General features: G+C 34.4%; 1 long non-coding RNA gene across 2 annotated transcripts; it reads left to right on the top strand.

Moving 5' to 3' along the window:
- The first annotated feature begins 20,671 nt into the window (after positions 1-20,671).
- Positions 20,672-54,596, top strand: LOC140615598 (uncharacterized). 2 transcript variants are annotated; one of them, XR_012016094.1, is made up of 3 exons: positions 20,672-20,847; positions 21,087-21,236; positions 54,501-54,596. It is a non-coding gene; the product is annotated as an uncharacterized lncRNA (long non-coding RNA). The 2 variants fall into 2 exon arrangements; XR_012016095.1 differs by lacking the exon at positions 54,501-54,596 and adding an exon at positions 26,843-27,650.
- The last annotated feature ends 17,493 nt before the right edge of the window (positions 54,597-72,089 follow it).

The following is a 72,089-nucleotide window of genomic DNA, read 5'->3' as shown; positions in this document are numbered from 1 at the left end:
TTAATATTATATTCCATAGACCTAACCTCCATTATATGATAGGAAATCTTCTTAAGAAAAATACTTCTATTTTATTCTGCTTCCCCCATATCTAGTACGCAGTTAATCTGAGAATTGTGACAAGAAAGGATACTATGAGGGCACCTGAGTGGTTCAGTTGGTTGAGTGGTTAGCTTTTGACTTCAGCTCAGGTCATGATCTCAGGCTTCTGGGATTGACCCCCATGTGGGGCTCTGCACTCAGCAGAGAGTCTGGTTGAGCATCCTGTCTCTCCCTCTGCCCATCCTCCCACTCTCTCTCTCTAAAACAAATAAATCTTTTAAAAAATAAGAAGGGATACTATAAAGTATATGTCAATAAGTCTCAATTTGTGTCACAAGATTGCACTGCCTATACAATGCTTCATTGCCTTCCTGGAAGATGTTCCTGGCATTGAGCCTAAGCAGACTTGAGCGGGGCTTAACCTGTTGAACTTCTCATTCTATAAGTCTGAAAATCTCATGATCATGCCAATGTTCTAGGTATATAAAATATTAGCTATGTTATGTGACACAAATCAAATGAACTTCAAAAGTTGTAAAATACTAACAAAGCTTGGTAAGCATTCAATGCTTATCATAGCTCTGAGAAGCTTAGGAAAGTAAAAAGTATTGGATTAGAGGTACAGTGAAATCCAGTCATCCCAAATATGATATTGTAAAAATAATATACATAGCTGTCTTCATAAATCTCTCCTGTTTTCAGACTCATGAAACTAGATCCTGTACTTCTTTTCTTTTCTTTTTTTTTTTTTAACTGAGATCTCACAACTAGGTGTGATCTCAGCAGTGTCATAGACAAACTTAGACACAGTGGGTTAAAGTGATAGTGTTTCAGCCTTTTTTTTTCAATTTCCAAACCATTCTGCTTTTTATTTAGAGCACTTTGGTTAGTTTTATAAAAGCAACTCTCTCTTCTCTGTCCCTAAAAAGGGTCCAACTTTAAGAATCAATTGGCTGTCTCGTCAAAGTCCCTTGAAATGGTAGGTGGACATAGAGATGCATCATTCACTCCTGCATTTATTAACTGCTTATAGTTTTTGCAAGCATGAACTTGATTATGAGATTCCTACTGTGTGCCAGAAAGGTATGTCATCTGCCCTCAGAAAGCAGTGGTCAATGAAGATGATAATCACTTACCCTGATGCAAGTTATGAAAGATGAAGGATAGTAATGTAAGGGTTCTTGTCCATTTGCTGTGGCCTTGTAATAATCTCACTGCTAGCTGGATAATTTTAGGGTCATGGAATTCTGGTGGCAATCTAATTATGTGATGGGGGTAAAAGGACCAAAAATAACTATTGCAGTTCATAGTTTAAACACTTATCTTACATATTTAATCTTTATAAAAGCATGAGGTGGATATAATTATTATCTCCAAAATTAGCCAACAGATGCTAAGAGACTTACCATCACTCAGTTTATAAAACAGAGCTAAGAAGTCAAATCCTAATTTTAGAGTCTTAGATATACAGCTACAGTATATCTTTAGTATATAAAGCACACTGAGTGCATTTTTTTGTCCATTAGCATTTTACCTTTCTTTCCATTTCTGTGTTCAAATTTTCATGTAATTTTCCATTGACTTTCCCCAAAGATTACACACATTTTCTCTATGTATCAGTTGTTTGGAATAGTGTGCATTTTTTTTTGTATTTTTTTAAAAGATTTTATTTATTTATTCATGAGAGAAACAGAGAGACAGAAACACAGGAAGAGGGAGGAGAAACAGGCTGCATTCAGAGACCCCGATGTGGGACTTGATCCTGGGACTCTGGGATCATGCCCTGAGCCAAAGACAGACACTCAACCACTGAGCATCCAGGTGTCCTGAACAGTGAGCAATTTTTGACTGATGTTTTGTTTTAGAGAAGACTTGTCTCATCCTAAAGGTAGGGTTATATCCAGGTAAAAGCAAAAATATTATATGAGAAAGTGTTTAACTGTTCATACTTTATATATAACTTTTAGAATTTGAAGACCTATATATGTCTCCACTTTTAGATTTGGTGTAGATGATCATTCAAAATATAGAAGTCATTTCCTTTCCATACTTATGGATAAAAGCTAATAAACACATCTTCATTTTATTTTTTTCTTTCTTAAAAATTCACGAGTGTATGATGATATCAATAATGCTCTCTACTGCATGCTCAAGTACCTAGTACATTTCTTAGTGCTTATCAATAGATATTTTTAAACTTTCAGTATTTCTATGAAATAAGAATACATAAAAGTCTCTTTGTAAAAACTTATGACAAACTTATTTTAAGAATGACTAATATAGGGTACCTGGGTGTCTCAGTGGTTGAGTGTCTGCCTTTGACTCAGGTTGTGATCCCAGGGTTCTGGGATCGAGTACCACATCAGGCTTCCCATAGGGAGCCTGCTTCTCCCTCTGCCTATGTCTCTGCCACTCTCTATGTGTCTCTCATGAATAAATAAATAAAATCTTAAAAAAAAAAAAGAATGATTATGGGGGCACCTACGTAGCTCAGTCAGTTAAGCATCTGCCCTCAGCTCGGATCATGATCTCAGGATCCTGGGATCAAGCCCCATGTCTGGCTCCCTGCTGAGCAGGGAATCTACTTCTCCCTCTCCCTCTGACCCTCCCTCCTGCGAGTGTTCTCACTGACTCTCTCTCTCTCAAATTAACTTTTAAAAAATATTAGAAAAAGAATGATTATGGCAAAAGTTGTAGAAAAACAGGGACGTCTGGGAAGCTCAGCGGTTGAGCATCTGCCTTTGGCTCAAGGCATGATCCCAGAGTTCCATGATCAAGTCCCACATCAGCTCCCCTCGAGGAGCCTGCTTTTCCCTCTGCCTATGTCTCTGCCTCTCTGTGTGTTTCTCATGGATAAATAAATAAAATATATATTTTTTTTAATTGTAGAAAAACAGAACACTTAGAATAACCACTTAGGATTGGCTGCTACATACTTTGAACTAAACATTTCTGATTTTACCCAAAAATGAAACGGAATGCTGACCATATTTGAATTTCAGTAATTTCTAAAGTTTATTCCAGGTGAGTTTGTACAACAAAGTGTAATCCCTAAATATCAATGGTATTAGCATTGGTTTTAAATTGGATGTTAATAGAACATAATGTCTAGAATATAGAAAATAGTGTATTTAATTTTTTTTTGCCTTCATAATTTGGTAGAAAAAATTTAGGTTGCTTTTCTTCTATGTAAAGAGAGCCCACACTTCTCTCTCTGCCCCAGAGTCATCACACTACAATCACCCAAAGGAAAATTTATATACTAACAATATTGGTGAAGCAGATATGTTTTCTGTTAAAGGATAATATAAATTCTTATAGTCAAAAGGTTATTTGTAAATAGTTTCGCCCCAAGAAATAGACTTCTCAGCAACTCAATTGTGATTTCTGATTCTACAAATCAAAATCTCATCAAAAGAAAACAATAATGAATATAGATTTATGGGCTAATTATTATCCTAGCAATGGGGGGAGGGGAGAAGCTACTACCTTCTTCTTCTTTGTTTAATGACTAGGAACTACAAAATCCCAGGATCCCCTGCTGAGGCTGGCTAATTTGCAGTTTGGAGCCTCGAGAGAAGATGACAGCTGCAGAGTGTGGAGGGAAAACCACCTTGCAACACAGTTTGTCAAGTTGCAGCCTCTGGCTCTGACCTAGGGCCAGTTTTCCTGGAGACATGATGAAGTGTGAAAAGTACTGGCAGGCATTTTAGACTAAAAAAAAAAAAAAAAAAAAAAAGTTAGGCAGTAAGGGAAAATGGGGACCAGGAGAGATTAATATTTGTGAGGTTTATAGCAGAAAAGGCAAAGCAATAGGAAGTAAGGAAATCCCTGAAGGGAATTTCTTACAAGGCAGCAGATTAGAAACAGGATGGGCCTGAACAGGAAGCTTATTTTTCCAGCTGGAGCCTTCCCTGTAAACCTGAGGTAGATTTGGCAGTGGCAGACAAATGCCAAGCAAATTCAAAATCAAGAAATAATGGTAGAATTTACAGTCCCGGAAAATCTGGGGGTAAGAGTGGGAGGAAAGAAAAAGAGAGAGTGGGAGTGTCGGCAAAGCAGTGAGAGGGGGAAAAGATGAAACACGGTAGATTGTGCTGGCATTCTGAACCTGGAGAATTTTGGAAACAGACCAGAAGAACTTATCTGCTGGTGAATGCCGATTCTCAAGTTAGGAGAAAAGTTTGAGAAGACATAGTCTAGATATTTTCAAATTTTATAGCCACAGGAAATAAACTTCAAACAAATTCATATGCCAAATCCCTATGTGGATATAGAAGAGCTGATCTAATTTAAGAAGGGGCAGGCTTGGACCTGTATGCACTTGCCTCAACTCTTGCCTGGAAATGGACTGTTGGGGCACTTACAGAATCTTTAAGCCTTTTCAAAATATTTTAAAACAACCCTGTCCAACCTATCTCTCCATTTATTTCTGGAGGAAACAGAGTACAGGTCTAAGGTCTCAGAGCCTGCAGGAGTGTATTTGCACACTGTCAGGCTCTGTCCCTGTTTCCTGTAGACCTGGGTTGTGAACTTTCATGATCTCTCTGCTGGAAATCCAAGTCCCCAAAACGACCTCACCCGAGAGTGGGTAATATTTACTCTCACTTCTTAATGAGGGACATGGCAGTGGATTGATGATGTCCATTTTCACTCTGATAAACAGAGGATGATTTTTTCCTCCTTAAAATTGACACTCACTGCAATGGTCAATAAGGCAGTGGTTGTCGACAATTAGGCTTCCTTTGCCCGCAGCTCCATCTCTCTTGTCGGTACCTTTTGCCCACAAGGGATTTCCCAACAGTTTTCCTCAGCTTCTCCAGCTTGTGCAAACTCCTTAAACGATCATTTCCGGGCACTGTCTTGTCCTCCTCAGCTTTTAGCAATGGCAGTTTCTACTGACATTACTCTTTGCTTCAGATGTTCAGATTTGCAGCTACTACTGGCTAGTCTAGTAGGTTAATGGTATCCCACCATCACTCAGTAACTGGTAAAGAAAAAAATTCTTGTACCCTGAGTATCACCTCTACAGTGTCTGAGCAATTCTGTGAAAGCTTTTAACCATAACCACCTTTGCTCCCAAGTCTTTGGATGCATGTATCAGAGAGCTATCTGATTGCACTAGAAAAACACATCTCTGTGGGTACACATATTGTCACATTTACGTTACTTCCCCTCCTTTGACCTTGCCTTGAAATTGAATTCAGAACTTATTGTTTTAAATTTGTTTTTAGAGAGGGATGATAAGGGGCAGAGGGAGAGGCAGACAAAAAGAATCTTAGGCAGGCTCTACCCCGGCACAGAGCCTGACTCGGGGCTCAATCCCACCACCTTGAGATCATGACCTGTCCTGAAATCAAGAATCTGATGCTTAACAGACTGAGCCACCCAGGTGCTCTGAATTCAGAGCTTATTGTCAGAAGTGCTGGGTGGGTGTTATCTCTTATACTTTCTAGAGATATGATCTCAAAAAAACCCATCAAATTTTAAAGAATCTCATGCTCCTCATCTGTTCAGATGGAAATAAATCCCAATGACCCCCTGAGTTACTGGAAGTCTTAAATAAGGTCAAATGAATGGGAAAATATTTTCAAAATTGTAAACTATTAAATGAATATAAAGGTTTGTATAACCATAGTCACAACAGCATCAATCCGTTTCCTCTGCCTAGGCATTCTTCCTCCTAAGGACCTCACTGTAACAAAAACCCATTTCTTGAGAGAAGATGTTTAAGCAGTGGAAATTAGTTTAGCAGTATCTAAACTTTAAACCTTTTTTTAAAAAATATTTTATTTATTTATTCATGAGAGACACAGAGAGAGAGAGAGAGAGAGAGGCAGAGACACAGGCAGAGGGAGAAGCAGGCTCCATGCAGGGAGCCCGACATGGGACTCAATCCCGGGTCTCCAGGATCATGCCCCGGGGCTGAAGTGGTGCCAAACCACTGAGCCACCCAGGCTGCCCAATATATACTATATTTTTATATTAAAGTAAGTAGACAAAAGAAAATGCTATTAAGAAAATCAAAAGAGGGGCATCTAGGTGGCTCAGTCTGTTAAGTATCTGTCTGCCTTTGGCTCAGGTCATGATCTGAGGGTCCTGGGATTGAGTTCCCAGTCGAGTTGGGTTCCCTGCTCAGCAGGAAGCCTGTTTTTCTCTCTCCCTCTGCCCTTCTCCCCTGCTTATGCTATCTCTCAAATAAATAAAATCTTTTTTAAAAAAAGAAAATCAGAAGAAAGATTAAAGGGTGTTATGCTAAGTGAAATAAATCAGGCAAAGACAGACAAATACCATATGATTTCACCCATATAAGGAATCTAAAGAATGAAACAAACAAGCAAAAAGAAGAAACAGACCCATTAATACAGAAAACAATCTGATGGTTATCAGAAAGAAGGATTGTAGGGAAGTAGGCAAAATCGATGAAGGGGAGTGGGTGATACAGACTTCCAGTTATGGAGTGAATAAGTCATGGGTCTGAAAGGTACAGTATAGGGAATATAGTCAGTGATATTATAATAGTGTTAAATGGGTACAGGTGATAACTACACTTGTGAGCACAGCATAATGTAGCTATAGTTTTTTTGAATCACTATATTGTACAGCTGAAACTAATGTAACATTGTATGTCAACTATATGTCTCTTTAAAAAAAAAGAAAAATCTTAAAGAAGGGAAAATACAGTACTATTAAAAAATCCTTATGTAAGTGGACCCTTACAGTTCAAACCTATGTTGTTTAAGGGTCAACTGTGGTTTATTTCCTTGTCTATATATCCTTTTGTACCTCCTTGACTCTTTTCAGTGGTGTATCCTCACTTCTTTTTTTTTTTTAAGATTTTATTTATTTATTCATGAGAGACACAAAAAGAGAGAGAGGCAGAGACACAGGCAGAGGGAGAAGCAGGCTCCATGCAGAGATCCCAATGCGGGTCTTGATCCCAGGACTCGATCCCGGGACTCCTGGATCACGCCCTGAGCCAAAGGCAGGTGCTAAACTGCTGAGCCACCCAGGGATCCCCTGTATCCTCACTTCTTAGCATAGTACTTAATCATTTGAATTCAAGAAAGAATCAGGATTCTAACAATTGTTAGTCTGGTCAAATAATTTCCTGCAAAGGATTTGTAAATTTGGAAAATAATAGATATGATGAAGATAAAATGGCATATCTAATACCTGCCATAATATTTCTTTAAAAAATAAAGATTATGGGGACTCTTGGGTGGCTCAGTGGTTGAGCATCTGCCTTTGGCTTAGGTCGTGATCCCAGGCCCTGGGATCAAGACCCAATTTGGGGTCCCTGCAGGGATCCTGCTTCTCTCTGCTTATGTCTTCTGCCTCTCTCTCTCTGTGTCTCTCATGAATAAATAACATCTTTAAAAAAAAGGATAAAGATCATAAATTAATGAATGGTTTTTATTAAAGTCATGATTTTGGAATTACCTTTTAGAAAAATAGCCCTCTGTTTCTATTCCTATTTCACCTTGAAAAAAACGGTGTAAAGCACTTTTTCCTTCTTAAAAATGTAAGCTACCAAGGGAATAAAGATAGTACTGTGTCTATTCTAAATTTGGGTAGACTGAGATAAGAGATTTAAAATATTAAAAAAAGCTATAGTGTTTATCCATTTTTAAAGTTGTTTTTTCCTATGTATTTTACAATCCAGGGTTCCTAAAACAAGAAAGGCAGTTAACAAAAGGATATTATTATTGAGCAATGGCAGAATAAGGGTTCTTAAGCCATTGAGACATATTTTCCTAGAGAGGAAATCATATTATGAGAAAAAATGAAATTGTGCATTAGTCAAGGCAATGTTAATTAAAATTGGGGAAATAGTATCAACAATTCAGTCTTGGATATTACTTAATCATAAGGAAGAAAAACAATATGGATAGTGTGAAGTAAATATGAGATCTTCTTGACATCTAATTACTCACCTTCTCAGTTTCCTTTTCCACAAATGACAGTACATTTTCTGTCATAGTCTAATTTAACAAGAAACCAGGTCTAAAATACATCTTGGACTAAAACCGATCTATGGGAGTCAAAGTGGAAGACAGGAAGAGGAAGGGTTAGATTATAAAGACTAAAAATTGCTTTTCAGAGATGATATGCATTTAGTAGAGCATAAAATGAATTTGATCTGAGTTGAGAATTCAAAACGTAAGAGCTTTAAGAGATTGTTAAAAATCCCAGTGCCTACGTTTAAGAAATCTATTTTCCACCTTAGAGATTTAGAAAATAAAAACTACATGTCAGTAGAGGACTGAGGATAGGGCTTTTTGGCTTCTGGAAAGTCTTGAATGAATCACTTAGTGTCATATGAGAAATAGGTGTTATTCCTATAAAATCCATCATACTATAAAAGCAAAGCACTGCAAAGGACCTTTAAAAGTCAACTTAAGCATCCCCCTGTCTGCACACATGCCAATTTGAAAATTATTCCAGACTGGTTTTATAAGACCTTAATAAATATTTCCTTATTCCATTAGTAATCTGGTATAGTACTTAACAGTTTCACTGTCAGAAAAGTCTTCCTAATATATCGTTTAAATCCCTTTTGCTTGAGTTTTAGTCTTATCTCTTTTCCTTTTCTTTTCTTTCTTTTTCCTTCCTTCCTTCCTTCCTTCCTTCCTTCCTTCCTTCCTTCCTTCCTTCCTTCCTTCCTTCCTCCTTCCTCTTCCTTTTCCTTTCCTTCCTACCTTCAATTTTTTAATTTAGTTCTCTATAGAGATAGACAACAGTTAGTCATCGTACACTGTCTTTATCTTATATATACTTAGTCACTAGTTATTTCTCTTTGGTTGAATAATCTCAATTATTCAAAACTTCAGTTATTCTTTTAGACCTTTTTGAAAGGTCTATTTTTTTCTTACCTAGATATTAGTTTCTGTTCTTCACTCCCCTTACACTGTGTCAAAGATTCCCTTTTTACTTTATTATTTGAGTTAATGAGTTAAAGCAGACTGTAGTTTTTCATACAGAATTTGATCAGTGACTAAATGTAAGCATCTCAACTGTCTCTCAGTTTTAGTACGCAAATAATGTAGTGTTGAAAAATTGGAAAACAAGCAAAAGAAAAATTCACTCAAATTCCACTATTCAGTGGTTATAATTGTAAATATTTTGCTGTATTTTCTCTGGAGTGCTTCTAATTTGAATTACTTATGCTTTATATATTATGATTGTTTTCCCATATCAATGAAATTACATCTTAGAAGTAGTATTATGTGTTGCAGAATTATTTCCCACATCAATTTGAATAGAGTAGGAAAGCAGATGTAGAAACACACAAGCAACCGGATTACAGTGTACAAAGTTCTATAGTAAAGATGTGATAAAATTCTAGTGAAAGGAAGCAGGACTTTTATTCTTAATAACAGTGTAGAAAGAACAGGGAAGATTCCACATGATGTTTTAGTGACTATTGGAGGGTGAGTAGAATTCCTTTCACAAAAAATGTGAGACACTAAATAGAGGCAAAAAAAGAATCATGTGTAGGCATTAAAGTATGAGAGAATCCTATGTTCGGATATAGCAGCGGATATCCCACTAGAAATGCAAAGACTTGAGAGAAGCTTTGAACAGGGGGAGCTATTTATCTTTTCTCACCTTTTCACTTCTACATTGAATAAAAATCCAGACCACATTGGCGTTGATTAAACTAGGATTAGACCCCAGGTCATGGCTTTTGTCTCCTCCTTTAGTGCATGAGGGATTGTACGATTCTTTGTGAGCATGAAGTTGATACTGAGGCTATCACAGAGGACACTGAGTGATAAAATTAAATTAAAAAAAAAAAAAACTTTTGTTTTATATAGCCCGAGTTCAAAGAACAGTAAATTATAGAGAGATTATTTCAATCTCAGTCTTCTCTACTTATGTGGTCTGCCAAAAATACTAAAATTTGAAGGAAGGTGGTCAAAAGGTACAAACTTCCAGTTACAGGGTAACTAAGTAGTAGAAATGTAACAAACAACACAATGATTATAGTTAATACCGCTATATGAAATATAGGGACATTCTTAGGAGAGTTGGTTCTAGGAGTTCTTTCCCATAGCAAAGAATTTTTTTTTCTTTTGATTGTATCTCTAGGGGATGATGGATGTTAACTACTGTGGTAATCATTTCACAATATATTTAATCATGTACTACCATGCTATACACCTAAAACATACACATTGATGTATATCAATTATTTCTCAATGAAACTAGAAAAAATACTGAAATTCCCTGAATCTTAGGGGCCTTATCCAGTAAATGGGGGTAAAATAAGACTTCCTTATAGTGGGGCTATGAAAATTGAGATGTACACGATGATCTTATGAGAAAGTCCAATTGGTTCTCTTCAACTCTAACAATATAAAGAATTGTTGATTCTTTATCCTATCTTTCTACATTATGTCCAAGTTCTTTGCCCAACTAACTAGGAATTTATACGTGTCCCTGGTATTTCATAAAGCAATATTGCAGGGAGGTAGTTAAAAGAGTTTTAGTAGGTTTTGCTTCTCACAAAATACCTGTACATCTTATTGATAAATTATCTAAGTATTTTTAACTTGGATAATCTTATAAGGACTAGTCTAGCTATAAGTTCTTTTTCTTAATGGCTTTATTGAGACATAATTCATATGGAACATTGTGTAAGCTTAAAGTGTGGAACGTGATGATTTGATATTTTGATACACATACATCAGAGAATGATCACCAAATAAATTTAGCTAACACCCGCATCCCATCACATATTTACCACTTTTTTTATATATGTTGAGAATATTCAAGATGTACTCTTTTAGTAACTTCCAGGTATGTGATAATAGTGTTATCAACTATAGTCACCATGCTATATATGTAGATCTTATGAACTTATCGTGTAACTGGAAGTTTGTACCCTTCCACCAACATCTCCCCATTTTCTATTACCCCTAGTCTCTGACAGCCACCATTCTACTGTTTCTGTGAATATTTAAGACATGAGGACTAGATGTCAAACACATTTAAGTAGGATAGTTTTATCCATCACTACCTCAATTTTTTTTTTTTTCTGTTTGGTGTCAGGTGCTATATCTCAAGTTTTCTCTTCTAACATTCTTACAGTTTATCTTCCTCTCAAAGCCTCTTTTTGATTAAATACTTTCTGAAAACCTGCTGAAGCCTCTTTTTGATTAAATACTTTCTGAAAACCTGCTGGAATAACACTTCTATTTATATGTATTCAATATGCTTTCACAAAGGATGCTTTATTGCTACTCACTTGCATGTTGTCATATGGATCTAACACAAAAGAATAGATCTACTAATGGAGCTGAATATGTAAGAATATGTTTATTCTGAGTGCATTACCATGCTTCCCTATAGAAAGACCACAGTAGAAAAACTGTGCTACCTGCTGGAAATTAGAAAGCTGAGAGATGCAAGTGGATGGTAGAGGCCACTATTTAATGACTACCTACTCAATACCACATTGTTCTGGATTATTTATATGCATCTGATTATCTAATTCTCCCAACTGACTTGAGGCAGAGTTCTTAATATGAAAATTCAGAGATGTGAAACATTGAAAAATAGGCCTAGAGTCAGACAGCAAAATAAAACAGGACCAAATATGGCAAGATTTACTTTTGTGGGTCCTTTCTAGAAGAAGTTGAGTCCATAATAAAAGGAGAGTATATAATGTAAATATAGAAGTTAAAGTGGAGAGGCAGGACACTTCTCCAAGTAACTCTCAGTAGCATTATAAATTTCTCTGCTAGTCTCACTGAGAAAGACCTACTCACCCAGGTTGGGAGCTTCCATATACCTGGTCTGTTGCTCTGGAGCTTTAACACTCTTAGAAGACATGGTAATTGTTTAAAAGACTGTTTTCCACATGTATTTTCAGAAACTCTGTGCTCCTGGTCATTAGACTCAGTCTGGCAGAAAGCATATACCAGGATAAATGTAAAATGTGTCTAAAGATAAACTACTGTTTGGGTTACAGGGCTCTTTGCTGCCTAGCTCAGTACTAAATTTGAAAAGTCACTTTCTAGTTTCCTATCTAAGCTGCTACTTGCAGATTTTAGCTGTAAAAATTGACATCAACTTTCCATTATCACGCTCAGAACAAAGAAAAGTAGTGTATTTTTTTTTTTTTATGATTGGAATGTCTGGGAAATAGCCATCTCATTGATACTGTAGCAGAGCTGATCCGTATCTCCTCTGTGTTGCAAATGCATTTGTTCTAGCAAGTGAATAATGAAAAATAAATTACTCTTTCAATGCAAAACTGCCTGAGACTTGAACTCATGTGTTAAGAGCCTTTCATCATGTTTAAAGATATCTATCTAGTGGAAGTTAATATAACATTGAGCTCTATTCATTTTTTCAACTCATGTGAATTACATCTTAAGACAACAAGGTTGTTCCTGCCTTACTTACTTTCCAAAAGAACCAATTTGAAAGTGAAAACTATATCACACTGCCTATTATGTTTTGAAATTTTATGATATATACTTTGCAATTTGGTATTGGTATTACAATAGGGCCTAACCTATGCATATGGAAAAGATAAGTATGAACACACCATTAAAAATGAGTCTTTAGGTCATCTGTATAAAAGCTAGAAGTACTCTGCCTTTTGAAAATGAATACAGTTACATTCTAAACTATGTACTCCCTCTACTTCCTTAAAAATACTAACGCTACTGCTATATAATCATAACACTAAAATGGAAAATTTAAAAAAAAAACACTATTGAACTGTTCTAAAATAATACAATCAGGAGTGCCTGGGTAGCTCAGTTGGTTAAGCGTCTGACCCTTGATTCTGGCTCAGGTCATGAGATTGAGCCCCATGTTGGGTTCTGTTTGCTGAGTGTGGAGCCTAGGTAAGATTCTCTCTCCCCCTCTCCCTCTGCCCTCCACTCATGCATGCTCTTTCTTTTTCTGTCTCTAAAAATAAAATAAAACAAAATCATATAGAGAACTTTCTCATGTGATAACTAATTTTTTGTCCTTCATCTTTCCTGTCATCCATTCCAAATGCTCTGCTTTAGAGCTCCATGCATGTATATAAACATACACATACACATATATATCTTTCCTCCTAAAATCTTCTACTAACTGAGTTTTCATAATTGCAGAATTCTAGAATTAAGACCATTTTTGTTTACTTGTTTGTCGGTCTTTCTTTGTGGAGTGTTTCTGAAAGCACTGAACGTTTCTTGTGTTCTCTCTATTGTTCTTGTGTTCTCTATTGTTATGATGTGTAACATTCCTACATGGAAGAACCATGATGAGGTTACTTATATAAAGTCATATGTCCCCGGTGGCGCAGCGGTTTAGCGCCGCCTGCAGCCCGGGGTGTGATCCTGGAGACCCGGAATCGAGTCCCACGTCGGGCTTCCTGCATGGAGCCTGCTTCTCTGCCTCTCTCTTCCCTCTCTCTGAATAAATAAATAAATAAATCTTAAAAAAAAAATAAAGTCATATGTCATGTTAGTAGCAGATTTGGAACTCAAAATATCTTTTGACCCCCTACTTACATATTGTTTCATTTTGTGATACCTCCTTTACGGTGTATCATTTGTGTAGCTGATGTGATATTCAAGCAATTCACACAAGGCAGCTCTTATACCATATACGGATGCCCTCACCAACAAAACCATACCTCACACAGTAGTATAAAGGTTTTCCCTCTGAGTCCATAGTCCCCCAACCCATCATAATAACTATGATCCTCAAAATAAGTTATAGAGATTATCACAATAATATGTAAAAAGAGCACATTTTGTTTTTATTCTGAGTGCATTACAGAGTGATCTTATTTCTATCCAGTGGAGAATGGATGTTCCCTTTCTCTTTTTTTTTCCTGGTATACAACTAAATCTAGCCATCTCTAGAAGCTCATGGCCTCCCGGCAACTGTCCAAAGTTCAATCCTAAAAGTGACTCTATCTTTCAAGTGTACATTATTTATAGTTTATTTTTTTTAAGAATCATTGTTTTTTATTTTTGAGAGTATGAGCATGGGGGAGGGAGAGAAGCAGACTCCCTGCTGAGCAAAGAGCCCTATGAGAGCTCCATATCACCACCTGAGATCATTACCTGAGCTGAAATTAAGAGTCAGAGCTTAACTGATTGAGTCACCCAGGCACCCCAAATTTATTTTTATTGTTTGCACTACTCTTCCTTCTGTTTCTTTTTTTTTTTTCTTTTTAAAAGATTTTTATTTATTTATTCATGAGAGACAGAGAAAGGCAGACATAGGCAGAGGGAGAAATAGGCTTCCTGTGGGGAGCCTGATGCAGCACTTGATTCTAGGACCGCAAGATCATGATCTGAGCCAAAGGCAGATGCTCAACCACTGAGCCACCCAGGTGCCCCCCACTAAGCCACCCAGATGCCCCTCTTTTGTTTCTAATTGTGAATCTACCAACTTATAAAATGCAAAACTGAAAAATAAATGCTTAAGAAGTACTGTAAATACACTGTGTAGAGCCTACAATGGCTTACTGTTCTATGTAGACATTCATGGCTTAAGTCAGAAAAACTGAGTTTCTTTTTTAGCTGAAGACTCGTATCTCTTTCCTCAGTCTTTTTTTTTTTTTTCTTTGTCTCTTCCATCAAACATTTCAGGAATAAAAGTGGTGCTTCACAATTAGTTTTGTTCTACTGCGAGTCTGCAGGGTTACCTTTAAGGCTTTACTTCTACAAATCTCACGTTGTATACTAATATGATTATATTTTAGGTACAAAGCCAATTTTTTAGGATTTCTATAAGAACCAACCAAAATATTCTCCTTTATGTTACTCCTTTATTTTTTTTTTCTTTCCCACATAGATTAATTCTTATGTTTATTTTTGTAGTAGGATCTTTCCTGTCAGGGCAAATCAAAGGTTTACCTTACTTGTGCAGATGATGAGGGTATGTGGGCTCCTGGGAGATAGGGCAGACAGAGGCTAAGGGGAGACCACAAGATGAAGGGCATCTTGTCTGATTTCCTGCTGTAAGATACAGGTGAATATAAATGCCAATGACTCTGAGGGAGTGTGGTTCCCAGACATGGGTGGAATGAAGTTCAGGGTAGTGCAGGGGGCTGTGGGGAGTACAGACTTCAGAGCCAGCTCACTACTGTGCCCCTCTACCCCCAAACAGTGCTGGGTCCCTCTTCTCAGCTACTGAATGCTGCGTCCCAAGGGAAGAGGAACTTAAATAAGCCTTGAGTAGGAGCCAAGTTGTCTAAACTTACCCTCTGTGCCCAGTGGAAGTGATGACACAGTTTGGCTTTCCGTGAAGAGTATACCCATTGGGAACCTAGCTCCTAAATAGGGGAAACCTAGGAGCAAGGAGAAAGAAACATGGAGTTTGGGGACTTGGTCCATTCCTACTACAGGGGAGAACACCCAAACACCCGGGCCTTCCAATAGTAGCCTGCGCCCTGTGTGGCCCAACTTCCTCCCCGCCACCACAACTGGGGGCCTCTGCTAAGGCCTGGGGGCCAGAGGCTGTGAACAAGGCCCAGTTGAGGCTGCTCGACCCCTGTGGCAGCACCAGATCCAGGCAGAGGTCACCCTGCTTCCCTTCAGAGAACACAGGCTGTAGCCCAGAAGGTGCAGTGCTCCAGGACACAGCTCTGCCCACGGTGGATGGAGGCAAAGGGCCAGGCCTGTGCCAGACCTGCTGGGTGGTACTGATTGAATCTCTCAGGCCTCCTGGTGCATGCCTCACCCATGTCAGTAGGTGATGTTGTAGATGCAGGCCTTCAGCTGTGGCGTGAAGCTCAGGAAGGGCAGCGGCTTGTGCTTGGCAACTTTGGCAATACACACTTGGCTACAGTGCACCATGGCAGGTAGGCATTGAACGGGTCCATGTTGCACAGGAAGATGGAGTGCATAGGTTGCTCACGGCCATGTTACAGCTTGAACATAACAAAAATTCAAAGTCTATATGTTACACAGAAAACCTGTCTTGGGTAGCCGTAAGCCTCTAGATCAGTTTTTCTTCCTTTTCCTTCTAGTTAGACCTCTATATTCCCCTTTATCCTTCCTTTACAACTCAAATCTGAACAGTCAACTCATTCCTTGGTTTCTTTCTTATCCCTGGTTTTCCTCTTGGAAAATCGCTTGACTCAATTCAATTATTCAATCACCATTTGGTAAACATGCAGCCCTAGTTTTATCATATACTGAGAGTGAACCCATCTATTCCCAGAGCCTCTCAGTAACCAAGCTCATGTGATTGCTATATGAAACCAGATTGTCAGTTCCATTAATTTACCCTCATACATAACCATAACAAAATCTGGGATATTCCTGTCTGAAATAAAGATATCCTAAGCCAAAAATTAACTACAAAATCATTTGATGAACTAGAATGAGAACAAGAAAACTGGGTCAAAGTTAAGTGGCATCTGGCAAAATTTAAATAGTATAGTATAGTGCAGAGGCTCTCAGATTCTGCTGTCAAATCCCAGCCTGAACAATTACTAGCTGGGAAGCCTTAGACAAATTTTTTAACTTCTCTAAACCTTAATGTGCTTATTAGCAAAATGGGGATGGTGATAGTAGCTTGCTTCATATTAAATAATGCAGCATATGAAATATTTAGGATAATATCTAACCTATAGCAAGTATGATCCTGTTTGTCCAGCCTCACAGTGAGCATGGTGGGCTCATCATAGTTAAAAACTTAACTAAGGTGACTTCTTTCCTAGACACTGTGTATAGGCATTGGCCATGCCATTATTTGTCACCATGCCTCCCCTTTTATCTTGTCCAGAGCTGACCAATAATCTTTGTAAGTTAGGCATTGTTTTCTTTAAATCTGTGTTGGATATGTTAGTCAGTTTTTGCATGCCCATGAAACATTCTGCCTCCTGAAGGTTATCTTGCACATCTGCTGTGAGCTACACAGCACTAGGTTTTACAGTTTAACTTTTAAGGCATGGCTATATTCCCCAACTTCATCCTCATTTGGAAGGCTTGTTATACCTCTGTGTATAAAACCCAGTGCTCTCATGGTGACAACATTTGGATAAAGTCATGCAGTGTCAGTACAGGCTTTAAAAAAAAGACAAAAAGCTGCAGGAAAAAACACTGCCACAGAGGCTAGAGAAAATGCGTTTCAGATCAGCAAACCAACCAGACAGAGTTGGCATCTCCGTGGTCTGCAGGGACAAAACACAAAACCATTAAAACAAATAAGGACACTACTCTTCTCAATCTCTTTAGTTTTTTTCTGGCCAAATTATTAAGAATAAATATTTTTCCTATAAGGCTGTCCTATTTGTTTTTAAGTATTGTATATTGTCCTACTTGCCATTTCAGTTATAGTAGTAAATGAGTTACTTGTCACAACCAGTAAAAGCACTATGTCATAGATTTCTTTTGAAAAGTTTTTTTGAAGGTTGGAAATACAGCTGACAGATTTCCTATTAGATTTAATTTACACAGAGAAATTGGACATGCATGGCTTGAGAGAATTTTATGTCATATCCCAGGTGCCCTGCAGACCTAGGATTTTGGGGTCACAACTCTTCTTACTTAGAGGCACAGCAGACTTCTAAAACATCCACATGAGTGACGGCTTTGGCTTTCATGCCATCAAGTCCTGACTAATCAGTCCTGAAATTGTGGGAATAAGACAAATGTTAGACACATTGATTAATTGTGCCACCTGGAAAAATACTTGATAATTATTCCCTCTTAAAAAATCCAGAGAGATGACAGATAGATGGATGTGTGTATGTATATAATTTTGATTTTGATATTTACAAATGTACATGCAAAATAATTCATCATTTCAATATTTTCATTTCATAAAATGATATAAGAAGAGAGATTCTCCTCCACTACGCTTATCCATATCCACTAGTACTACCACATACTTCTCATTTGGTACTGATTGAATCCTTGTCACAGGGTTGGGACAGTTCTCATTCCCAGGTAGGATGGATAGAGTGAAATTCAGTGATTTTAGATAATTAGGTCCAATCTCTCAGTGAATGGCAAACAGACTTAAAAGCCCAGAGTTTTTAGCTTTGTGTTCATTGTCCTTCTGTTTCATTCATTTCTGTAATAAATGTACTTGCATAAAAACATGCATTTTCATTTTAGACAGCATTCATAAAGTTATAGTTGTGGAAGAGAGGTGAAGGCATATATTGTGATAGGGAGAGGATTAGTCCGCAAAAATATTTCACAGTTTTGAAAATTGGAAATGAAGATGAATGAGAATATAAAGCTCCTCTAGATACAGTACTCATGGACATTAGTGAGAGTGCTGGAGGAGGAAATTCGGGAATAGAATTCTAAAGACTTTGACCAGAACTTCAGAGAAATCAGACTTCACAAGTATGATGCCTAAAGGAGTAAGATGTCAACAATGTGGTAGACGCACTAAATGAGACAATCTAAGGTTGTGAGTGGTTGAGCCATTATACAATACTGCATGCATGAGCAGACCCTTTAATTTACCAGGAAATTAAAATCAGGGTATGAATATCCCTTACTTGTTTTAATTGCTACTTTGGGCTCTATATAGCCTTTGCTTGGGATTATTTCTGAATATATATAGTGAAAAATCCAAGTTGGCTGTCTGTCATTTTCAGGTACAGAAATTTGTCTGAACTTATTTTAGGAAGAGTAAAAATATATTTTAAGTCATTTTATTTCTTTCAAACAGCATTTAAATTTAAAAAAATGTTTAAATCCACTGCTTAGGGAAAATCAAATCACTTTGAAACACAGAGGCTAATATGAGATAGAAATTACTGGGTATCTCCTGATAATGTCATTTCTATCAAAAGAAGTGCTGTGACAGAAATTTCAAAGGGTTTCAAATGCAAAATTACAGTTGGTAGAAATTGGCTTTCACAAAAATAAAGGCAAAAAAAAGTAAAAATAGCATGATGTTTCCATTTGCTATGTAGTCCTGTTGAGTCCCTCAGGTGTTCAGACATCTATCCTCAGTCTTCCTCTAATGGTTTGGAAATGAAGCTGCTGATAGCTACCATCAACAAGCCCCTGTTTCTCTACTCCTCTGTTTTCTTTTTCTCTCCGCAGACATGCTCAGTTGCATCCTTCAAGCCTCCATCCCCCAATGTGGCCTGCATGGCTTAGTGGTTGAGCATCTGCCATTGGCCCAGGGTGTGATCCCAGGGTCCTGGGAGCAATTGCCACATAGGGCTCCCTGCAGGGAGCCTGCTTCTCCCTGTGCCTATGTCTCTGCCTCTCTTTGTGTGTCTCTCATGAATGAATAAATAAAATCTCTAAAAATAAACAAAATGGCTTGACAATAAGGTAGAAAGGCAACACTATAATGATTTTGCTCAATTTTCTCTCATTGATGCAAAACCAGTTGCCACCACATTTTCATTCTATTGTCTGTGCTTTTGTGAGTATTCATGATATTTTGATTTAGATCTAATTTCTGTTGTAAGAGAGACCATGCAGTAGTATGGGAAAAGCGTACATGATCTCTGTCACAGAACTTGATGCATGGAAATCAACAAGTTAAAGTCTTGAGTCTCAGTTTCCTCTTGAAACCACTTTTTAATATTGAAGTATGATATATATATACATATATATTTATGAGGTATAACATATACAAATCATTGTCAATGCATTTAAATCCATATATTCCTCTCAGTTTACCTCATCTTCTCAGATCTAGACTTTCCTAAATAACAGAACTATGCCTATAATTAAGTGAAAAATTGGTAAGGATGATGATGAAGAGATGGGAACAAATCTTTCTATCCATAGATCCTCCAATTAAATACCAGTTTGTTTGTTTTTTCTGAGCCGATCATATATTATCAGAGGCCCAACAGACTAGTGGGAGCAAAGAGTGGAAAAGTTAATGAAAGTGGCAGGTCAGAGACTTGTATTAAAGATGGCTAAATTAAAGACCACTCAGAAGCCAGAAAGAGAGCAAAGCATCAGTCCTCAAGAAAATGAATTAAGTTCAGCCGCTGAAAGATAAGCACTCTTGTAGTCATTAATGTGCTCAGCAGATGCTTATTGAGGATCTACCATATGCCAGGCACATTTCCAGGGGATTCAAGGGGAAATGGACCAAGCAAAAATCCCTACTTTTGTAGGGCTTTCTAGATAGTTGGGAAGAAGGGAATGAAATGATACAGATGATTAGGGTTAAAGAGTTAAAAAGAGGAAAGGAAAAGGGCATGAAAGTACAAGTAGTATAAGAAAGTGAAGTGACATTTAAATAAATCTCTGAAGGAAATGGGTTAGTGATATGGGAAGAGCACTGCAGGTAAGAAGCTGAAAATGCAAAGGACCCTGAAGCAAAAATGCCTTGGATGCTGGAGAATGGTGAACAGACCAGCGTGGCTACTGCAGTGAAATGATGCAGCAGAAGTAGAAGGAGCTGACATCTGTTCGGAATACCAGGTAGGGCCCTATGGGTTAATTCCAGGGTTTTGTCTTTTACTTTGAGTGAGGTGAAATTCTTTGGAGGATTTTGAGCAGAGGAATAACATAAAGTCAAGAAGCTATAGTAAGACTGGTGGAATCCACACACACAGCCAAAATCAAGAAAAAAGGAGTGCACCATATGGCAGGGCAAAAGAAATGTGGAAAACGTAAATACCAAGAAGAGGGTTGGGATAACACAGAGTTCCAGCTCTCCCAACAGGACTTCCACTACTTTTTCTTGATTCCTGATTCCTTTGAATTTGATGAAAAATGGTTCTGAATGCATAGTCTGCAACAGAGTTGTGTAGTCAGGAAAAAGATGAAAGCAGAGTAATTAGCAATAAATAAATATTTTCATAGTTCTCAGTTGTCTTCAAATCTTCGAAAGGTACTATTTTCTTTCTTTCTTTCTTTCTTTCTTTCTTTCTTTCTTTCTTTCTTTCTTTCTTTCTTTCTTTTTTCTTTCTTCTTTCTGTTTCTTTCTCTTTCTTTCTTTCTTCTTCCTTCCTTCCTTCCTTCCTTTCTTCCTTCCTTCCTTCCTTCCTTCCTCCCTTCCTTCCTCCCTTCCTTTCAGATTTTATTTATTTATTATTTATTTATTTATTTGTTTATTTATTTATTTGACAGAGAGAGAGAGAGCACAAGCAGGGGGAGCAGCAGAAGGAGAGGGAAAAGCAGGCTTCTTGTGGAGCAGAGAGCCCGATGCAGGGTTTGATCCCAGGACCCTGGGATCATGACCTGTGCTGAAGACAGATACTTAACCAACTGCCCCAACAGGTACCATTGTCTAATATCTAGTTTTTTCATCTCTCTTTACATGGGCTAGAGAAAACTGTATGTGAGTCAGGAGGAGAAGATAGAGAGTATTTTCTGAGAACATTTGGTCCAGGCTGCATTCAGCTTGAAGATCTAGTTGATTCTACTTAAATTTTACAAAAAAGAAAAAAAAAAAAAAAGGTGCTATGAGATGTTGGTTTCTTTTTGCTAATTTTTAAAAAACAAAAAATGGAACCATGACATGTTTGGAATTCCAGGCAATAATATCTGATGATTAGTAGGCACAGAGGGCCAAACACTTTTTTAAAAAGTTTATTTTATTATAGTAATAATACTTAATATGAGAGACACTCTTTTAATGAATTTTTAAGTGTATGGTGTGACTGATGATAGGTCAATATTATCTAGCAATGTAGCTCTCACTCGTCTATTTTTGCTTTTGTCGTCTGTGCTCTTGGTATCATATCCAAAATATCATTGTCAAGATCAGTGTCAAAGAAATTTTTGCCTGTGCTTTCTTATGGTTTCAGGTCTTACATTTAAATCTTTACTCCATTTCAAGTTAATTTTTATGACTGGTGTAAGGTAGGGGTTCAAGTTTATTCTTTTGCGTGGGGATATCCAGTCTTCTCTGATTATTGAAGAGACTATCCTTTCCTCCATTGTCTTCTTGATATCCTTGACAAACCATATATGTATGGTTTTATTTCTGGTCTATCTATTCTGTTGGTCTGTAAGTCTATCTTTATGCAATATGACACTATTTTGATTATTGTAATTTTGTGATACATTTTGAAACAGGAAGTGTGATGCCTCTCACTTTGTTCTTTTTTCTCAGGACTGATTTGGCTGTTTGTGGTCTTTTGTGGTTCCATGTGAATTATAGAATTTTTTTTTATATTTCTGTAAAAAAAAATACGAGTGGAATTTGGTAGGGATTGCATTGAATCTGTAGATTACTTTGGGGAATATGGATATTTTCACAATATCAAATCTATCCATGAACACATGGTTGCCTTTCCAGTGTACTTTAATTATTAATTAATTTAATTATTATTTAATTTCATCAGTGTTTTGTAGTTCTTAGTATACAAGTCTTTCACTTCCTTAGTTAAATTGATTCTTTTTATTCTTTTTGATACTGTTGTAAATAGTTTTCCTAATTCCTTTTCAGATACTGTGCTGTTAGTGTATAGGAATGAAACTGATTTTTGCTTTTGATTTTGTAGCCTGCAATTTTACTGGATTTATGTATTAGTTCTGAGAGGGTTGTTTTTTGTTTTTCTTTTCTTTCCTTTTCTTTTTTCTTTTCTCTTTCTTTCTTTCTTTCTTTCTTTCTTTTTTCTTTCTTTCTTCTTTCTTTCTTCCTTCTCTTCTTCTTCTTCTTCTTCTTCTTCTTCTTCTTCTTCTTCTTCTTCTTCTTTCTTTTTAATGGAATCTTTGGGGTTTTCTATGTATAAGATCCTGTTGTCTGCAAACAGGAACAATTTTATTTTTCTTTCTTTCTGATTTTGATGCCTTTAAAAATTTTTCTCACCTAATATATCTAGGTGACAAATATGGCTAGGAATGCCAAAAAACTGTTGAATAGAAAGTGCTAGAGTGGGTATTCTTTTTTTCTGATCTTAGAGGGACATATTTTAATTTTTTTCACCATGGAGTATAATGTTTGCTATATAGGCTTTTAGTGTATGAACTTTATTGTGTTGAGGTAGATTCTTCCAATTCTTAGTTTGTTGAGAATTTTATCCAGAAAAGATATTGAATTATGTCAGATGCTTTTCTTCTTTATGTATTGGGATGATTATGTATTTTTTATCTTTTGTTCTTTTATTGTGTTGTATCACATTACTTGATTTTCATATGGTAAAAGAGTCTTGCATTTTCAGAATAAATCCCACTTAGATGTGGTATGTGATCCTTTTAATGAGCTCTTGGATTCAGTTTGGTAATTTGTAGAGGATTTTTGCATATATAAATCAGGTTATTGGTTTGTCAGTTTCTCTTCTTGTGTTGTCCTTGTTCTTGTGTCAGGATAATGGTAATCTCATGAGTTTGGAAGTGTTTCCTCTTATTTGATTTGAGCACTTGAGAATATCTTCCTTAAATATTTAGTAGAATTCACCAGTGAAACCATCTATCCTTTTCTTTGTAGGGAAACTTTTGATTGAGGATTTTTTTTTTTTTTTTTTTTTTATTTTTTATTTATGATAGTCACAGAGAGAGAGAGAGGCAGAGACACAGGCAGAGGGAGAAGCAGGCTCCATGCACCGGGAGCCTGATGTGGGATTCAATCCCGGGTCTCCAGGATCACGCCCTGGGCCAAAGGCAGGCGCCAAACCGCTGTGCCACCCAGGGATCCCTGATTGAGGATTTGATCTCCATAGTAATTATGGGTCCGTTCAGACTTTCTGTTTCTTCCTAATGTAGTCTTAGTATATTATATGTTTCTTGGAGTTTATCCATTTCTTCTGTATTGTACAGTTTTCTGGTATATAACTGTTCAATATTGTGTTTTGTGATTCTTGTTTTTCCCCGTGCCAGCAGTTATAATGTCTCTTCCTTCAGATCTGATTTTATTTGAGTCTTTTCTCTTTTTCCTTAGTTTAATGATTTGTCAATTTTATTTTTTAAACCATCAAACTCGTTTTTTTTTTCTTTTTTCTATTTTCTATTTCTTTATTTCTATTTTAATCTTTGTTATTTTCTTCTTTCCACTTAGTTTGTTCTCCTTCTAGCTCCTGATGATGTTGAGTTAGATTGTTTGAGATCTTCTTATTTAAATGTAGGCATTTATTGTTATGAACTTGTCTCTTAGTATTGCTTTTGGTACATCCCATAAGTTTTGGTATATTGTGTTTTCATTTTCATTTGTTTCAAGGTACTTTCTAATTTCCTTTTCAATTTTTTCTTTGACTCAAAGCTTGTTCAGGAGTATATTGTTTAAAATTCATTTATCTGTAAATTTTCCTTTTTTTATGTCAAATTCTAGTTTCATTTTATTATGGCTGGAAAAGATAGTTGGTATGGCATTGATATTCTTGAACTTATTAAGACTTGTCTTGTGAACTAACATGATTTATTCTGAAGAAAGATCAGTGTTCACTTGAAAAGAATTTATTCTGTTGCTGTGGGGTAGAATGTTCTATATATGTCCTTTAGGTCCATTTTGTCTATATTCTGAAGTCCTGTTTCCTTATTGATTTTCTATCTGAGGTTTTATTCATTATTGAAAGTTGGGTATTGAAATACCCAACATTATTGTATTGCTTTCCATTTCTATTCAAATAGAAGTAAATTCAATTCCATTAATGTTTTTTCAATTCTATTAATGTTTAGTTATATTATTTTTTGCTTTATATATTTAGGTTCTCAGATGGGTGCATATATATTTATAATCATTATATCTTCATGGTAGTTGACCCTTTTATCATTATATAATGTTCTTTTTTATCTCATAACAATTTTTGAATTAAAGTTTCTTTTGTGGGACAGCAATAAAACTACTCTTGCTCTTTTTTGGTTACCATTTTTATGGAATGTATTTTACTATCCCTTCACTTTCAGCCTATGAGTATCCTTAAACCTAAAGTGAGTTTTTATAGAAAGCATACAGTTTGTCTTAGAAAATCTGTTCAGCCACTCTGTTTTTTTTCATAGTATACATATTTTATTTTATTTTTTTCCACATTGTAATAAATCCTGGAGATCTACTAGGTCAGTGCATGCAACTCTACTCAATTCCTTTTGTCTTATTTTTTAATTGTGCTATGGTTTAATATTCTCTTTTAAAATTTATTTACATATTTTTCAATAATTTTTAGAAATATATTTGACATACAATATTATGTTAGTTTCAGTGGTACAACATAGTGATTTGATAGTTATTTACATTGTGAAATACAAATGTGGTTACCATCTGTCATCATACAGAATTATTACATTATTGACTAAATTATCTATGCTGTACTTTCCATCCCTGTGACTTCTTTATATTACAGTTGAAAATTTGTACCTCTTAATCCCTTTCACATATTTCATCGATCCTCTCAGCCCTCCCCTCTGGCAAACCTCAGTTTGTACTCTGTATTTATGAGTCTATTTCTTCTTCTGTTGTTGTTATTATTTGTTTGGTTGTTCATTTTGTGTTTTAGATTTTACATATAATTTTTAAGTTTGTTTATTTATTTTTAAGTAATCTCTGCATATAAGTGAAATCATTTATTTGTCTTTCTCTGACTTATCTCACTTAGCATTATACTTTTAGGTCCATCCATATTGTCATGAATGGCACTCTATGTCTTTTGAATAGGAAGTTTAAATCATTTACATTTAAAGCTATTATTGATAGAGAAAGATTTATTATTGCATTTATGTTGTTTCCTGTTAATCTTATATTTCTTTTATTTGTCTTTTTCTCTCTTGATGTCTTCTTTTGTATTTTGCTGTTTGTGTTGGTATCCTTTGGTTCCCTTTTTTGTGTGTTTGTAACTTCTATAGGTATATTTACCTTGGGAATTACATTAAGAGTCTTATAAGTCTGTTTAAAATGATAACAACTCTATAACTTCTTCCTCCCATGTATACTCTCTTGTTGTTGCCATAATTTTCATCTATTCATATTGTATGTCCTTTTTATTTTTATTTTTTAGATTTTATTTATTTATTCATGACAGACAGAGAGAGAGAGGTAGAGACACAGGCAGAGGGAGAAGCAGGCTCCATGCAGGTAGCCCAACGCGGGACTCAATCCCGGGTCTCCAGGATAACACCCCGGGCTGAAGGCAGCACTAAACCGCTGGGCCACCAGGGCTGCCCTATTGTATGTCTTTTAACATATTTCAGTTATAGCTATTTTTAATACTTTTGTCTTTTAACTTTTATGTCAGAATAAAGTGACCTACCCACTACCATTACAGTTATGCAATGTTCTCCATTTATCTATACCAATGAGTTTCAACATCAAATAAAATGAACTCAAAGAAATCCACACTGAGACACATTGTAATTTAATTATCAAAAGTCAAAGATACTGGGATGTGGTGAGCGCCTTTGCCTTTGGCCCAGGGCATTATCCTGGAGTCCTGGGATCGTGCCCCACATCAGGCTTCCTACATGGGGCCTGCTTCTCCCTCCGCCTATGTCTCTGCCTCTCTAATTCTGTGTCTCTCATGAATAAATAAATAAAATCTTTTAAAAAAAGTCAAAGATAGAATTTTGAAAGTACTAATAGAAAAATGAATCGTCACATACAGGGCCCATAAAATTTTTCAGTAGAAACCAGTATCCCAGAAAAATGTGTGATGATATATTCAAAGTCCTGAAAGAAAAAACAGACAGAAAACTCCTATCCAGGAATTATTATGCCTAGAAAAACTTTCCTTCAAAAATGGAGACATAAAGTCTTTCCCAGATAAACAAAAGCTTAGAGAATTCACTACCATTAGACTTGCCTTATAACAAATGCTAAAGGAGTCCTCCAATTTGAAATAAATGATGCCAGACAATGATTTGAGTGATATATGTATATTATGTTTAATTATCATGAACATTATCATGTGGTGTGCATTCTTTTCATATTTTTCTTTCTTTAATTTTTTTTAAAGATTTTATTTATTTATTCATGAGCAACACAGAGAGAGAGAGACAGAGAGAGGCAGAGACACAGGCAGAAGGAGAAGCAGGCTCCATGCAGGGAGCCCAACGTGGGACTCGATTCCCGGTCTTCAGGATCCTCTGCAGGCGGCGCCAAACTGCTGCACCACCGGGGCTGCCCTTTTCATATCTTTCTATGTGATTTATATTTGTCCCTTTTTGGCCACCATGTATCTTAAATACCTTTTCTGTATTTTGGTAATCTTCCTATAATGAATCATAATTTCCCAAGATAGAAGCTAAAAACTGGTTTTCTAGCCTTTATTATATCTTATGACTTACTTTTCTCCAATTAGATGCAGTGATAAGAGAGGGTAATATGAAGTAAGAGGTGTTCAGTTGACCCCGTTTTGCTGTCAAAGAGGTTGAGGACAATGAAAATATTGCATAAGAGTGATAAGCTCCTAATAATAGTGTCCTGTGTGTGCTCATTGTCTAATACTGCAAGCTGTGTTTTCTGGGGGCAGTGGTGGTAGGATCTTGTATGTGAAATCAGTGGCCTAGAGTTTTTGCCATTAAAATTGGTTTTATATCTCTGGTTCTGCATCTGTATCTCTGAAATACATAGTATTTAAGAGTCTGAAATACATAGTATTTTTTGAAGACAGAGGTTGGCATTGCCTGTTTTTGTAAATAAAGATTTATTGGAACAGAATCACACCTATTTATTTATACATTATCTATGGCTGTTTTTGCTAAATTGTAAGGCTTGAGTGTTTTCAACAGAGACCATCTGGTAACAAGGTCTAAAATATTTAATCATGGCTCAGAGAGAAAAGTTTGCCTTAATAAATACTTACCTTAATAAATTCTCTGCTTTAATAAATACCTTTCTGTTTTAGCTAATTATAGAGTTGGTTGTGTTCTGTGCAACAAAGGCTCTGACTGATACAATCTATTTCAAAATTGAGGAAACCAGGCCACTATGCATTTAAATAATATTCTTGGGATGCCTGGGTGGCTCAGTGGTTGAGTGTCTGCCTTTGGCTCAGGGCATGATTCTTGAGTGCCCAGATCGGATCCCACATGGGGCTCCCTACATGGATCCTGCTTCTCCCTCTGCCTCTCTCTCTCTCTCTCTCTGTGTCTCTCATGAATAAATAAATAAAATCTTTAAAAGTAATAATAATAATAATAATAATAATAATAATAATATTCTCAAGTTCACATATAGTTAGTAAGTAGTGAAACCAGTATATAAACCCTAGGTGTCAAATTCAGAGTCCAAATTTTTAACTAAATACTCTATTTATTCTGTTTTGTTTTATGCTAGCATTAGAGTTGATGATGTAAAGCTTTGAGACTCTTGACTGAATTTTTCAGTTTTTATTCAAATATACACATTGATAGAAACTTGACAAATTTAGGAACTTTCTCAGTTTAGCTTCATCTGTTGTGGGTCAGGTTCAGATAAAAGCTGTTTTAATCAATGCATACCTTCTTAATCTTAGGTTGTGATTTGTTATTAACATTTTTGTTTAAATATTGTGCTAATTATATTTAATAATTTTTAAGCCTCATGTTTAGCATAGGCTATTTTCCTTTTGGTTATTCTTAGGGATACTAGTACCCTTCCAAAAGCATTTTTATTGTCAAATCTTAATGGATTAGCTCAATGCCAGGTTGAATTTCTAATTCTTGCTCTCAGAAGCAAATGATTGGCTATAACTAAATTAATTTGTTGAAGAAATATAAACAGCATCAAATCACCAGGTGATGATAATTCCCAGTATAGTTTTTATGTAATCATAAAAAATGATTTTATGAAACTTAGAAATGCATAAGTTTAGTTCATATGAGAGGACTTTTACTGTCAAAATTAAAATTTGGTAAGTGGACATTAAAACATAAAAATAAAAACAAAAAATGGTGTGAACTCTAAGTCCTGGACCAGTTTTCTCACTATCTGCAGCCAATTTGCATCACCTGGGAATTCAATCAGACATCTTAACCATCTGTAATTTCTAGACCTTTCATACCGATTTCCTTCTAATTAATGGAATTTTATTTCATACTTTTCTATGTTTACTTGTTAGACCTGGTTTTAAAACCCCAACAAAGCAACTGGGGAGGGAGACTGATTCTTTATAGATAAAATATATGACTTTAATACTAGGACTGTAAGTAACTGGAAATAATGACATGAGAATTTTTGTCAGCATAAGATGGCAAAAGTCAGAAAACATTTAATTTTAGTTTACTCCATTGTAATACTCTCTCCACAGGAAAATTGATTTCTTTTATTATAAAATTTAGCAGACTGAAGCAATCTTATACCATTGACACATTGTCTGACTTTGAGGAATGAAGAAAAGAAACAAAGGTATTTTGGCTATTGATGTGTAACTGCTTTGAGAAAAAATCAAAGCAGTGTTTCCTAGTTGAACTTACTTAACTGTCTAAATTCTGATCATCTTTTAGGTCAAATATGTACTAATTGATGGAAGAAATGTACAATGGAAAGTATGATTTATGAATTTCTTTAATCATTTCTAGAAAAATATGGTGAATACTCTCTCTCTCTCCCTGTAAATGAGAGATTGCTCCACAGGTTTTTGGAGGCAAAAGCACTCAATAATCATATGTATGTAAAAAATTAAATAGTATCTTTACTTTGGTTCAGGTTGCTGAAATGTCTTGGGAAAAAGGGATTTCTTCACCTTTAGATAATTTGCGTTCTTCTGTCAGTGGGGCTTAGTGTGTGTAACAGTAAAGCTACCACATGGTATCATTGATGAGGTGAACTGGCTCCTTTATGTAAGCAGAGCAGAGTTGATATTTCAGCTCCTTAATATGCTCTCTCCCCAAAATATTGACAATTTTGGGGGGAAAATGATTTCTTGTGTCTTGCCTGTGTTGCAAGGCCATTCTTCATCTTATTAAAATGTGCATATAATAATGCATGATGTGATTGGATGTCACTCATTTCAATCCCACTGATCACATAGTATCTGTTAGTCCCAGCTTAATTTGTCAAGGTAAGACAGTTTAGTTTAACAATAGAAGCAAATGAGCTCAGTCATCTCACAATTCCCAAGGACAGAATCTGCTTTTTAATTTTTTTTGCACGTTTTACTGCTCTTTGTAATTATTGAACTGGGTCCTCAATTAGCAATCTGTTGGGTATGTTATTTTATGTGAAGGGCCCACATGACATAACCATGAGAGAACACCAAATTGGACCACCACATAACAAGGAAAAACTAGGGGATCCCTGGGTGGCGCAGCGGTTTGGCGCCTGCCTTTGGCCCAGGGCGCGATCCTGGAGACCCGGGATCGAATCCCACGTCAGGCTCCCGGTGCATGGAGCCTGCTTCTCCCTCTGCCTGTGTCTCTGCCTCTCTCTCTCTCTCTCTGTGTGACTATCATAAATAAATTAAAATAAATAAATAAATAAATAAATAAATAAATAAATAAAAACAAGGAAAAACTATTAACTAGCTTCATTTTAATACAAATTTCATGGGGCATTTTAAAAATATACAAATCCATGTGCATGAAACCATGAATTTGATATTTTGTTCTTTTCTTCTTGCATTAGGAGTAAACATTATAACTTGCTTCTGTATTTATTCTCCAGCATAGTCTTCATTGCTGATACTGATATCACACAATATGTGAAAAAATTATATTTGTGAAAAAAAGATAGAGAGAGGAGATAAGAGACACAGATCATGATGACCAAGATCCTAGAAGGATAAAGGCTTGAATCACAATTGCAGGACATTCTATCCAGCACAAAAATGTTGATTTTCTTTTTAAGGTTTCTGAGAACTCTGAGTATCAGGAGGATTTTTTTCCAATTTGCTAGTGGAGAGAGAGGGGAAAGGATTCTGCTAGAAAGAGTGGCTATTTTAGAACACTAAATCTGTAAGTCTTAGGAATCTCCTTAGATGTATGCTTCAAGGACATAATTCAGGGCTCTAGTGGGTTTGGAGAGAGAATCTTTTAATTGATAGTGAGGTCTTTAAGCATTGAGCTTCAAAGCAGGGCCAGTGACACTTTGATCTTAAAAAGGCTCAAAAGAGAGAGTCATGATTCTTTCAACTACAGAGACTGATTCCAATTAAATCTTTGGGCTACCAAGGGAGCATTGTATCTGACTCTAAATAAACACTGATGCTCAAATGCATTAAATTTTGAGGGACTCAAAGATAAGTAGGCACCTGGTGTTGAGCTTTTGGCCACTTTGAAGGAGTCCAAGCAAAGGTACACTTGGTGGCCAACTTGATGAGTATATTAATGAATACAAAAGGAAGTTTAGGCTAAAAGAAGGAAGTAAAACAAAGCAAAACAAAATTATTCCTTTACACATTTTCTTTTCTTTTTTTTAAAGATTTATTTATTTATTTGTTTGTTTATTTGTTTATTTATTTATGATAGACATAGAGAGAGAGAGAGGCAGAGACACAGGAGGAGGGAGAAGCAAGCTCCACGCAAGGAGCCGGACGTGGGACTCAATCCTGGGACTCCAGGATCATGCCTTGGGCTGAAGGCAGGCACTAAACCGCTGAGCCACCCAGGCTGCCACTGTGTTTTATTTTTTAAGTTGCCTTTTATCATGTATTTTTTCATTATCGTGAACTCAACTTAGAAATCTTCTAATTTTCTAATGTATTGTTTTGAGGTTAATGTCATATTAAATAGACCATCCTCAGCTTGAGATCGTTCAGTTACTCTATATATCATTATTTTTCTAATACTAGTATGGATTCCCTACTAAGGTTCAGTATATATTCCAATATGAATTGATTTTTGTCTTTTAAATTTTATCACTCCATTTTTACATTTTAAAGATAGTTTCCAAGTTGTATAAATGTTTTATAAAATAACATGGATTTACCAAATTATCTAGTATGTTATGTTGTCATATTCTGGTTCTATGATATATTCCAGCTTATCTCTGGACTTTTCATTCTGTTGCACTGATCTGTTTATGCATATACTAAGTGACATTTTAACTATTTTAGCTTTAAACTTTAAACTTTATAATAATATTTAAATATATATTGTGCATAGTTCCCCCTCAAAATCATAATGGCTTTTATTACAAAATAATACTACCATTGATCTAATTCTCCCAAAAAAATCTCTTTGATATTTATTTTGGATCAAGTAGATTTATAAATTAACTTGAGCAGATTTTAAATATTTATGAAGCTGGGTCTTCCTATACAGGAATGTTATAAAACTTTCTCTTTGCTCAGTGGTCTTTTTGGGACTCTCAGTAACATTAACTGCTTATTTATTTTTCATAGATATTTACTATATTTGTTATTTTCCTAGATTTTTAATTTTATTTTGTTGTATTTAATTCTAGGGACTATTATATATGGACTTTTTTATTGGTTTATAAATTCTAACTAGTTCTGGTTTGTATTATAAAGTTGATTAATTTCTGTATTTTAGAAGATCCTCCTAGTTGATGTATAAAATAACATAATCCTATGCATTCAATCATATACTTTGCCAAAGAAAAAAATGTATTTCCTTTGTTCATATTTATATTCACCTTATTTTTTTCTTATTAATTACATTGACTAGTACAGTGATTTCCAGATATCATGAAAAAATATTCTTTAATGGGTATTTTTTCTTTCATTTTTTAAAAACACAATAATATAAATATTTCTTGTGGATATCCTTTTGCTTTTTTTAACTTTGGGTTAATGTCTGCATTTTAATGGAAGGAAATACCCATCTGTTTCTTCTTTGCCCTCCCCAGGCATAGCTGTTTTATTTTATCAAGTGCATTTGATAGTTACTTACATAGCTGATCATCTTAATTTCTCCTCTGATTTACTGATATTGCGAATAATACCAACAGGTTTTCTAAGATGAAAAAGTTCCACCATTCTAATCTGGGCCTGGTGTTTTCTTTGAAGAAATTAAGTTTCTTTAATTATTCTAAGCAATTTGCACAGAATTTCAGCTTTTCTGGAGGCAGTTGAGGTAATTTCAAGTAAATTATTCTTTTTAATCCAGATTTTCAAATTTATTTGCATGGAGTTTAGCAGTGAAATGTATCTTTATATTATAAATTTTATTAAGTCAGAATCTATCATTTCCCCTAATATTGTTAAATAACAAAAATTTATATAACATGATATACATTTTAAAAAATATAAATACATATAATATATAACAAATTTAAAATAGTAAAATAAAATAATTTTAAATAAATCTCATGGTAAGCCAGGCTAAGATTAAAATATTGGAGATCTATGCAAGAGTTTGTATGTATGAGTTTCTCGGGGATATATTATTGTTAATTGAAATGCTGTATAAAAAGTGTGTATATGTTAAGTAATGAAAATCTATACATAAAAGTGATTATAGTAACTTAATTTCTAACTAGCAATGCAGGAGGGTTCCATTACTTAAAATCCTCACGAATAATTGGAACCAATCAGATGCTTAAGTTTTCCAAAATGTTAGTTGTGGAATGATATCTCATTGTTACTATTGGTATTTCCTTTATTACTAAAAGAACTTGAGATCCCATTAGTAGTCTTTGGTTATATAGATATTACTTTTGGTGAAATATCTGCTTAAAGACTTCTAATATTTTTCTAATGAGTTGTCTCTATGATACTGATATATAGAAGTTTTTCATTTATGCTGGAGACTAGAGTTACTCTTTTAAAAATCACTTACATGCATTCCAAATCTTAATTCTTAGTATATGCCATTTCTTTTACTTTCTTTATAGTGTGATTTTGATGAGCAAAAGTTCTTAAGTATACTTAAATGTATTGTCTAGAATATGGTTAGTATTTCCAATATTTTATATCTGAGAATATAAAAATATTTTACTAAATTGTCCTTAAAAATTTCAAAAACTTGCCTCCAACATTTCAAACTTTAATCATCAAGCAATTAAATTTGTATATAGTCTGAGGTAGTGGCTTAATTTCATTGTTATCCCAAATGGATACTTAATTTCCTAGTATCATTTATTGAAAATCTTTCTCATTAATCTAAAAAAGCACGTTTTTCATGTGTCAAATATCCATATATATGTGCATTAATTTCTCAGTCCTATATTCTGATATATTGGCCCTTTTGTCTATCTCTGAAAAATAATTTCTTTTTTAAAAATCACTGTAGATTCATAATAACTGTTGATATTAGATAGAGTGGGCTTTTTACTTGTTTATTTGACTCTTTACATTTCCTTCTAAATCTGTAATAGCTTGTTAATTTACACATGCACACCATGCTTACCTGTAAGCACAAACCCTGTTCCTATTTTAATTAGAATTGCATCAAATATACAGAAAAATTCAATGAGAATTGAAGTATTTACTATACAGTTATCTAAGCTATAAAGCAACATATTTATTTATTACAAATTTGTCTTCTGTGAAAAATTGCCCAATAAAACTGAAAGGATTCTGAGAAAAATGGGACTAGGGAAAAAACTCAAAAATATCAATGACACATAAAAAATGTAGGGGAAAAAAACAGTAGCATAATTTTGCATATATTAGGTGGTAAAAAATATGTATACTACAATAAATATGGCACTTTAACCTGAAAAGTCCTTGAAATTTATTTGTGGAAGTGGGCATCAGAGCTACCACAGATTAGGAGTAATTGTGAAGTGGTAGAAGGAAGATTATCTGAAATCAGGGGTAAAGTTTTAACACTAGATGTAGATGGGTGTGGTTAATAGCCTACTTTTCTTTAAATAAAGCTTGTTTATTTATTTTGTGTCTTTTTTTTTCCATTAAGAGACATTTTGCGTAACAATTGCTAGATTCCTGTATATTTGATATATTATGCTTTTGTAAAATATGTAAATCATTTGTATGTGTTTTTTTTAATCGGTTGTCTGTAGAGATACAATTAGTATATGAATTTTGGTTTTCTAAATCTAGTACCTTACTATTAACTTTCTCTTAATTCTAACAATTTCATGCTGAGTCTTTTGTATTACCTCTACAAAATCATGTCACTTTTAGATAATTATAGTTCTTCATTTCTGATTCCTATAATCTTTTTAGTTCTTTTAACATACAAATTAGGTATTTTGGAACAGTATAGAAAAATATTGATAGTCAACTTTCTTGTGTTTTTCCGGATCAAAAATGAAAAGTTTTTAATATTTGTTCAATAAATGTTACATTTTAAGTAGGTTTGTGATAGATATTCTTGATTAGGTTAAATATATTTCCTTCTTTTCATACCTCATTAAGAATTTTTATATAAATTCTCTTATAAAAGAGTTTTATACTTTTTGCTTATATATTAAAATAAGCAAATATTCCATCCCTAATAAATTGTGACTGCCAGCCAAGCCTTGCAATATTTAAAGAGATATAGCTGAGAATTTTCAAGTGATGAAAGACTCAATATACAGGTTGAAGAATCAGAAACATGTGAAATAAAAGTAATAACAAACAAAACAAATCTGTGATAACACAAGACCAAAACCAAATAAGTATTTTAACACGGATCCTTTCAACACTCCACGCTAAGACAAAATTCCTTGCTGTTTCTGTTTCAGCTGTCTCTGTGGATGTTCAGCCTTTCATTGCCCTAGTTTATAGGGAGAGGGTTTCTTACTTGATTTTTAATTTTGAGCAGACTCAGACTTTTATCTTACTGATATATATCTCCCAAGGCTGTTAAATTCAAAGTTTATCAGGTTTGACAATTACTTGCAGGAAAAAAAAAAAAAAAGTAGTTTCGGTGCTTTGTTAAGTGCTTTGAATTAGTGATTTTAATTGTAGTTTGCCTGCATGCTATACCCTATAGTAATTAAAAACAAAATTTTAAATTTTATTTTATTTTTAAAGATTTTATTTATTTATTCATGAGACAGAGAGAGAGAGAGAGAGAGAGAGGCAGAGACACAGGCAGAGGGAGAAGCAGGCTCCACACAGGGAGCCCGATGTGGGACTCAATCCCGGAACTCGATCCTGGGACTCGATCCCGGGGCTCCATCCAGGGCTCCAGGATCATACCCTGGGCCAAAGGCAGGCGCTGAAACTCTGATCCACCCAGGGATCCCCAAAATTTTAAATTTTAAATAGACTGTTACTTCATGAGGGTACAGTTCTTTATACTTACACTTCTCCAGTTATTTCACCTTATTCGTTTCTATTTTGAGTATTTGTAATTTCATCATTTTGCTTTTTAATGCTAATGGTTCATTTATTTATTCTTTCCTTTAAACACTTAGACATCTTAATGTGATTTTTTTTTTTTTTTTTTTTGCTTTTAAAAAGTATTGAGAATACGTGGATGGAACCAGAGGGTGTTATGCTGAAGGAAACAAAAATATTGATTACTACTTTTGCATTCACTTCTTTTTTTGTTGTTGTCTTTTTTCCAATTTAATGCATTGGAATAATTTATTTTGATTCTTTTCTGGCTCATTGTTGGCATTAGAGACAAAGAATTGTCCTTGTACTCTGCTATGCCCCTTTGTTGTTAATATGCAGTGATTTTATTATTATCATATTCTGTATAATCTGCAGAGTTTTTTCCTTGACCCTACTTGGTTTTAAAGACTTTGAAAAAATATTATGCTTTTAGATTTCTCATTTTTATTAGTTTTCAAAATGTATCTCAAATGCAGATAGAGTGTGAATATTTTTGGTTTTGGAATTTAATGATATATTTTGAATTCTGATATGTGGTCAGTTTTATAGTATAACATGGTTCTTTAAAAATAAGCTGGGAGCAGCCCGGGTGGCTCAGCACTTTAATGCTGCCTTCAGCCCGGGGCCTGATCCTGGAGACCCTGAATGGAGTCCCACGTCAGGCTCCCTGCATGAAGCCTGCTTCTCCCTCTGCCTGTCTCTCTCTCTCTTCCTCTCTCTCTCTCTCTCTTTCATGAATAAATAAATAAAATCTTTTAAAAAAATAAGCTGGTATGTTTGTGCTAAGGCTTTAGAGTGTGATACATGTTAATTAGATCTGCCTTTATCAATCATGTTAAGTTTTTTGAACAAAGAAAAGTGACTTAAAACATACTGGTAGAGTTCATTTGTTGTAGTTTATTTCTCCTGGACATATGTGGGTTTTACTTTATGCATATTGATGCTTTTATATTTACATGGTATATAACATAATACATGTTATATTATATTACATAGAACAGTAATATATATTTCTTTGGCCCTAATTCTTTCTTATTATTTTATGATATGCTTTTTCATTTGTACCATGTACTTTTAGCCTTTGCTGTTTGTGTATTTGGTATGCCAATATACAAGTCTTATATTTATCTTTAATTATGTAGATATGATTGTTCAAGAGAACTTTGCCAAGAAATGATGAAAACAAAGCATGAGTTAGCAAATATTGGAACACAAATGGAAAAAAAAAGATTCAGAGTTGAATTTACAAACAGAAGCAAAGGACTTCTAGTTTCCAGTCTAACATGTAAAAAGCTTAGAACTTGTCACTTCATCTTAACAATAAGTAAAAAGCTGAACAAACGGAAAAATCAACAACTCTTTTTAGGTCATAAGAGAAGTGAAGTCAGTGGGCAAACCACTGCCCCAATCCTTCCCTACAAATTGGAGAGATTGACAGGCAAATACAAAGAATCACAATTTACCAGAGCAGAACCAGTGCTGGGGTAGGGAAGTCTGAATTGTATTTGACAAATTGCTGGACATTTAGAGTAGATGATTCTAAGAGAGAAAACTTCAGGAGGACCCAGTCATCAGGTTGCCCCCACACTTTTGCGAGTTTTATTTCTTGGAGCTCTAGTCACAGGTTCTCACAGTGAATATCAAAAAGACACCCCCCTGCTTTCATTAGTGGGAGAGGTAAAGGAACCATTTTGAAATACACTAGAGCATTCTGTTCTTAACAAGATCTTGCCTCAGGGAAAACTTCTTTCTCAGAGCCTAATCTGTGGGGTTTTGTAAAAGCCAAATTGACCTGGAGGATGGGAAATACTTTACTCCAGTTGGCTCTATTCCTCCATATGAAAGAAGAGATATTCATCTCTAGAGCCATATAGCCTTTCATGTGGGAGAAGAGAAATGCCCAACTCCAATCCACTCCCACCATCCTGTGGGACTAGATGTGGGATAACAGAGAAGCACTGTTAAATTCACAGTTCAGAGGCTCTATATAAAGAAATATGAATAAATCTACAAAAATAAAGGTATTACAGAATGTATAAGTGATGGTAAAATTAAAATTTGTATTTTTCTTATTCATAATTGATCTAACAGAAGAGTTTCCTTAAAGTAATAATAGCAACAATATATACAAATATATATATGTATGGAGAGAGAGAGAATGTGTGAACATGTGTGCATGAGAAAGCACTCATGGAGAACTTAAAAAATATTTTAAACTAAGTGAAAATGAGAACACAATTTACCAAAATTTGTGAGATGCATGAAAGCAATGCTTATAGGGAAATATATAGAATTGAATGTACTAAGAAATAAAGACATCTAAAATCAATCATTCAAACTTCCACATAGGAAACCAGAAAAAGAAGAGCAAAATGAATCCAAATTAAGCAAATGAGAAAATTATAAAAATTAAAGCAGAAACCAATGAAATTGAAAACTAGAAATCAATGGATGAAATCACTAAAACAAAAACTTATTCTTTGAAAAAATTCATAAAATTCATAAGCTTCTTAGGCTATGTAAAAGATCAGAAGTTTTTCACCATTTTCCTCAGTAAGGCAAATAGAATTCCCTAATATAGTTTGGGGATTGAGAGAAGTTCAGGCTGAGGTGCAGTTTTGGTAATATTCTTGTACTTCCAGTTTACCCAGCTGTTTGGGAATAATGCTTCAGGTTAATCAAGAGCTTTGTGGTTCAGTGTGCTCCTCTCTGTCATGGGTACTAAATGTTAATGCTTTTCTCTTTAGAACAGTGGACTATCATTATTTACCTCCCTCTTCTTTTTTGAGCCTTTGTGTTTTCATTTGCAGTCCCCTTCTCTGTGGAGCATGAGTATTGGGTAACTGTCAAAAAAGGAGAACAAGAATTATGTCAGGGATAGTTCTTACCTTTATCTTTTCATTAACAGTTCTATCCTTTAAATTTCTAATTCTCTTTCTTTAGTTTTATTATTTCACCAAAATATCTTTTGACCTTAGTACCTACAGTGGTGGCACATATGTGTGTGTATTTAATATATAAATTTTATACAGTCATTACATATAAAATACATGTATATATAATACACATGTAAATAATCTGGATTTTCTAGTTTTTTCTCACAAAGACTAGGAATCTGCCATCTGCCAGAGGCAGATATATAACTTGAAAGCCAAATTCAGTAGTGTGTGTATGTGTGCATGTACAAATCTGTGTGTGTATGCATACAAACTTCAATACATATACGTCTTTTTATGTGATAAATTTTATAATCAGATACATTGCAAGCTTTTTGAAAAATATGAAATTCTACATTATAAATATATTGTACTTGTTTCCACAATTTTAATAATTTTGGCTGATAAGCCAATCTTCCCTGTTTTCCAAGTTCTCGACATTAAAGATGTTTCTTTCCTCTGACTTTACCATCTCCACAGACATACAATCTGTTTCCAACTTCAGTCCATTTTATATCTATGTCTTGCTCATTTCACACTTACTGTTACTGCCATTTACCTAATTTACTCTTATTTCTTCTTATTGATTACTTTAGTTGCTTTGTAATTGATCACTTCTGAATAGTTTTTTTTCCTCTCTCTCTACTACAATCTACTGTATGCCTTACTGCTAGGAAAAACTTTCCGAGACACTACTAATATAATTTAATCCCCAAACTAAAATAAAAGGAAAAGTCTGAGTATTCCCATTTAAAAACTACAGCCAAAACAATATGTTTTAAAATCCTTAGCCTCACTGTCAAGGTTATAAATAACTGTAGCCCTATGTACCTTTGCAGATTTAATATTTACCACAAACATTTTATTAAAACTACAAATGCTCAGTTCTTTACCCTTTTTATAACTTTGACTTCCATTTCTTTTTTTTTTTTAATTTTTATTTATTTATGATAGTCACACAGAGAGAGAGAGAGAGAGAGAGGCAGAGACACAGGCAGAGGGAGACGCAGGCTCCATGCACCGGGAGCCCGACGTGGGATTCGATCCCGGGTCTCCGGGATCGCGACCTGGGCCAAAGGCAGGCACCAAACCGCTGCACCACCCAGGGATCCCTTGACTTCCATTTCTGTTGGCTTGTGGTACCTTTCACTATTTTTATGTGTATAAATCCTATTCAGCATACAAAGTTTAGTTCATATGCTATCTTCCTCATACAGTTTTCTCAAACTACATGTAGTGAGTAGGGAATCTAACAAATATTGTTTAATCTCTATTGCCAGATATTGTGCTATGCCCCTTCATGTAAGTGATGACATTTCAAAACAACAGTTCAAGTTAAATATTGTTATCTTGTGCAATTTTTTTTTAGAGTCATATGACCCTAAAAGAAACACAACTTCTTATTCAAGGGTGCAAAAAGCAATCTATGGCTAGGATTCCCTTCGAACACAAAGTTATCTAATTACACAGCCCTACTTTCTTCATTTCTTTGCATGCTCTCTACCTCATGAAATTATTCCACCTTTAGTTTTTGTATGTATTATTTAAGTATATTATCTTAATTACATACTGCATAACCATCTGTATGTATATCTGAAATTTGGTCCTTTGGGAAAATCTGATTTTGTTTTCCTTTCTCTATGCTCTCAGCAGGTATTATAAAAGTTATCCTGCATTATCTCCACCAGGTATTAGAAAAGTTATCCTGCATTATCTCCACCAATATCATCACCACTACCATCATCACTCAGCTTGATTGATCTTATATCTGGCATATTCAAAGTCATGCTAAAAGTGCTTAAAAGTGGCCCAGCTATGTCTGGGGATAAAATGTTTTTATGTTGGAAATTTAAATTCAATAAAATAGAAAAAACTATTTTAAATTGATATTTTAAGTGTGAATTTTTTTTTTTTTTTTTTGCTTGTGGAAGAGTGTTATCATCTACAATTGAGATTTCTTTTTCTTTTAAAACAAGGGAAATAAATATAAAGTCTTTGTATTTTTTTTTTCTTAAGGGCATCCTCAGATGAAAAAGCAGTAAGTTATACCTGAGGCTCCAACTCTAGCACTTAGAGTTTAAATCAGAGAGGCAGCCTGAAATGAAAATCCCAGGCAGTGCTGTGACTTGTCTTGCAGCATCAGCCTGACCTCAATGTAAATTGGTTTTTAGATGGTGGGGACAAATGAGAAAACTTGTGAAGAAGTTAAGAAAACACAACTTTTACCTAGAAGAAGATTCCCCGTGGGAATACATTTAAATCTTTTGAAAACTATACCTGTCTACTGTTTATGAAACACAAAAAGTGGTCTGCCTCAGCCATTATTGTCTCTGCTTTTAATAGATGTCACTCTGCCAGGAGTAGGACATATTTGTATATGCTGGTTTTAAGCAGGGTTAGGGGGTAAAATTTGAGTTCATCATAATAACACTGTTCCATGCATTATGTGGCAGAAAGAGAATAGAAAGTCTGTTTGAGAAAAAATCCTGGGGTGTTCCTCACCTGTTTGCTGCAGAAGCCTGTCATTCATAGAAGTGGAAAATATTGGTATTAATGACAAATAGAATATGGCACAGAATATAACCTTGATTAGAGAATCACCTGATAAGAATTACAACACAACTAATGTAAGTATTTCATTAGGGATCGGGCAATGAAAAATACTTTGCAAATATTTATAAAGACTTATGCAAAAATTAAAGAAGGTGAACTAACATTATTATGCACCACTAATTTTCCAGATACTTTATATGAATTTTTACTTCGTTTTCCTACAACAGTGAGGCATGATTTGACTTGACTTTACTAATAATGTCATTGAGAGTCACAGAAGTTTTTAAGTTTACAAATAATAATAGTATGTAAAATACTTAAAATTCAGTGTTGGCTCTTTCCAGAATTCAATAACTATCTAATAATCTAAAAGAGAACACGAAACTCTTAAAAACATCACAAATGGGATTAGGAGAGTAGGATCCAAAGCCTGGTTTTGACCTAACAGGTGATGTGTGCATTAACCTTATTTCACAGAAATTGTTTCATTATGTGTATAGTTAAGGAGAGGGTAGTCATATATTCAATACTGTTAAACATGCATTATATATTTTAATCACAAAAGAATGACTACTCTTCTTTTACAATTGTGAGAATTAAGATGTGGAAAGTTTGTATAACTGGGAAAGCATAGCCAGTGAACTCTAGAGTCAGATTTCCAGCCCAAGTATGTTAAAGAACAAAAGCCACATCATTTCTGTTATGTTTTTGTTACTTGCTGGAGGAATCGGGATAATTTCTGATTATTTATGCAATATAGGGAATATATAATGTCAGCACAGTTTTGGTAGCCAAGCAGCAAACATACAGATATGTTTAGCTGCAATCTAGCACTAGTGGTGGGAAAGCAAACCATTGTTGGAAAAGTTCTGGGAGCTCAAAATAATGGCAGTTACTTAAATCCTAATATGTCCACATATGTGCTAAAATCACTAGAGAGCAACAAGAGGAACAGATCAGATTGCAAAAATCCCCCACTTTTCCTGAAGAAAAAAAAGGAACAATATTTTCTGAGGGCATGCAGAGTGAATTCAAGCAGGCATATTCAAAGGGGAGGTGACTTAGAAGAGGAATAAGGCAAGAGATATTTCCTATTTTTCTGGCTCTTATTCTTAGGGCAAACCATAGTGAATTGCATAGGGTTCTAATTTCACAGTGGAAAAAACAGTCTTTTAGGAATGAAGAACAAAAAAACAAAAAAACAAAAAACAAAAAAAACAAAAAACAAAAAAAAGAAAAAGAAAAAGAAGAAGAACACGGACCATCCAGCATGGCTAGGAAGTGAGAGAGAAGTCCCAAAGGGAAGAGCCATTTTAACTCATACAAGATTTGGACAGATTTTAAAAATTTTAGGATTGCAAAAAATTACATATGCATGAGACAGAAAATTACAGTCCAGATAAGTATAAAAATAATGAATGAAGATTTGGGAAGATATCCAAGTGAGAGTTCATAATTTGAGTTTAAAAAATTTGATTGCCTGCCAAATAGCAAAAAACCAAACTGGTAGACTATAACTGAATCCAGAATTTCCACTGTGTAACTTTCACATTGTACAGGATATAATCCAAATTATTATACATTTGAAGAAGAAAGAAAATGTGACCTTGAGGTGACCTAGATGCTGGAATTAGCAGCAAGTATTTTAAAGCAGCTAAAATAACCATGCTCAATGCTGTAAAGGAAACTGTATTAAAAAAAATAGAAGATTATGGCAAATACAAAGAAATTATAAAAATAAATTAAAAATTCTACAAATGAAAAAGTATAGTATCTGTAATAAAATTTTAATGAGTGAGACTAATAAAATAATAAATATAACAAAGGAAAAAATCAGTGAGTTTGAAGACAGATAAATAGAAATTATTTAATTTGAGCAAGAAGCAGAGAGAATAGAGAAAAAAAAGTTTTAAAAAGAAATAAATTTAGACTCAGAACCTATTTGACAATATCTAATGGAAGGTTTAATATGTGTGTTATTGGCAGCCCAGAATAGGAGAAAAGACATAAAAAGGGTTTAAAAATAATAATTGAAAAAAAATGGTAGAGAATTTACGAAATTTTAGTGAAAGATTTAGAATTATTGATTCAAGAAGCTAAGCAAACTGAAGCCAGATGTATGTATGTATGTGTATGTATATATATACACATGTATATATGTATATATATATATGAAGATTTATTTATTTATTTATTTATTTATTTATTTAAAATCTGGTTGAGTTCTTTGTCTTTATCATCAAAATCCTGATTTTCCAACCTCTTGCTCAGTTCTCATCTTGCTACAAGTTCCTTCTAATTATATTTCTAAATATATGACAGTGTAACCCCTTTTCTCAAGAAAGTTCCGTGTCTGTTGCCCATAGAATAAAATATTTAATGGCAAATAATTCCTTTCTTCTATCTGCTTCTATGGTATTTCATTTTCATCATTTTTGGGGCCAAATTTTTGTTTTTTGAACTTGTGTTCATGATAAACTATATTGATTAAAGCAACTGTGCTTTTTTATTGAACTATTTTTCTCTTGTTAAAGCCAGACATAATTCTCAAAACTTCAGTAGCTCTAAAGCATTCATATTTGTAGGGCAATTCAATACCTGTAGAAATGTAGTTTACATAATTCTTAAGACTCTTTTGTAGTCAGTGAATGTGAGAAAAAGGACAAACAGTAGCCAAAACGGTATATAAATCATCAGGTCTTGCCTACAAAAGAGAACACGCATAGTCCAGTCTTACCTCGTTGCTGTGTGAAAGCATAGGCTGTAAGATCCAAAGAAAGACTTGAATACTTGAAATATGAGACATTGAATGCTTCATTCTATTCATTTCCAAATACAATGCCCACATTCCTTTTAATTATTTTACATCAAGATGCAATAAGAAAGGCATAGTGTGAGCATGAGATTTTTAGTCTGGAAACATGGACACAAATCCATTGTATAGTAATATTGTGAATTTTGGCAAATTGTCTGACATTTCTAAGCTCCAGTTTCCTATCTAATCTATCAAATGAAGAAAATAGTAATTCCTTCCAATTTGTTAGGCTAAACTGTAATAATGTATATAAATTTGTTCACTGTGTGTTTGTGTGTGTGTGTTTTGTAAATTTAAGCCATGTATCACATCTACTCTCACTCCCCTTTTACCAGCTCCCGGATCCCTGCTTCCTACTAGACTTCTGGAATACTAAGAGACAAAAGATTTCCTTTCTATCATGAGATGTAAACATCTAAATATCAATAAATCACTTTGACCAAAAATACTGAAAAAAAGATTTGCTTTTTAATTTACTCTTGAGAAATTAAGTAATCTTTGTTATATGGACATGATTGAAATAACAAGCAGAAAAAATGTAGGAGGAATGTCTTAGGTGTGTCAAAAGTAGCTACTGAAAGTATCATATTACTGTTCTAAACTTTGTGACTATTGTGGTCTTTGCCAGTCTTTTAATTTTTAAAATCATTTTGTTTTTCTCATTGATAAAAATTCATATGTCATAGCTTAATATTTGTAGTTTGAGTTAGATTCAGGATACACAAAGTCTGCATCAGTCCCCTTTTGAGAGCAAAAGATTTTCCTTATGGGGGAGATAAAAAAAACTGTTTTTTGTCTTAGGAAAGTTTATTATCTTCTTTCATCTTTTGTGTTCTCATTGGTAAAATCACAAAATAGTCCCTTAGCACTTTACAGATTTGATATCCAAATATTTGAAAAAATAAAAGGCAACTTTAATCCTTGAGTACATGTTAATTATAACTTGAGGTGAGACTAGGCTCCGGTAATTATTTCAGACACTGACAGCATAGCATGGAGATAAGAGGATGCATCATCTCATGTTAAACAATAAAATGTTCTTTTATTTTAAGGTAGCTCTTATGGCTTGCTTGTTAGGAGACAAAAATTATGAACTGATTCTGTAGTACTGGGTTTCTGCTAATACTTCTATATCCTCTTATAATCATTGATATAAACTTGAGAGGCAGGGAGGGCAGAATTATGGAGTCAAGGTCATTCAGAGCGAAGTGTGTGGAAGGATATGGATTCAGTGTCTTCTAGATCACCGATCTTGACTATTGGCAAAGAGCGTTTGTATGTTCAGATGAGATGTATCATCAAAAGACAGTTACACGTGTACTTTCTATGTAGAATTTGTGGCAACAAGTTATTCAAGACTCAGTAGCAGAAATTTCACCAATAACAGATACATAGTAGACTTAACCGGAGAGAAGAAAAGTGGCAAATATACTCCATAAATCAGTATATCATTGACAAAGACTATACTGTTTGGTATGCAAAAAATATTTAGACAACTAGTTAAATGTTTCGACTCTCTTAACTTTTCAGCCTTTCAGATATGCAATGTGACTGCATTTGTGATGGAAAACTACTACATGTATCTTTATACTACTACATGTATCTTTTCTCAGATTTAGAAAAGAAAGTAAATCCATCTGTTTACTGTCCCTCAGAATTATAGTCTACTCTTTATAACTGTGCTCCATTGAACACTAGTACCTGATAAGATATTGATGGGTATTCCTACTTTGTATAGCAAGATACATATAATTGAATGATCAAAATTTCTCTGTACTAATATTGACACAAAATCCCTCTGTCTTCCAACTAAGGATCATTCTTTTGTCTTTTGGAATAATTTATGCTCCTTTCCTTTATCTGAAAATATTTTTATTTATGCCATAGTGGACATTTTTGTTGTTCCCTCAGCATATATTTTTTTTTTCCCTCAGCATATATTCATCACCATCTTGAGTAGCAACCATGGTCATTAGATGAAGTTGACCATCAGTGAGTCCTTATATTCTAAGCCATCATGATTGCCTATCCTCCGTGTTTCATCTTAGTCCATGTCATTGTCATCTCATTTCTGGTCTCTGGTCTCTTGTCTCCTAGCTGTGTGTCCCACTTCTCTCTGTCCTTATTAGAATCCATTCTCCAACAGCCTTCCAAAATCACTAATCATATTATGTTACTTTTCTGTTTCAGTTGTGCACAAATGAAATTCTATAACTGTATTGCATTTCCCTGTGAATAGAATCTAGTATTTTTTCATGGTTTATAAAAACCCCATTGTAATCCAATTTTTCTTTATTTCTCTAGACTTTAATAACCCACATTTGGATCATTATTCTGTGGTCACCTCAGCTTCCTTTTCTTCTCCTAAACAACTAAATTTTTATCTACATCTAGGACATTTGCCCTTTTACCTAAAAATCTCTTCCTGCAGCATTTCACCAGGCTAATCCAACCCCTTTCGGTACATCAACCAAATGTAATTGTTTTAAGAGTGCCATCACACACTAGTATCACTGAAGTACCCACTCCAAGGTACTCTATTCTTGTTGACCAGTTTATTTCCTTTATGTAACAAAGCAAATAATGATCTCATTTGTTTCTTTACTTTTTCTTTGTTAAATATCTACCCCAATGGAATGTGAGCTGCATAAGTATAAAGGCTATTTCTATCTTCATTACTGCTTTAAAATAAGTATTTGAACAGTGGCTGCCATGTTAGAACTGCCCATCACATAATTATTAGATGGTGAATCAACGACTTGAACTTGCAAATAATATTTTATTATTATTTTCAGTCATCAGCATTAAATAACAAGTATCATTGCATATTGTATAGAGGACAATGGTAATAGTAGAGAGCGCTTTGAGTAACATGCCACAAAATATAAAAGAAACTGTTTTCAGTAACATCATCAGAGTAGCATTTAGTATGACATACTGAGATAATCACCTATTCCATTTGACTTTCCTGACTACTCTAGCCTATAATAATCCTTAGCAGTGAGCATTTAGTAGCCTTTATTGAGTATATAGCTCATTTGACATATCACAAATTGTTGTATGGAATCAAACACAGTAACTTAAATTGCGGTCTCATTTATACTTTTTTCACGTTAATAAGAAAATGTGATATGTGAATATCTTGCTTCTTATGAGCTATTATAACTTTCCAGAGGGTGATGAGGCATAGACAGTGCTAATTGCTGTTTAGTAAACAGTAATTACACCAGTGCACATTTAGGTACTTCTTTGGTAGAGTAAGTGCTTATAGTTTTCTGGGGGACCTGTCTTCACTTCTTTTGGCCATAAGATCCCTTCAAGGAAAAAATATTTTCATATCTAGCTGTGTCCCAGAATCATCATTTCCTTCTTTTCTGGTTCAGAAAAAAAAAAAAAAAGAACAGAGGATAACTTAAAGTTCTACACTTGGCAAATATCTCTTGACTCACACTAGACATTGTGGTAGACTTTGAAGATACAGCAGGGAACAAACAGATGAGCTCCCTATTGGAATATCCGTCATATCCAGTAGATACAAAAGAAACAACTGAACACATAAATGAGATAAACAGAGTTCTTCATATATTTTGAAGGTAAATCTGAAATGGTCACTGTTGTTGAGCTGACAGATGGGGAGGCGGTGGATGGGGAATCCAGGCTTTAATAAACTCATCTTATAAGGAAGCCAAGTTGGCTTGTATAATAAAGATTGACCTAGAAGAAAAAATAAAAATCTATGTGGACTGAGTTTGTGAGCAAGTTTAAGGTGATCTGGGATTTAGGATGAGAGGTTTCGATTAGCTGCTATGAGAACAAGAGGGAGATCATGTACTTCTGAGTTGTGCAGTGTAATAAAAAATACTATTTTCTTCTTTTTTCAGCAGAAACTGCCATAAAGATATAAATTTCTTCTCAAATGTCTTTGGTTACAGTAGCAATGTTCTATTGAGTATGGCACAAAGCCTAAACATTGAGTTAGTTCATTCTTGGCATAGTGGCTGACAGGAAATACTCAATAAGTTGCTCCTTATTCTCTTGTTTCATTTCTCTGGCTTTGACTATGACTTAAATAACCATTGTTACTTATAGTTAAAAGCTTGCAAAGCCATGTCATTGAATATTCCTTCATTCCTCCCCCTGCCTTCTAGCTTTCTCTCTCTCCCTATTGACATCCACCCACAAACTATTCTTATTTCCTCCCTCCTTTCTTAGAAATGTATATGTATCAAGCTCTTACAATGGATTAAGTAAGATAAATTCCCAGGGACATTAAAATAATAACTGGAATTCCTTCATAGATCTTACTTTTGAACCTTCCAAGGTCTTCACTATTTCTTTTAAACCAACAATATCCCGGCATTGTCTCAAAGGTCCTGTTACATTTTCTATATATAGTTTGCTATAGTTTCTCATAGCAAAGCTAAATTGATAAGTCTAATTTCTAAAGTCATCATTTTCTCCTTCTTTAAAGGATGAATGTATTATTGACCTTGTTTTCTCCTTGGTTTTGATATTTTATGGATGTGTCAATACATCCTGTCTAGAACATCTCAGGAGCCCTTCCCTCCTCAAAACTGAACATTACAATGCTGTGGTCTCTCTATATATGTTTATGGGTGGGATGTGGGAATAAAACAGAGACCCAGTTTAATAAGCTGTGGCAATACAGTAGGCAAGAGACTGAAAACATTGTCTATGTATTTTAAGATTTTTCTTTATAGAAACTTTATCTTATAGATGATGAAATGAAAGCATGGGAAGATTAGGCAATATTGAATTATCAGGTTAGGATCAAGTTGGTTTTTAAGAAGAAAGTTAATTTTTCCTCCAGTCTCTGCTCCCATTTTGTGGAAATAAGAGTTGCTCCACTAATTATATTTAAATCAATATAATTATTTATTTAATAGCTTCTGGTAGTCATCCCTCATAACTAGGCATGAAAAGCTTAGTTTATACCTTGAATTGTGTTCAGTTCTAAGGGGAAATAAAAAGATAATATGATATATATCTTTGCCTTCTTGAGGTATCCTGATTCATTCTTCTGCCTTTAAAGTAGATCCTGTTAAAATATTTCAATGTGTCTGTCCGTGTGTGTATTTCATTGTGGTGACATCAAGAAGTGTGGATTCCATAAACTCTTCCAGTGCTTCCTCTAAATGTTTAAAAATATTCAATAAATGCACAAAACACTATAGAAGGAGCTGTTATAATGGTGTTTCCGGAATAGCTTTATCCCTATGTGGGTGGTATTTAGTATGGCATCTGAACTCCCCAAGCCTTGTTTTCCTTATCTCTAGAATGGAAATATTTTGACTGGACGATATTGAAGGTTTCTGTAAGATTGTATTAGAGTGTCTGCTCTATCTATCTTCAATCCTACAAGCATCGATTTAGGTGAAGGCTATGAGTTCATACTAGGTTTTCAGTGGAAAGATAGAGCAGATTATTTTCTTTCAAAATTACAGCCTTGGGGGGGGGAATAATGCATGCAATTTTGAGACCAAGATTCTGGATTTGTGAAGGAAATATATTAATAAACACAAGCTTTAATCAGTTTGGTCAATAAAATACTCCTTTACTTAAGTGGAAGACAGTTTTGTGAGTAGTAAGCAATGATTTAAAGTTTTTGAGATGGCAATAGTGATTTTTTTTTCACCTGAACCTCTACAAAATCTTCCCTCTGAGACTTTAAATTACAGCAAAGCAATACACTACTCTGCATTTTCTAGATATAAAATTAGCCTTGTATCTCTGATGATTTTTAAAAGTATGTAACAGAGGAAATCTAAATGAAGAGTTGATATTCCTTGTATAAGCATTTCTCTTTGATATGAGAAAAACCTTAGTCATTGTATCGACTAAACATGTAGGACATATCTCAATCTCATTTCAGCTTGAACTTGGTGTTAAGGTGTTTGCTACAACTATTACCTTATTTTTTCCCTTTTTTTCTGAAATTTGGCACCATTAGCTAATTGTAATTAACTTTAAAGTCCTTAACTCTTTAGGATAGCAATTTAAAAGCTAGATCAAAATACATTTGAAACTAAAATTGCTTGATAAATATAAGCATCACTTTAAAAGGAATCTGTGCACAAAATAAATGTTAAAAACAAAAGGAAAAGGAAGAAAAACTTGGAATATAAACAGAAACAAACAAACAAAAAAAAACAGAAACAAGTGAACCTAACTGCATTTAATATGAATAACCCAGCTACACTGAAAGAAAGGGGAAAAAAAAGATCTATATAGCATCTGAATACAGTATTTTAGCTACAAAACTATCTATATACAATAATTGTAGAGAACTTTGTTAGCAGAGTTGTTTTTCTCAATGTTATGGGTTAAAATTTCTGAAACACTCTCTGTATATTCTAGGACTGGGTATGTAAGTAAGTAAGTAAATAAATAAATAAATAAATATACTGTGGATAAAGGAATTTGTGGTTTCTCACTTTGGAGAAAGAAGTGACAAATAAAGAGAGGAAAGCCAGAATAAATCCTTTGATGCTGAAATGAAGTTAGCAATTACTATGACTTCATGGTTATATATATATATATATATATATATATATATATATATACACACACATATATATATACATATATATACATACACACATATATATGTAGATATTTAAAATATAAATATACATATACATAGGATATAGTATATTTTATAGGACATATGTGAATAGATATGCATATATATTTGTATATGTGTGTATATATATATATATATATATATATATGACATAGCGTGTGTGTGTGTGTATACTTTCTGTCACCAAAATGTTGTCCCCTATTAGCTTCCACTGATATTCCTTGCTTGTTTAATGATTACTATGGAGGTTCAAAAAATGGTGATTTTCTAATTCTATCATTTATTCCACAGTTACTATTTACTAATTGGTTGTTTACTATAAAAAGAGGAGATTTGGGACACGTGGTGGCTCAGTCAGCTAAGTGTCTGACTCTTGATTTTGGCTCAGGTCATGATGTTGTGGTTGTGGAATCAAGCCCCTGCATCTGGTCCAGGCTCAGTGTAAAGTCTCCTGGTCGCTGTTCTTCCCCCTCTGCCCCTTCCTCTGCTTGCACAAGCATCCGTGTGTGCACATAAACTCTTTCTCAAATAAATAAAATCTTAAAAAGGGAAAAGGTAAAAATATTCTATGTAGATTCATATTCTACTTCTGTCTCCTAAAAGAGCCCATAAATCGTCAAATCCTAGTAGCAATGAACACACCTGATGCCTTTATCTTTTTTCTGTGTACCATTCTCTACTAACTATAAGCAGAGGTTCTTGAGAAATGGACTGGCAAGTTTACATTGTATTAATATATTCAGGAAAGGATCAATATATATTAAAACCAAGATATAAAAGTTTGAAGAGAAAATAGGATCTTTACATGATCTTAAAGTGTTTCCCCTAATAATGACTTTTAATGGAGATATCTGGCACAAACTAACTTAACTCAGTAATCAGAGTTAACATGACCAATAATGGAACAAAGCACATCATGTACCTTCCAAATATGATAGATTGAGAAGAACACAATAGCATTTCTGTGGTTGGTACTCCAGCTGAAAATGCATAATCTAAATATAATCATGAGGAAGTACCAGACAAGTCCAAATCAAAGGCCACTCTACAAAGCAAAGCCTATACTCCTCAAAAGTGTCAAGCTTTACCACTCTTCAGTTAAACAAAACAAAACAAGGCTCCTCAGAGAAATAGTTGATTCAAGTGCTGGGCCAGGGAATATTAAGATAAGCCTGGAAATTCTTTTACTGCCAGAAACAAACAGTGAATAAAACACAGTGATAGAGGTATATCAAAGGGATACAAGAGGCAATCAGAAGAGCTTCCAATAGCCAAAGGCAAAAATTTCTGAGCATCTAAATAAATAATGTGGCATTGGATAATAACCTAAAATAAAATAAATATTCATGAGTTAATACTAATATACATAAATGGTTAAATAAATAAATACATGTGGAGAATAGACCAATCTCTGTATTGGAGTACTATATATGTATGTAAATACTTTGCCCTCCAGGAGGTAGAATACAGATCTTTCTGAATTTACAATGGGGTTATGCCCCAATAAACCCTTTGTAAATTGAAAATATCCTAAGATGAAAATACATTTAATACACTTAACCTACCAAACATGATAGGTTAGCCTAGCTTACCTTAAATAGGCTCTGAACCACTTATATTAACCTACAGTTGGGCAAAATCATCTAATACAAAACCTATTATAATAAAGTGTTGAATATCTTCTGTACTTTATTGAATACTGCACTGAAAGTGAAAAACAGAATAATTGTATAGGTACAGAATGGTTGTACGTATATGGGTTGTTTTACCCTTGTGGTCATGTGGCTGACTGGGAGCTGTGTCTTACTGTCACCACTGAGGGTGATGAGAAAGTATTACATTGCATTCCACTAGCCCAAAATTCAAAATTCAAAGTACTGAATGGAGACACATTAGCATGTTGCTCTGTGCTACTAAATGTGTATCTCTTTAGCACCATTGTATGTTGAACCATTGTTAAGTCATAAGTCAGGGACCATCTGTACAATTTTCTACTTCTTAAGTATGGGTTATACACAGAAATTGTTTCCAGAGAGTACCATATAGAAATTATGTGTATGTGTGTCCATGTACATGGGAGTACACTTTTATACTCTTTACAGTTTTACACTCTTATAGTGGAGAGATCTTGCAAACGCTATCATAGCCAATGATCAAGGTTAACATTAACAGCAATAATTCATCTTGTTCCCTTAAGTGTACTCTCAATATTATGTAGGGCAACTTTACTTCCATTCCTCCTATAAAAATTGCACATTAGATAAACCCAAATTGAAGGACTTTACAAAATATATGACCATTATCTTCAAAATTATCAGGATCATTAAATATACAGTAAATCTGAGGAACTGTCATAATTTGAGAAGTCTGAGACATGATAACTAACTATAATGTCTTATCATGGAGGGTATCCTGGGATAGAAAAGGGACATTAGGTAAAACCTAATGAAATCTTAAAATTTATTATCTAGTTAATAATAATGCATCAATATTGGTTCACTGGCTATACCAACTTTATCATACTTCCGTAAGATCTTAACAAAGAAAACTGGGTATGGGACATATAAGAACTCTCAATCCTATCCTTGTGACTTCTGTAAATCTATAGTTATACTAAAATGACATTTGTTTTTCAAAAATATATGTCAAAGTCATGAAAGACAAGGGAAGGCTAAAGAACATTTTACATTATAAGAATAAAGAGACATGCAATGCACGATTCTGGATCCAACTCTCTAGCAGATTTTTTTTTTCCTTTCCCAATAAATGGCATTTTAAGGAATAATTGGAAATTGGAATAGTTTACATAAAAACAAGTGATTTCCCTGTGATTACCTTAGGCTTTGAGGTTCAGAACATTCAAGGCTAATCCAAGATCAGGTTCCTTGTGTCAATCTACACTCCCATTGCAATCAATGAAACAAAACACAAGTAGCCCTAATTTGGCTTGTAAATCACTATTTGTAAATAAAATCTTGATCATTTTTGCCAGTTCATCAATGTAGCTCAGATCCCAGAGAACACTTTTTAATTTCATTGAATTGCTGGACAATTTCCCATACTGGAGAGTACACTTCTCTTTATGAAGCTGTCTTGTGTCCACAGGATTCTTCTGAGAGCCAGTGGTAGTGAGAGGAGCCTCTGTCATAATGCAGCAGATCTCTTCCCACCTGATTCAGCACTGGAGATCTGGAAATGGCTAACACATTGGCTAACTAACTCAAAATTGGCCCACTTTAAAAATGTATTCAGAAAACCAGGCTGTATTTGAAATCTGTTCCCTGAATATAATTCCTGTCTCTGTATTGTTCTCCTATCAGTACAATTCTTAGAACTAAATATGAAAGGGCAATCATCCTATAGCAAACTAAGGTGTAAAGAATAGATTTTCTAAGGACAAGTAGATTAAACATGTTAGTTTCTTCCATCGTGGGTATTCAGAAACATTTGAAATGTTGGGCAATACTACCCACCAAATATGTTAGTTCTTTTATTCCATTTTTAATCTTCATAATTGCTACTTGAAGTGTTGCCCTAAGCAAAGCTGGAGTATTGCTCTGATGGAATAAATGTATATAATTATTCCAGAGCCTCACCCAGAGAGATGGATAATTAGTTGCCTGAAAAAAGAACCCATGAAGTTATCAATCGCTGATGAGAACAAACAGGAGAGCCATTCTTCAGGTAAGCCCTAGACTGGACTCATGTCTGAATCCAGTTCTTTTCATTCTTCCATTGAACAATAATATACTTCTCACGGGTTCTCTCAGCATTCCTGTCACTTAGGATATTTGATCTTTCTAATCTTCTAATGTCCTGGTTGTTAGAATACTCCATTCTCAAAGGACTGACTGAGGGAATATGGGTGTTTACACAAGAAAAAAATATTTTTTAAAAACTGTATGTGTTTGTATTTATAGGAGATTAAAACTGATAAGTGAAATGTATGATAAGTTAGATCAAAATTAAATAAGGTAAATTTACACTCTGGGTGACATTGGAGAGGTTTTGGAGGCAAACCTTTCTAGAAGGTCTGTTCTTGGTTTCCCCCACCCCCAGTCACCAAAAATAGAGCATTTAATCTTACAGTAGCAGCTAGAGAAAAGGAAGTGTACATGTTTAGGGTCACAGTACTGTGTCTATAAATGAAAGAGTAACAGTGTCATGCAGAATAGAGTAAAGGTAACCAAAGCCTACCTCAGGCATCTGTTAATTTCAAAGTAAACTTAGGACAAGACAGAACAACAACGACAACAACAAACTAAAGACAAATTAAGAATAGAAAGGGATCAGTAATGTCAGTCCTGAGGAGGGATTTATCTATTCTTAGCATTCAGGAGTCAAGGAGTCACCTGATTGCGGTGTATCTTCAAATGGTGGTTAATAAAAAGAATTTATTTATTCTTTATTTATTAAAGTGGGCCTATTTCTGCGATATTTTCTTATCACTTTATTATCTATTAATCTACTATCTATCTACTATTTCTTATCACTTTAAAATTTTTAAAGTGTGCCTATTTCTGAGTTAGTTAGCCAGAATATAAGAATATAGAAAGAGATCCAAAATATATTGAAACTATTCATTTAGCAACACTGATTGGACATATATCAAAAGCTTTTTGTTTCCTTGTTCGTTTTATATACTGCTGCTGAACTTGTATGACTCAGGATCCTCAATGTGGTAGACAACCATAGATTGGCTTTTATCACATGTATTACATTTCATTTCCAATTGTAAAGATAAAAAGAAAAAAAAAGCAAAAAGCAAAGGAAAAACAACAACAACAACAACAACTTTGTTCCCAGACTTTTAGCTATCATTCTGGATGTGAATCACATCTACCAATTTAGATGTACCGGCAAAATTTAAAAGGTAAGTAGGGAAGCAAGGTGGAAGCCAGCTTCCAGTTGCCATGTCTACTGGCAGGCAGCGTTATGGATATCAAATAGTAGAGACAATTGAGGCATCTAGACTCAGTTTTCCATGTTTCCATTCCTAGCCTTATGGGTTTGAAGGCAGTGGTGGGTGACACAGCAGAAGCAAATTACAGCCTCCTGATTCTGGATGATAGTTCCAGAGAAGTTCCCTTGACCATAATAGGGCAGAGATGGCCTCTGACTTTATTCCAGCAGGTCACCCAGTGATTTGGCAGGCCCATGATTCCCTTCCTTCTTGTGAGACCTCTGACGATAATAAGTCCCAACTAATTACTAGACTACAACATATATATTTTCTCATAGAGGATTCCATGTAGTATTCTCTTTGCATAATAAAGTTCAGTAATTCTTACAAAAGTCCCTCTATTGCCTTCATAAACATTTGAGTTTAAGAAAATCTTCCAGCTATTAAAATTCGTAAATACCTTTTGGGGGACTCTTAACTGATTATTGCTGTGGCATGTAGGGTGGGGAAAAATAGAAAAACTTCTCTTCTATAATTCTGTGTTAATCATACTTAAATGTTAGATGAGCTCTCTGTGGCAAAACCCTCTTTGAAGTTATATGCAGTGGCAGATTTCCAGGCTTTGTAAACAGAACTAAAAGAGTATCAAAACAATATGTACAATGGCCTCACACATGAATTGACCCATATTATATAGGGTCATCACTAGCATAATTAATGTCGTTATGTGAATAAGAACTGGGGGCATCCCAGGGCAAAACGGATTTGAAATAGATGCACTCAGGTTGTAGAAATAATAAAAGAACATGCCTCTTCTTCCTGGTTGATAAAACTCACACCAGCGATTTCAGCAGCAATTCACCATCTTGAAGAAGTGTCCTTTTACAGGGCATGACATGCAAAATTGTTCATTATGGTTTGTTTCAAATGCCACAACACTGCCCAGAATATAATAGGTGCTTAAAATGCTTATTATTAAATTTACTAAGAATCCAGCAGGTGAAGTATGACAAAGAGTAAGAAGGATGTGCCTTATCCTGTATCCTCTACACATAGCCTGATGTCTGATACATTTTTAGGCAGTGCTTGATATTTTCCTTTAAAACAGGCATATTGCTTTCAGAGTATATCTAGAAAGGACTATGTCCTTGAATAATGAGTCCCATGAGAAGACCATGTAATACTGTGCTTTTCCTAGTTCTCATTTCTTCTGTGTTTTCTTTGGATGCAAAATTGAATAACCAGAACTGTGAAGAAAAGTCAGAGCAAAAAAAAAAAAAAAAAAAGAAAAGAAAAGAAAAGAAAAGAAAAGTCAGAGCACCCTCCCTTTGAGCCGGTCGTGTACTTGGGCACACCTGAATTCAGTGCACTCCAATCAGAATCAAACATGTGAAATTTTATTTTTGTTTCCGTGATGGACTCTCCCCTCCTGTATATACAGGTGTGCATGTGTGCATGTGTCTGTTACAGCGTTTGGAGAATGAAAAGAAAGTGACATCTTTTTTTTTTTTTTTTTTTTGCTGTAATATGTATAGATCTTCTGGAATAAAACTATCCCCCTTGATTCATTAAGCAGAACTAATTCACATGCCAAGGTCAGATGGCATTCTACTGTTTTAGGGTTTGCATAGTTTTTGTCAAGATGTCTGAGATAATTTTTACCTTCGTACCACTGTATGAAAAGATGCAATATTTTGTTTTCCTCTGACCAGTGATTTTCTTCTGTTACTGTATGTCAACAATTTGATTATGATCTACTCAGTGTAGCTGTCTTCTTTCTCCTGACCCTGGCTGGAATTTGAGAAACCTTGTGGATCTGTGAGTTGATAATTTTTTTTAAAGATTTGAAAACAGGGACGCCTGGGTGGCTCAGTGGTTGAGCATCTGCCTTTAGCTCAGGGTGTGATCCTGGAGACCTGGGATCAAGTCCCACATCGGGCTCCCTGCATGGAGCCTGCTTCTCTCTATGCCTATGTCTCTGCCTCTCTCTCTCTCTCTCTGTCTCTCATGAATAAATAAATAAAATCTTTAAAAAAAAAGATTTGAAAACAAAATAATGATTATCTCCTCACAAATATTTTTCAGCTTCCTTTCTTTCTGGAAATCTAACTATACATGTGTTACATCATCCGATATTGTACCACTTGTAAATGAGACTCCATTCATTTGTACTGTTTTCTTCTCCCCTTCCTCCTCCTCCTTCTTTTGTTTAAGGTTTCTTTAGTTAGTTTATATGTGTTGTGTTGTTGTCGCTATGTTGAAGGTCACCAGTTTTTCTTTCTGTGTGATCTTTTCTTCTCTCAAACCCTTCCAGTGTATTTCTTTCAGTTTTGGTATTTGACTTTTCATCTCTTAAAGTTCCATTGATTTCCTTTTTATATCTTCAGTGCCCTCATTATGTTTATATTTTAATTTAAATCTATTTTCATGTATTTAATAGGTTTCTTAAAGATCCCATCTCTTCAATAATTCTGACATTTCTGGATATCATTTTGATTTTAATTTTTCACTTGAAGCTCATATTTTCTTGTTTTATTCTTATGTATAGTATCTTTATTGAATATTAAATATTGTTAAAGTTGTGTTGTTGAGAGTCTTATTTTTTTCTGCCTTCTTTGGAAGAGTGTTGATGTTTATTTGGGCAGTTTTCTACTTGCATATTACCTTCAATGCTTTTGTGGCTTCTCAGTTTGTTAGGTCAGATCTACAATAAGCTTTATTCTAGGACAAATTTAGCACTGGTGCTAAGTTTGTACCGTTATCTTTGTTAAATTATTTTTGTTGAGCAAGAAGCTCTCTCCATTTTGATTGGTTAGATTTGAACAATTCCCAAACTTTTTTTTTTTTTTTTATTTATGATAGCCACAGAGAGAGAGAGAGAGGCACAGAGACACAGGCAGAGGGAGAAGCAGGCTCCATGCACCGGGAGCCCGATGTGGGATTCGATCCCGGGTCTCCAGGATCGTGCTCTGGGCCAAAGGCAGGCGCCAAACCGCTGCGCCACCCAGGGATCCCCAATTCCCAAACTTTTGTAAGCTCTTTGAATTGTTTAGCTACTTCTCTCTGGTAGAGCTCTTCTCAATGTCCAGGTGTTTTAATCTACATAAGCACAATTTAGTTTTTGACAGACTCCTATTATCCCTTAGGCAGATCGTTCATGCTCTTCCTCTATACGATCCCTCTAGTAGTTTTTACCTCCCCAAACTGCAATTTATGTCTCGGCAATTCAGCAAAATCACTATGTTCTTCTTGTGTTCCTCCTCTTGTACCACACTCAGGGAAGTGAATCATAGCATAAAACCAGAGCATTCACAGTGCCCATTTTATTTGTCCTCTGAGGAATCAGAGTCCTGTGATAACTGTTGTCCAATGGCTAGTAGCAATTTTTTCCATATATTTTGTCCAGTTTTCTATTTTCTTTTTTTAAAAGATATTTATTTATTTATTTATTTATTTATTTATTTATTTATGAGAGCAAGTGAGCGAGAAATGGAGCAGGGGGAGGAACAGAGGGAGACGGAGAAACTGACTCTTCACTTAGCAGGGAGCCTGACAGAAGGTTTGATCCTGGACTGGAGGTCATGACCCAAGCCAAAGGCAAGCACTTAACTGACTGAGCCACCCAGGCGCTCCAAGTTTTCTGTTTTCTTACAGCAGAATGGCAAATCAATTTCAACAACTCATCTTTAATGTCCCACCTTTTGATAAAGCACTGTGACCCCACCCATATATTATGTTCACTATAGTGTTCTAATACTTAAGTAATCTCCTTTACTGTAACATTGCATTCAGTGGGCATTTAATATTTATTATTGACTGAGCATCTGGTTTCACTTCCATTTTATACTGTAAGTCATTTATCCATTCAGGGAATGGACAACTTAATTTCCAGAGATTTCAATTTCATGCATAAATACTTGTTAGATTGTAATGTTAAATGTAGTTTTTCTCTGAAATGTTTAAAAGCAACTGCCTAAGATATATTCTGAATCTCCCAGGTTTCACTAGATTTTAAGTCAAGATTAATCTATATTAAATTTTAATTTACAAATCTTAATAATTTCATGCCCTCTACCACTCATTCAAGAAACCTTGTCCCTTGAAGATTTACCTCCCCCAAGTACTCCCAGGAATCTTTGAGGGGTATTTTAAACTGGCCTTCAGTTTGTTTCTGCTTATTGGTCTTCTTTAGCCTTATTGAAATTCAGTTTCTACATTCGTAGAGATTTCTGCTGATAATAAATGTATATTAGTGTTTTATTTCCAGAAGGAGATGGGAGCTTGGGAACTGACTAGCCATTAACTCACAATTTTGGTTGCTTGGGACACAAGAGTGAGAGCTCTTTCCTCTGAGAGGGGTTGCATTGATTCTGCCCCAGCTTTAGTTAATACTGCTGCCTTAGAGTACTTCACCACAGAACTTTGTTCTTGTTCCTGCTCCCTCCTAATTCCCAAGTACTCCCATCTGGCCACTTTCTATTTGGGTGTGATCTTTCAGGTGATGTGATGTTTGGTCAAGAGTAGTTAGATTTTCCCATGACCTCTACTTTTGCTTTCATATATTGTGACAGGAGCATTCTTTTGTCTTTCTGTGTTACACTTGGGTAGCAGAGTCTGACTGTTAAATCTGAACCTGGTACAAAATTTAGACAAGCACCTCTCTCAGATTATGTTGTGCTAGCTTTTTCTTCCCTTTATATGCTTCCTGTATACACTAAACTGAATGGTAGGTTTGGCTAGATTCTGAGGTCACCTACTCTGCTGTTTCCAGAACAAATGTGCTTTTATTCTCTGGCTTTCTTTTTTATTACTCTAAAGTGTTGTCACCCATCCATACAATCTGACTTTTGTAGATGTTCTGTTACCTAATATGTTGGTATATGTGTGAACCTCAGGTGTTGAAAGAGTTGAAACCTTCCTCTATAACCAGCCTCAAGAGATTCCTTAGCTCTCCTCCTCTACCCACATATATTGAAGTTTTTCTAACTGTGCACATAGGCTTTATCAGTTTTTATTCCAACCTAATAAGAATGTATTACGTAAGAATAACGGCCAATTCCTAAGTGTTGGAACATCTTTCAAAGCTGGATTAGAATTCAAACTTAAGTTGTCTCTGGGTATTATATAGCTGTGTCCTTTAATAGGGAACAACATGTATAAATGTAGCCTTAATTTACTGCTACATGATTCTTTGAATACTAATGAATATCAAGATGGTTTCAGAAAGCCATATCCCACTATGTGTCAAATTATAAAAAAGCTGTTTGGAATTTTGATTCATGTGTTCATAACAATAGACACCAATGATTATACCTGGCTTTCCATCACTAATAATCAGCAACAGATTGTACAAAATATGCAGCTGCTGGGCTGCTGGGCTGGATTCCACCCAAGCACCACAGTTCTTTTTATCATGCTCTCCAACTCAGTGGCCCTTTTCCCAAGCAATTACATCAGTATTTGTCAGTTTTTCTTGGCAAATCTTATATTTTCTTTTTATTACAGGGATGATTTTTTCCTCTCGAGATTGATGGAAATATGTTAACTGTTTGTGTTTTAAGACACGAAACTTTTTCGTGACCAATTCATTATCTTGATCCACTTCCTTTCCAATTCTATTTTGTAAAACATTTCTAAGCATAGACGGTGACCACCTGTCAACATATATCGCAAAAAATGTTAAATGCACTTACCAGATCATCTCAAATCTTAGATTGCAAAATGGTATGAAAGCAATAATTGCTTTTTTTCTGGAGAAAAAGTAAAGATATGCTTTCCAATTTGAAATGCTTTGAAAATTGATTTCATATTGCCAAGAATTCTACACACAATGTTATCACATCAAACGTGAAATAGCCCAGTTGCTTTAAACTAAACTATGACATGGGAATCCCTGGGTGGCTCAGCAGTTTAGCACTGGCCTTTGGCTCAGGGCCTGATCCTGGAGTCCCAGGATCAAGTCCCACATCGGGCTCCCTGCATGGAGTCTGCTTCTCTCTCTGCCTGTGTGCCTCTCTCTCTCTCTGTGTCTCTCATGAATAAATAAATAAAATCTTAAAATAAATAAACTATGGCATAAAATTTGGAACTCTTCTTAGTAGCTCTCAAACTTTTCTCTTCTATACGGAATATTCTGAAATCTTCTATTGAGTGCCCCTGAAATCCATGTTAGTGTGCATGAGGCCATGTAACAGATGGCCTTTTAGGAATATACATACATTATTTAATCATAAAACAAATGTGTGTGATGATAAGTATAGGATTAAACTAAATGATATTATAGACACATTTCCAAGAAACTATGTGATTGAAATTAAAAATGACAAAAAAGCTTACTAGGTGTCCTTTCTAGAACATTCTTCCAAGTTGTCTCCACTTTCATTGTCTTGTCCTATTTTACAACTCTATAAGACATAGGAAACTGATAATATTCCAACACATTTTTATGTATGGAAATGCAAATAATTTTGTGGAAAGCAGTAATTATTGCTCTGTGGATATTGACCAATTTTGTATTTATTAAATGAATTATTTTCGGTATTCCTTATTGTCTACATATGTGTGTCCTTTGGATTCTCTCTTAATCTAGTTGTGACATATTATTAGTTCCCTCATTAATTTATAAAATTAAATATAAATTTTGACAATTAAACATCTGTATGATAATGGTGGTTTTACTTTTATAAAAACTCTTTTGATAGCTTCTGTATAAATTTTTATTTTATTTTTGATTTCAGAATTTTTATACCAACTTATCTATCATTTGTGCTGATTTTACTTTATCTGGCCTTATGCTTTGTTGTAATGTTCCTTGCAATGTAAGATTGGAAACTAGAAATGCCAGTAGGATATTTTCTTGCCATTTTTATTGAAATAGCAGATAATGCATGTGAATCAATCATAAATATTGTAGCATACTAGCTGTGGTATGTCATTTTTCCTTGCCTTCATTTTAAAAATTAAATCAATGATTATATGAATATTCTTAGAACTGAAAAAACTGACATGGCTAACCAGGTAGGAACATGGGCTTGGAATTCACTCATTTATGCTGACTTAGCTTTAGAAAATACTACTTAGAAATATATTTACATTTAGTCTAAATTAAAATGTGAAAGCACTTAATTGTCTATTATCAATAAGAACCACTAAATTCTGAAGATACAAGTATAAATAAATTATGGTGCCAGCTCATAGGAAGCATGAAGCCTAGAATTAGAAGTTGATGGTAAAGATACTCATCTTGAGTTTAGTATTGTATAGAAACTAAATAGCTGATCTAATGCTATTATATAATGTATAGTTAACGTTAGATAAATTGTTACATCTCTTGTATTGAAAGGTATCCACTTAATTGTGCACACTAGTGACTAATAACTCCAAATTAGTCATATTTGCCATATATTTGAAAATAGATTTAGACTAAGTGCTCAGAACACATGGTGTATTTGATTTAATTCATGTAATAATAATTTATTTGATACATACCAGTTACATGCATTATGTTGGGTAGTTAAGTTTACAAAGATTAATATGACATAGATTCTCTCCTTACCTGAGCAAATATAAGTGCTGTTAGGTAAGAAGGAAAGAGAAGCATCAATAATTAAGCATACAGAAATTCTATGGGCTTTACAAACAGGATTATGAACAAAGAATTAAGGTAGCAAAGACAGAGCAATTGTGTATAGGGGTTCCACCAAGAAAGAAACTTTTGAACTGTGGCTTATGGAGGAGTCCATCTTACTCGATCAGGAAAAAAAAAAAAAAAGAGTGATGAGCGTTACAGAAAGAATGCATAGTGTGTGTTGTCTCATGGATGCATGGACAAGTAAATAATGCCCAGACATGCAGTAAAATATGGCAAGGGAGGTATTGATAAGTCCAGATAGTTGAAAGTTGGAAAGCACAAATGGAAGGGACTCAAAGTGTGAAACACATCTGGGAAATTAAATTGGTATCTAATTATGAAGAATTTTGTATCTTGTCGCAGAGAATTCACTATAGGTCTTCTGTAAGGAATTGTGTCTGAAGTAACAACATTCAGTCCGGGTTTTGTGGTGTTAACCATAGATGGAACACATAGGATCTAATAGAGGTGAAGAGTAAAGGAAGACTTTCTAGTTAAGAGCTCTGATAATTTTTTTGTTTTAGCTCTGGTAACTTTTAATGTGCACATTTATTCTGTCATTTACTAAGGTATCAATTCATAGTTGAATGTTATTTTAAAGAGGACTTTCTGGGCATGATATTAAACTAAGTGGCTTATTTTTGAAATTTTTGAGACCCCAGTAACTGAGACTTATACCTTCCTCATGACCATCTTCCTTAGCAGCTCCTTGGGGACTTGTGCTTTACAAGCATTCTATCTTAAGGCATATTCTAAAAAATGCGAGAATATATATATATATATATACACACACATATGTATATTACATATATACACACATATATATTACATATATGTAATTACATATATATGTAATTTATTCTAAGCGTGAATTCACACAAAATCTTTATCTTTTCCATTAGCATTTTGCATTTGAAATTGGTCACTGAGTCTGCAGCTAATATTTCATTCTGTGACCTCCAGGATGTCCACAAACAGGTTGCTTCTTTCCCTGTAGCATTTGCTGCTGCATGGCTATTATTAATTAGTCTACCATTGTGATAGGAAGTCTCTATTAGAAGGCAAGGCTGAGATCAGGAGATAATTGTCTTTTTGACATTATAGATTTCCAGAATTCAAAAAATTTTAGTAGTAGTTTTCATAACTAGTAGTTTTTCATAACTACATTTTATTCAGTGCATTGCTGAGAAGCAGTAAAGCATTTACACATAACTGCTGACAGGTGAAGATCTGAAGGGTTCTTTGCTACTAGAAGTGGAAGTCCCCATGAATATAACACATATTCTAGTAAAAGTAAAAGGACTCTTTGTGACCATCATTTTTCTGAATCTAGGAATTGGGTAAATTCTATCAGGTTTTAATTTTGTGGTTTTTGACTTGATTTCTAGCTTCACAGAGTTATAAGCACTAAGTAGTTTCAAAAGAAAGTTTCAAATTTAAGAAAGAATTATCTGCTATATACAACAAATAGCCCAGCCAGTATTCAAAACAGGCTAATTGATCTGCTCTCTAGGCAAGTGTAGCCAGTAATCACTATTCTACAATATTTATTCAGCATTTACCTTTTTAAAAACCTGTTTGAGTTATTTTAATACCATAAATTTCACCTAAAAAGGTGTACAATTCTGTATGCTCTGATATACACATGCAGTCATGTAGACACTACTGAAATCTACACAAAGAATATTTCCATCTCCCCAAAATCTCCCTTGTGCCTCTTATAATTCTTCCTTGCTCTCGGAAGAGAGCCCCGGTAACCAGTGATCTGGTTTTGTAGGTAGTTTTGCCCTCTCCTGAAGATCATACAGTAAATGGTTTATTTTCTTTATCATGTTTGTGATTTATCCATGTTGCTGTATTACTGAGTAGAATTCAGTTGTATACATCTATAGATGCACCAGGTCTCTCTATTCACCAATTGTACACATTTTGGTTGTTTTGAACTTTAGGAGATTATGAATAAAGCTGCTATAAACATTTGTGAATGGGTTTTTTTGTGGATGTGTTTTCATTTTTCTTGGGTAAATACCTAGGAGTGATATTTCTGAGTCCTATGAGAACATTACAAAAAACTACCAGCATTCTTTTTCCAAAGCCGCTGTACCCTTTTGCATTCTCACTAACAGCATGACATTTCCAGTAGCTGCACATCCTCACCAGATCTTCATATTGACAAGTGTGTGGTTATATCTCACATTGTAGTTGTAGTAGTATTGCATTGTGATTTTAATTTGCATTTCCCTAAGGATTAATGATGTTGAGCATCTTTTTGTATGCTTATCTCCTCAAATCTTTTCCTCATTTTTTTCATAATAATTTATTATTGAGTTTTGAAAGGTCTTTGTATTTTCTAAATGAGTTCTTTATTTTATATATATGCTTTGCAAATACTCTATCCAAGTTTATAGTGTACTGTTAATTTTTAATTTTCTTAATAGTATCTTTGCATAAGAAGGTTGTAATTTTGATGAAGTCCAATATATATTTTTCTTTTATGATTTGTACTTCTTTGTGTCCTGTTGAAGAAATATTTGCCTAATCAAGCATATATTTTATCCTATATTTGTTTGGCATATGGATGTTCAATTTTTTCTGTATCATTTGTTGAAAAGACTGCCATTTTTCCATTAATTACCTCGGTGATTTTATAAAAAATCATTTGATCACATTTTTCTGGGTGTATTCCTGTGTTCCATAATCTGTTTTATTGACTATGGTCCTCTTCTTTTGCCAAAACCATAATTTCTTGACTACTGTAGCTTTATAGTAAATTTTCAAATCAGTATTATGAATCTTTCAACTTTGCTTTTATCCAGAGTTTTTATTCCTTTGCCTTTCTATGTACCTTTTAAAATTAGCTTTTCCACTTCTATAAAAAAAAGGCCTGTTGGAATTTTGTTTGGGATTCTACTGAATATGTAGTTCTAATGATGGGAGTCTATGTTTGTATAGCTTGTTTTAAGTTTCTCTCTCAACAATATTTTATGCTTTGCAGTATATAAACTTGCATATATTTTTGATGATATATATGTAAATATTGCATGGTTGTGATGCTATTTTAGATTTTACTTTGAAAAATTTTTTCTAATTGTTTGTTGCTCACATATATAAATAGTATTGATTTTTATATATTGATCTTATATCCTGCATTCTTACTAAATTTACTTTTTAGTTCCATTAACTTTCATTTCTATAGACTTGTTGGGAAAATCTATGTAGGCAGTCAAGTCATCTAATTTCTTCCTTTCAGTATATATGGCATTTATTTATTTTTATTCCTTTTGCATTGACTAGCTAAGACACCTACTATGATGCTAAATAGTATTGATAGGTACACATCCTTTCCTCAGTCCCAGTTTGCATTAGTTTTTGCAGATGTTTTATCAAGTTTGGGAAGTTCCTTTCTATTTCTAGTTTGCTTTGAGATTTTATCATGAATGGGTGTTGAATTTCGTGAATACTTTTTTTTTGCGTATTTTAGATTATCATATGGTTTTTCCTCATTAGTCTGTTGATATGGTGAATTATACCTGCTGATTTTCAACTCTTTAACCAAACTTGGACTCCTTGAATAACTACCCTTTGCCCATTTGGCTATGTAGTGTGCTGTTCTTTTCAAAGTATTGAGGGTTTGGATTTACAAAATTTTAAAATATTTTATTTATTTATGTGTGTGAGAGAGAGGGAATGAGGCAGGGAGGAAGGGCAGAATGAGAGGGAGAAACAGATGTCCTACTGAACAGGGAGGCTGAAGACTCTGGGGGCTTGATCCCAAGGTTCTGCAATCATGACCTGAGCCCCTATACAGATACTTAACCACTTAATCAGTTGAACTGCCCAGGCACCGAGGGATTTGCACAAATTTTAACAAAGATTTTTGTGTTCATGTCAATGAATGACACTGATCTGTAATATCTTTTGTAATATCTTCTGTCCTATTATAATATTAGTGTTGAAATAATGATAGCATTGAGCAATTAGTTCAAAAGTGTTCCCTATTTTAATTTTTGTAAAATTTTGCTTGTAGTCAGTATTATATTGTCCTTAAATGTTTGATATAATTTTCTTCATCGGAAAACCTTAAAATGCCCGTCTGTTACTTTAGTAGATATATAACTATCCAAGTTACACATGTCTTCTTGAATGAGCATTGGAATTTTGTGTCTTTTAAGGAATTTGTCCACTTTGTCTTCTTAGTTGATGAATTTATGGGCATAAAATTATTCAAATATTTATGTATTAGGCTTAATGTTAATGGAATCTTTAGTGATATACACTCTGATATTGGATATTTGTATCTGTTCTTTTTTTTCTGTTCAGTCTAACATATTTATTATTTTGTTGATATTTTAAAAATATTTTGCTTCATTGATTTACTGTTTCTTTATTCCTTTTTGGTTTTCTTTAATATTTTCTTTTTTCTGTTTGCTTTGAATTTAATTTTATCTGCTTTTTCAAGTTTCTTAAGTTGAATGTTTAGTTAATTTGTCTGAGACATATAATCTTTACTAACCTAAGCATGTAGGTCTGTAGATTTCACCCAAAGCAATGCATTAGACAAATCCCACAAATTTTGATATGTTGCATCTTTATTTCCATTTAACTCAAAATATTTCCTAATGTATCTTTTTCTTTGGCCATGGGTCATTTATAGCATGTTTCTTTTAAATTCTCAAATATTTGGAGATTTCTTAGATATCTTCCTGTTATTGTGGTCTAGTTAATTCTCGTGGTCCGAGACATATAAGATTTTAATTCTTTAAATGTGTTGAAGTTTGTTTATGGCCCACATATGGTCAATCTTGGTAAATTTTCCACGTCTATGTGGAGCACTCTTAACAAATAAAGATAGAGAGAACATACATCAGTGTAAAAAGTGGGGCATTTTCTTTAAGATTTTTAGATTTTAAATATTGCTTAGAAAGGTTTTTCATACTCTACAGTTGTGATAATATTAAACCATAGGGAATTTATACTTATGTTCCTTGTTATTAGGAGCTCTAACATTTTTGGAAACATGTCTCCAAGTTTCCTATGATTATTTGTTATATTGTTCTTTTTCCCACAATATTTTTATAATATTTTATATTCTCATATATGTTGGATCTCCCACTAGATTCTCTCTTCAGATATTTTTTTGTAAATTAAATATGGGCCCCAATTTTTTGACACTCTTCTTTTTAGGAGATGGGATTTGATTCCCTTTCACTAGAATATGGGTTGGTGCATAGTTTCCTTGACCAGCAGAATGGAATAGATTTGACATTCTGGGCCACTGGAGGTGAAGCCATAAGATTTCTTGCAGCCTTTTTTGTGTCTTTTGGGATATTCTCTCTCAAAACCCACCTGCAGTGCTGTTAGAAGCCTGAACAATATGGGAAGACTGCTGGTGTTCCATTTGACAGCCTCAGCTAAGCAGCAAGTTAATTGTTAGCATTAAATGCCACCCATGTGAGTAAGTCATGTTGGTTTTACACCATGGCTGAGTCTTCAGTTGATTTCAGCCCCAGTGAACATGGGAGATCTTAAATGAGAACTGTCCATTTAACCTCAGTTAACCCGTAGAATCAAGAAAAATAATAAACTGTTGTTTTAAATCTCAAGTTTTAGAATTGTTAGTTACACAGCAATAGATAATCTAGATATAGTGATACAACATTTTGAAATATTTGTTTATTCTATAGTTTATAGTTTTTTTTTCCTGTATTTTGCTGTCTAATCCCTCCAGGCTGCTTCCAATTTTTGTATTGTAAAAATTATTCAGGGACCCTGGGTGGTTCCGTGGTTCAGTGTCTGCCTTCAGCTCAGGGTGTGATCCCAAGGTCACAGGATCGAGTCCCACATCAGGCTCCTTGCAGGGAGCCTGCTTCTCCCTCTGCTATGTCTCTACCTCTCTCTGTGTCTCTCATGAATAAATAATAAAATCTTTAAAAAGAAATTTTAAAATGTTTAAAAAGAAGAAAAAATTATTCACTATAATACATTTTCTTTTCCAAATAAACACTAATTTATAATGTTAACTTATTTATGTATTTATTTTTAATTTTAATTTCAATATAGTTAACATACAGTGTCATATTAGCTTCAATGTACAATGTAGTGTTCCATTTAAAAGTTCATTGTAATTTGAGATTTTTTTTTTAATCTATAGAAAATTTTGTTGAGATTACATTTTTAAGTCTCTAGGTCTAGACTCTTGGACCTGGTGAGTAATAAGAAATTAATCTATTGAAAACAGAAATTTTTTTAAAGTAGAACTTTTTTTTGTCCATGTGCCTACCATATTCACCAAGTTTAAATGAACTTATCATTTTATTCAGGGGTTCTTGAATATTTAGGGCATTTAATAATGTAAATATGAACACGAGTAACTAAAAAGTCTATAATTGATTGATTGATTGATTCTTTTTCCTTCCTGCCTTCCTTCCCTCTTTCTCATGTCTCACAATCTTTCCCCTCTCTCCCCTCTCTTCCTTCTTTCCTTCCTCTCTTCCCCCTCCTTGCTTCCTTCTTTCTCTTTCTTTCCTTCCTAGATATTTTAGTTTCATTTAGATTATATTGATTTCTGGGTGTCCTCATGTCCTTTTGAGCTATTTTTGCATAATTATCAATATTCAGATGCCAAACATTAAAGGATAATGTACCTTGCTAAATTCTTTCTCTATTAGATGTTCTATGCACTAGCTCATTGTTTCAAAAATTATTTATCTGTATTAACCTTGAATGCATTATTTGGTCTCTTCTTTGAAAAGGTTGTTTAAGAAAGAAAAAATCATTATTTCTCTATTCATCTCAAAATCAATTATTTATAAGATGGTTACATGACTAATATGAGTGACCACCTACAAAAATATCATATAGACCCTTGATGTAACATTGATTGCTTTTAGTAAAGCAGAAATCATATCAAAAATCCTTGTTTTGAGATGCCTGGGTGGCTCAGTGGTTGAGCGGCTGCCTTTGGCTCCGGGTGTGATCCCAGGACCAGGGATCAAGTCCCACATCAGGATCCCTGTAAGGAGCCAGCTTTTCCCTCTGTCTATGTCTCTGCCCCTCTCTGTGTGTCTCTTGTGAATAAATAAATAAAATATATTTTTTTAAAAATCCTCTTTTACCACTTAAGGCTGTCAGGGATACAATATTATGCTATATTTTTCATGAAGGACAAATGATCACAAAATAGTAATTATTTTTAATATCAAATTACAAAATCATAGATGAATGGAAGTAAGAAAAATAAAAGATCCTCTGTAGCATTATCCCTGCCATTCACTTCTCAGCCTCCTTACTGCCTCTTCTCTGCTTCTTTTTCTAACCTACCTGACTTACTTTCAGTTCTTAGAAGGCACTATGCTGATTTATTCTTATCCGTGCACTTAATCCATAATTCTTGCACTGCCTAGAGTACTCACCACAAATCATGACCAGCCCTATCTTTATCTACAGAGATGTTCCTTTTTTACAAATTTGGATCAGAGGTGGCCACCTTATAATGCCTGTTCTGATATTCTCCTTGGAAATGTTCCCATTTGTGTCTCACACTTCTCATAAGGCTCTGTCAGATTACCTATAACTAACTTTTATTTTTCAAGTATGAATTCATCCAAAAAGTAGTCTTTCCACTAGACTGACAAGTTGATTTTACAAAACAGACCTTAGATTTATTCAGTAAGTGAACGAAAGTATTAAATTATCTGGATTCCATCTTGAATATATATATTACTCATTTCTGTGTATTGTATTTAAAAATAGTAAGTAAGCCTTTTAAATTTATAATTTAGGAATAAATTTTGATCTTTTCTTACTTTGCCATTTCATCCTTTTAAGAGATCCTATTCATTTCATGTATGCTGTAATAAACATAGGCTTATATTTACTTGTTTATAATGAAATAAATACTTAGCTATTCCTACCCCCAAACCTTCCTCTTCTGCATAATGCCAAAATCAGGTGTATATTTTTAAGCAGCATTATAAATGATTATATAAATGCTTGTGACTGATTTGATATGTGAGTGGAATTGAGGTTTTCAGGAGACAAAGGATTCCTTACACTGATCACTTGTCTTTCCAATTAAAAAAAAATGGCAGGCTGTAACCATTAAATATTAGGTTTTTAGAAAAAGACTGACCTCAGAGGAACTTTATTCTTCACTTCTCCTCGTGCATTTTTTGGTTATTTTTTTCTTTAGTATCTCTCCAGTAAAATCTGGATATACATGGTCATTGACTATTGAATGTTTTTATATTCCTTGTGTGTGGGGTTTCAACCATTATTTTTGATTACCTGTTCTGGCATGATCACAATTTCCTGTAATATTTCTTTTCTCTCCCAAGGGAAATTAATGTCTGTTCCTAGAATTTGTCCCTTATTTTCTTTGTGAAAACTGAGACAAGGAAGCAAGGAATTAATTTAATATTTTAGCAATATCTATTTCATTGGTCGATAATTTATTCTTATAATTTTTACTCTGCAGGCTTCTTCAGAGTGACCTCTGGTCCTTTATATGCTTGAAACACATTTTCTATAATATCTTGACCTCCTGTGATATTTTTCATTCATTCCTCACTCTGGTTTTCCCTTTCATTCTGCTCTTGTGACTGTGCCCTTTGTCTCTTTCCTACAGTTCCTCATAACCAATATT

Source organism: Canis lupus, chromosome 23, assembly GCF_048164855.1.
Source record: "Canis lupus baileyi chromosome 23, mCanLup2.hap1, whole genome shotgun sequence".
Classification (NCBI taxonomy): domain Eukaryota; kingdom Metazoa; phylum Chordata; class Mammalia; order Carnivora; family Canidae; genus Canis; species Canis lupus.
This window is presented reverse-complemented; position numbering and strand designations above follow the sequence as displayed.